The sequence below is a fragment of the Camellia sinensis genome, chromosome 5 (assembly GCF_055761805.1).
Source record: "Camellia sinensis isolate YWXY chromosome 5, ASM5576180v1, whole genome shotgun sequence".
NCBI lineage: Eukaryota > Viridiplantae > Streptophyta > Magnoliopsida > Ericales > Theaceae > Camellia > Camellia sinensis.
Window position 1 is genome coordinate 188,608,855 of NC_138965.1, and position 72,089 is coordinate 188,680,943.

The following is a 72,089-nucleotide window of genomic DNA, read 5'->3' on the forward strand; positions in this document are numbered from 1 at the left end:
TCAGAGGGCGGCGCTGGGCGGAATTGAGGAGCAATTCTCTCAGTTGAGTGTTGGTGTTGGTGTTGGTGTTGGTGTGCAGAAGCAAGATGATGGTGGCTTTTCAGTTCTGACCACTTCTCCGGCGCCGGCGATGGCTCTGGGTTCTGCTGGGATTCATGGTGAGTACTCGAATCGGGTTTTGTTCGAGGATGAAAGATCAGAACAGGGATTGCCAGTTGGGTATCGAAAGCCACCACAATCACAGCCTCTACAATTGCAGTCCAAACCAACTGCTGGTGTTGATTTGGCTTCTCCAGATTCAGTTTCAAGGTACCCAAGATTCTTTCTTGTTTTTCTTTCTTTCAATTAGTTTGTTTGTGCTGAGTAGATATATGATTTTTGATCTTGTGCGGAAATGAAGTTGTAAAATTGTTTGAAATTTACAGTGATAATAGTACAACATCAAACACATTGTCTCGCCAAAGAGCGATGATTTATCAAGATCCAGTTATTCAAAATCCCTCTGGGAACAACAGGGTTGCCGTCTACCCTGTTGATCCCAAGTTATCTGATCCAAACTCTAGGGTTCAGATGCAACAAGTTCAAGATTCTTCATTTGTATTGCAAAACCTAATTGATCAACAGCAACTATTGAACCATCATCATCAACAACAACAACAATTGAATCATCAACAACAACAACAGCACCAACAACAACAACAGCAGCAACTGAATCATCAACAGCAGCAGCAACAACAACAGCAGCAACTGAATCATCAACAGCAGCAACAACAACAACAGCAGCAATTGAATCATCAACATCAACAACAACAATTCATTCAGGCCGGGGCTCATTACATTCAACATCACCCTCCTGGGGCAATGCCAATCTCATCTTTCTACCCCATGTACCCTCCCCAACAACAGCCCCTCCATCCCCAACACTCTCTTGATCAGCAATACCCTGTGTTTTATATGCCTGCTAGACAAGCTCAAGCTTATAACTTGCCTGTCCATCAATCAAATTATAGCGAAACCGCCGCAAGCATCCCTTCTAGCCGGCCCCAAACACCTCCACCTCCTTCCATAATCCCTCCCTCTGCTGCTTACAGTGCTGCCCGAATCGCTCCTCCTCCTAAACCCGAAATGGCCACAGGCATGTACAGAACATCAACTGTGGCTGGTCAAGCACTTTCTAGTCAGCATCAGCCGCAATATGTTGGTTTCTCTCAGATTCATCATCCCTCTCAATCTATTGCCCCTAATTCAGCAACTACTACTAATTATGGTTATGAATTTGCGGATCCTGCACATGCCCAATTGTATTATGCTCAGCCTATGGCTTCCCAGTTGGCTGCTCAATATCAAACCATGGCATCGAACCCTGCAGTGGTGTTGCCTGAAACTTCTGCCCAACTTCCCGCAGACAATGTCAAGCAGCAAATTAGGACTTCACAGCCATGATAGGTGAGTTGAGTTGGGAAGGAAGAAACAATTTTGCAGCAATGGGTGTGGTTTATGTTTGAATTTTCTATTATAGTCTGTGTCTTGTTATTGGTAATGGTTTGTGCTTGTGTATTTGTGATTGGTAATAAGAAACTCAGGTTTTTATTAATTATTGTTGTCGTCTTTGTGAAATAGAATGAAATTCGTCTGAGATCATACTGTAAAAGCTCCAACTCATATATATTGAGTCTGTTCAGTCTTTCATCACTTTCGAATAAAATGTAATATATTCTAGCTAGAGCTCTGACTAAGATGTCCGTTTGGTTCATGAGAAATTGCATGTGCATATACCTTGCCTTTTTGCACATAAAATGTTGGAGAGGGATCATTTAGGCTTTGTTTGTTTGATGTTTTGTTTGAAGAACTTTTCTGACTGAAATTGATGTAAACATAATGAAGCATTATTCTACAAATTTGGTTGCAACTGCATTGAGAGAGAGAGAGAGAGAGAGAGAGAGAGAGAGAGAGAGAGAATTGAGGAACCATCTCCCATATGGAATAATTTTTTTCGAATTCATGAATTAGACATCCGTTTAGGGCATATCCTCATTGCTTCTTCAAACAGAGCTTTATCAGCCCTAATTTTGTGCTCATGGCCTAACTACTTCACCAAAGATTCTCTCTTCCTCTATTTGTGATGTGTCCAAGTTCTTATTTTCTAGTTTGGCACTTGATGTTCTCAACCATTTGTAGCAAATAGGCTTTCTTTATGACACATGCTAGGTGACACTAGATGCTCCCGTCTGAAATTGCTCATACCTTTTAACATTAACATGAGCCTAATTGAATGGCCTTTACAGTTATCGTCAATAATATTCTTAAAGCACCACAAAATTGTAGAAGCAGTCGTAGAAATGAATAATGGGTTAATTAAATGAAAGTGAACCACTTCTCACCATTTCCTCATCGCATCCCCCATCCTATTCGGTCGAATACTTAAATAGACATTAGGTGTGTATTACTCATTCTTCGTCACCATTGGCGTGCGAGTAATCACAGTTTTACTTACTTGACTGGTTCATCTCCCACTCTCCCCCCACTCCAAATACATTTCTGAATCTTGTGTTACTGTGACTCACTCAATCCTTTCTTTTCATTGTATTTTAAAATTTGCAACTGCACTCTGATCTTAGTGATTTAAACTATATCGGTGAACAACTAGGTGCTTGAGGCCTGGGCTTAGGGGTTTGCTTCCTCTTGGTCTCAGGTGTGCTTCTCCCAATCAATATAAAACTCTTGATGCCACGGACTGGAGGGACACTTATTTCGAAAGGCTTGCTTGGATTGTAAGGACTTAGTCTAGTGCGCAAAAGTTGACCCAAGATATTCTACATAACAAAAAAAAATAAATAAATAAAGGAAATGCACAAAGGACAAGACATCTGGTGTTTACTGCTACCTTATTTTGATTGGAATTGAATTGTGTTTCACATTTCTTTAGTCTTGTTACAGCTTCTTCATGCTTGTTTGTGGCCATGGTAATTTGTTTATTAACAAAATGATATATACTAAAATTCATTTTTTCCCCTTTTCAAAATGCAACTATTATCTCCGGCATTTTGTAGTTGGTATGCTTTATATGCTAGACTATCGTTAGTTTTTGATCTCTATGCGCTTAGCCTTTCTTTTTCCTCCATAATCCCGTGACATGCGAGCCATCCATTCCTTTGTCCTTAATAATCCATTTCTTCGTCTTAAGCCACGCTCCCTAGACTCCGCAACAACGATAGACAAAAATAAATAAATAAATAATACTAGTTTGAAAATATTTTTTAAATAATCTACAACATTTTTTTATATACAAATGCCAATATTAAGCAATGCTCTAAAGCACTCATGTGCATTTGTCAACCTGGGAATACCATTCTCCTCGAGGTATCAAATTAACTAAATTGGAGGAGCAATTCAAGGCAAACCCATGTTGTTTGATGTTTGATAGAATGTCTAGTATTGGGTTTTGGGGTTAACCCCCCTTTACATGTTAGTTGACCACCACCACCAGCCCCCCACCCTCCCCCACACACACGCACACACACACATTAACATCAAGAGTGTCCCTTGTCACATTGTTAACATAAATTAAGTTTATTTCTAATGAAAGCATTTTCTTTGTTTTGATACATTTTGTGTTTAGTACTCTCTGTTTTTAGTATTGTTATTTTGTTAATTCAACAAAAAGCTGGTAAAAGTATGCAAGGAGATAAATGAGTTATGTTGAGTCGAGCAGTAAATTGCTTAAGTTTAATTTAAAATTTTAATGAGTTTTAAAATTGTGTACAAGTATAATTTATTTATCTTTTAAGCCAAATTCAAATAATATAGCTTTTTTATATATAATTCTAAGTATAGGTTTATTAAACTGAATTTTAAAAATTAATATGAGTTTCAAATTGTCCTTAAACATGGTAATTCCTTCAAATTGATCTCAAGTACTGGTTCAAAAAAAAAAAAAAAATCTCAAGTAAGTTTTTTAAATTGAATATAAATCAAACAGTAATACTATAAATTTAGATTTAATTATTTAGAAGTAATTAAGAATTATTATCTTGTGTTTCAGATTTATTCTATATATAAATTTTACACTATACAAATTTAATTTTTACCACACAATCACCCACCTAAATAATTTTAAATGGTTAAGTCATAATTTTAAATGAGTAAGTTGGGGACTGTTGCATTTTTCCAAATCAAATTAGTATTTGATTTGATGTATATTATAATTTTAATAAACATGAGTGGAACATGAATAATTTAAGCTTCCAGATTGTCATCAGTCCAGATTTGAGACAGTTTGATTCAGTTCGGCCTATTAAGCTTACTTTTGGATCCCTTTTCAATAATCAGCACCGTTCATATTTTAAGATTTGTTGATTATATTATTTCTATAAAAAAATTATGTCGATCGGGTAACTGATACTTTGTATTTGGATCACTTTTGTCTAAAAAAAAAACAAACGGTCAAGAAATTAACAGTTCATAAAAAAATTATCCAAATACATAACACCCGTTATCCGATCGACGTAATTTTTTACAGAAAAAATATATTAAATAAATCTTAAAAAAAGAACAATTTAAATTATCAAAAAAATATCCTAAAATGAACTCAATAGACCGAAGTGGACCCTCCAACGGAGGCAAGCCCAGCCATAATTTAATATGTTTTTTTGGGTGTGTATATATATATATCAAATCAAATCAATTAGGTGTATATATGTATATACAAAGTGATTAGAGAAAAAGTATATATCAAACCAATTAGGTGTATATATGTATATACAAAGTGGTTATAGAAAAAGTTTGGACAAAAGTGTATTACAGTGATTAATTAACAGGATAGCTGAGTAGATGAGTTTTGACCCATGTATATACTAGAATCAATGTAACTACAAATATACTCTGCCTTAGAAAGCACTGTAAATTTAATATATTCGATCACTGATTCTCATGTGAATGTGCACTGACACAGTGCTTTTATATTCTGTTATTTTTAATATATGTATATATTATATTAAACTACTTACTACTACTACTACTAATTAGTGATTGAAAAAATAGCGTAAGATGTGTACGAGGTTTGTGCAATTTTGCCAGCAATGACAGGTAGAGAGATAGATTCCATCGGTAAAAAGTGTTTTTCGAGTGCAAAAGCTGCATACTCCATTTCCATATTTCTGCAATTTTTGGACGGCCTGAGCAATTCGAGTTTGGTTTAAATTTTTTTAATAATTAAATAATATATATTTAAATTTAGTGTAAGCTTAGATAGAAATTTAATAAAAACTTGATTTAAACATAGACAGTCTTAAGCAAAGACACTAAACAATAGGAGCAATTCAACATTCAAATTGTATATATAAATTCTCAACTGTTAAATCATGTTACAATAATTTTAATCGTTAGATCATATTCATTATATATATTATATAAATAGGGGTTGACTTCTTTCTAGTCTAATGTTGGCTTCCCTTCAGTCCGTGATCGGATTAGAATGTACTGTTGGGACCGTGGAGATTCATCACGGGTCCCGTTTCGATAATCTAAACTGTTGAATATGTATAACTTGTCGAGTATTATATGACTGTAAAAAAATTACATTGATCGGATATCGATCGCTACGTGATCAATCAGTTTTGTATTAAAAAAAAATGAACGGTGAAAAAATAAATAGTTGATAGAAATCTAATTCAATGAGATAGCTATCGATATTCGATCAACGTGATTTTTTACAAACATATATTATTTGACGAGTTCTACACATTGAAAATTTGAATTATCAAAACAGAACTCATGATGGATCCCCACAGTCTCAACAATAGTTTTTAGTCCGATCACAGACTGGAGAGAATCCCAACCCATATAAATAAGTAGCAAGACACAAAAACTTACATTTTAAAGTACTTTTTTAACCACTAACCCCCCCCAAAAAAAATTATTTTTATTTCTTACTGTGATATTATAAAAATCACCGCGGCGACATCGATATTTTAATTTTTAACTTTCTTCTCTCTATCGCTATCACATTATATAAATTATTTGTTTTGATATTATTAATAATTTATAAAAAAAATATTGAGTCTAATTTTAACAAATTAATCAACCTAATTGTGCAAAAAGAAAAAAAAAATATATATATATATATATATATAACTTTTGGATAATTTGGATAACTCAAACAATTTATGCCTAATTTTTTTACATATATTTTTCTTCATCTCTATCGATATCTGATCAGACTAATTTTTACATATATGTTTTTCTTTTTGAAACTTATGAGATGAACAGTTTGGATTATCGTCATGAGCCCCACGAAACCCATAAAATAAAGTCTCAAGGGATATACTCCAATAACATGGTGCAATTTTTACTATATCAAATACACTTCAACATTTATTTTAAGACATGCTTTCCATTAATTTCAATATCAAACAATGCTCCAGGTGCACTAATTAATATTTATCTTCTTCTTTTCTTTTCTTTTTTTTAAATAGTCTTTTCACGTTCAATCAAGTGGGATTGGATTAGCAAACTCAACTCTTCCATAAGAATATTAATAACATTTTTTAGGAAATTCAAAGCCCCATGACATTGTTAGTCCCATGCCATTTTATTACAAGAAAATATCATTTTGGTAGGATCACAACCTGACCAAAGGGCCATGCTAATGACCGTCAAAGATACAAAATGACAAAAACAAAAGTAAAAAATTTTAGTATAACTATACACGTCTCAAAATATTTTTATATAATTCAATACACATGTTTTAGACATTTATCAATTTTATTGACATCACAAAGGATTGTCATTTGTAATTTCTTTACATAAAATACTTCAACAATATTACAAATTCAAAAAAATATTAAAAAATTACTTAAAAAAAATACATTTAAAAATCACAATCATTCTAAATATTTTGGAAAGTAGGTTATAATTCACTTTCCAAATTATAACCCACTTCCCTCTCTCACAAAAAGCTGATTATAATCAGCTTTTAACCAAAAAACTGATTATAACCATCTTTCTAAAATATTCCATAATTTACACATCATTAATTTTACATTACCATCATACCATACCTTTCGAGGTAAAATTTGAAATAATTTTTAATGATTCATTATATTTGTGAAAATAGTTACACCCGTGGCAGCCTCATGTTTGATGAAAAAGTACTCACAGCTGACTCGGCTCCCCATCACCGCCACGCCAACATCGTCTGTCTTTTGTCTTAGGGGATACTTCCCTTTTGGTACAAATCTAATAAGAGAATGAGCGCTACTTCTCCCTTTCAAACTTCTTTCAAGTTCTTTTTGTTTTGTTATTTTAAGCAAATTTTTACCTAACCCCCACTCCCAAAATATATATATATATATATATATAAATAATGATGATAATAATGATTTACTAAAGAATAAAAGTACTAAACAAAAAAAAAAAATTGATTTTTCTATTATAAATATTTATTCATTTTTTTTTTTAAAATTCTAACCTTACCAAGAGATTTTTGAAAAAAATAAAATTATCTTGTGATTTCATTTTTTTGACCTATTTTTTCTCTCCTTTATATTCTTCCTCTATGAATTCATGATCTAAAGAAAAAGCAAGGTATGAGAAACTGATATTTTAGTTTATTTGTTATGAAGTGTTATTTTTTATTTTTTTCTTCCCAATAAATGTTTGTTTTGTGACATGTCTCGAGTTAAAGATCCTCTCTCTCTCTAAAATTTTTGTGTCTAATGTAATCTAAATCATACAATATTGTAAAAATCTCGAGAGATAATCGTGCGATTGAAATTTTATTCAGAACAAAGGTAAAGTATTTTATACCCATGTCTTATATATATATATATATATATTGAGGTTCAAACAAGTATGTGTCAGACAATCTTCACTGTATTTAAAAAGATTTAATTCTGTTGTGTACAAAACAACAACAAGAATAAAAGAAATAGAGAAAAGGAGAGAATATGTTTGATTACAAAAATCAAACTCGAAATAAAAATAAATAAATAAAAAACAAAACAGATTTTATTTTGTTACAAAAACAAAATTAAAATCTGAATAAATAAACAAATAAAAACAACACTGAAAGTAATTAAATAACTTACTTGATTTAATTTCTTCGAATTATTTTTCTGATCAAGTCCAGTGTTTAACACTGTGTCCTTAAGACAGATTCGTCCTCTCCACGGTGCTTTCAGAATTCGGACGTCTATCTCCCAGGATGAAATGATCTACCACAAACAATAGCAGCACTACTAATTGTTTGCCTTACGAACACACTAAGTGTTTACACTCTTTCTTTCGGAAATAAAATGCAGCAAGATGAAGAATAGAAAACAGAAGTGAAATACGAAATTTCTGAATGCAAAATATCAAATGAGGGTGGTCCTATTTATAGATGTGAAGGTGGCTCTTGGATTTGAATTAAACAGGTATGTAGCTCTTGGTTTTGAATTGAACAGGTATCATACCTGTTGGGTTTTGAATTCAAACAGATAGTAAAACGGGAAGGGCCCTGTTTGGGTGTGCACTAATTCCAAAACAGTTTATTTCTGTTTGAAACCGGGAAGGGCCCTGTTTGGATGAACAAAAAATCCAAACTAATTTAATTTGAATTCTGGATTTTATTTTAATAAAAAATAAAATTAAATTCAAATGTTTTTGGCCCAAAAAGATTAGAAGCCCAACCACACACCACGCACTTGCGCCCAAGCCCAGCCCGCCCGGACGGCCGGCGGCGCCGCGCACGTGGTGATTTTTGGGTCCAATGGGTCTAGCCTATTTTGCCCATAATCTCTCCCTCTAAAACACTTGGGTACCCCTTGGGGCACACCCCAAGTATCTCACCCTAAGCCTTATAAACCCTTTCAAAACCTCCCACCAAATCAATGTGGGACAAGCCAATTTACAACCTTAAGGAATTTCCACCAAAACTCCATTTCCATGGAGCACACTTTGGCTTCAATTTCCCATTCACTCGGTAATGGTTTTGAGCAACCAAATATACCACGTGAATCACAACGCGGCATAGAACGCGTTACCACTTTGACCCGAGTAAATCGACACTCGGGGCCCACCTAAAAAATAGACCGAACTTAAAAAAAAATTCTGATTTTATCCAAAATTTTATAACCATTCCAACAGTATGGCGGCCTTCGAGAGGAACTAGAGGGATTGAATAATCATTCAGTGTTTAAAATTGTTTAATTTTTAGTTGTTGCATTTTGAGTAATGATATTAGCACCCTTTTGATGAACACCAAGAAAAGAAGAGGAGAGAAGAGAGGCCTTTTGTCTTTTGTCGTCTTCTTCTTCATACAGAAAGAAAGAGAAGTGGGAAATAATCTGCGTGGCTTCAACGATCAAATAAACCGAACTTTGTCAGGTTTTGCTTTTGACCCCTAATTAGTCATTTTCCAATCAATACCCATCAGCATTTTAAGCCACAATAATGACACATTCATACGAGTTGGTTCAATTCATGTTTGATACTTGGGGACATTTTGGGAAGATGGATATGAGTGAGCTTAATATTTATTTCAAATAATCAACAAGTCAATTTTTTTGAGTAGAAAGTCATTTGAGAAGATATATGTAAGTCAGCTTGTGAAATTACTGAAATCCCTCGCTTTGTTGAGTAAAATGGTAATTTTAGAAATATATATGAGGGTACAATGGAAATTTTATAATTTTTACAAATGATGTGACACTCTATTATAATAATTTCTAAAAAAAAAAATACTTATTTAGCACTTCTCAAATACATTTATGAAAAAATCAAAAAGCCACAAAATAAACAAAAAATTATTTATTTTCATCTTCTCAAAACACCCCTCAATTTTATAAATAAGTCTATTTCCCTGTTCATTTATTTTGTTAGTTTAACATAATTTGGATATACTATTTTGAAGTCAATCTTTTAGGAATAAGACTACATAGTTGTTGTTCATTTACAAGAATGCCTAATTGAATTTAAGAAAGTCTCTGACAAATATAAACATAATAGAGGGCATAAAAACAATTCATATAAGCCGGCAAGAACCATGTGAATCACTACACTACTTGATTCAAATGGTTCAAACACACACAATACTATTCATATATATATATATATATATATATATGTTATAAAAGGGTAATCTGTGGTGTTTTGAAAAGTTCATAAAAAGCCGACTTTTTGAATTTTTTTGTAATTTTTTAACTTTTTTGTGTAAAAAAAATAGAAAAATGATGTGATCTAAAAAAGTTAAAAAATTATATTTTGACTTTTTTGTGTTAAAAAAATAGAGAGAGATGTGATTCAAAAAAGTCAAAAAGTTACCTTTTTACTATGTTGGCAACACGCCCCATAGTGTGGGGGAGTGATTGAGAACTCTAACTAGAGCTGGCTCTAATGAGGTGGCACCCAATTAAAAAAAAAAAAAAATAGAAAAAGACAAAACAAAAGCCACTAAAAGACAATTTAATGCTAGTTTAGAGGTGCTCTTTTAGAGCTCTAAAGCAATTTTGCATAGGGGTGTGTAAAGAAGATCATAGGTATATTATGAGATAATTGTGAATCTCTCTCTATGGCAGTCTTTGTAAGTCTATTTATGTATCTGTCTATAACTACTCTTATGAGTATATAAAGATAGCTATAAGGAGTAATTTGGGAATAAAGAAAATCCGTGATGTAAATACCAAGTCAAGCATTTGCTTTATATAATAAAATATATATATATATAGAGAGAGAGAGAGAGAGAGAGAGAGAGAGAGAGAGAGAGAGAGAATTACAAACAATAATCAATTCCATTGCTTGGTGTTGGTCTCAGGTTCCCAAACACCTCATCTGGCTGAAGCTTTTTTTTTTTTTTGTATTTCATAAACTTTTTCCAAATAATTCTCAAAATTCTTTACGTTCAGCTCCTAAAAATTTCACTAAAACTGCCAAAGAAAAGAAAAGAAAAAAGAGACTTAAAGATGGAGGTCAAACTAATAAGCCACTCACAGCACTAACGTGTACTACCACAGAAGAAAATCAAAATTTAATCAACCCCAAAGCTCACAAAAAGGTATACAAAGAAGAATCTGTCTCTGTGAAATGAAATTTCTCTGTAAACTAAATTAGTAAAAGAATCCTCTGTATACAGAAAATACAACAATTAGTGTTCCACTAATCAAGATGTACCTCAAACACTCTCACAGAATGATCAGCTCCGCAAGAAGCAAGCTGCACCGTCCTTGAGTCTAGACTCTTCTCAGAGTTTCTCCACGCCAAACGATGCACTGTCGAAACATGGCACATTAATGGATCCAACTGCTTGATGAGAGAGGCAGTTGCATGTTCTTCAGTTCTGTTAACGGAAAGACTCCACAATTCAATGAGTCCAGTTTCCATTCCAACTGCAAGAAATCCGTGATTGCTCGGACGATCAAGACCGACCCAAGATAGAGCATTGACACTACTGTTGAACTGTGGCAGAGTCATGAGCTGCTTAACTGAAGATCCCTTCTCTATAATAGCCCAGATCTTCACAGTCTTGTCCCTTGAACCGGTGGCAAATTCATGACCAAATGGGTTCCAAGAACATGCCCATATGATTCTTTTGTGAGCCTCCTGTCTTGTTAGAAGCTCATAACTAATTTCGTCAACACCTAGATACAATATGTATTATGCAGCACCAATCAGTATTAGGATATGCAGTGAAGAGAATAAACATAATCTCATCATGAATTAATTCCAACTTTGTTTTCTTCTCGCTAAAGAATTCTAATTGCTCCATATGGTTGGTGATAAAGGGAAATGGAAATGAAAATGAAAATGGAAGGGATGATCATTCTAAACGCCCTTTAAGTAGAAAACGGAAGCGGCAAAGAATGAGAAAAGTTGGGGTGGTGGTGCTACTTTATCCATCATCACACTATCATTTCTAAAAGAAAACATCAAAATGTTTTGTTTGTTTTAGTGTTATGTTATATTTTGTTTTTGTTTTTGTTTTTTTTTGTTTTTGTTTTTGTTTTCTGTTTTTTGTTTTTTGTTTCTTCTTTCAATTTTTATGTTTTCAACTAAACAGCACGACGTGAGAATTTGAATGCTTTATTAGGCATCTTTTAGTTGCTCAATTGTCTAAAAGATTGCTTTACCTTTAAGAAAACTACAAAACAGAAATCATAGAAAAGGGTGCATTATTAATGAAGTAGCTGATATCTATCATACCTGTGTGCTTGATTGAGAAGACAGAAAACTGGCGATCCCTTGAGACCGCCAAAAGAAAGTTGTCATCGTGAGAGAATTCCATCTGTGTCACTGTTAAGCTGTGTGACTGCAAACGACCAACTGCCTTCCATGAACCCACTTGCCATAGCCATATTTCTGCCACTGATGCAGATTGGGCCTGCAAGATTTGCTATTCATGAGCAGCAATAGATACCAAAAAGATATGCTGTGTACCATGAAAATAAAAACAAAAAACAAAAATAAAGCTAAAAAAGACAAACTATCAGAAATGGAACAAACTTGACAATACCACATCTTCAGTGACAGATTAATGTTGTCCAAGTACTCGTGCAAGACCATTGTGCAGACATTACCTTTTTTTTTTTTTTTTTGATCGGCGACCATTGTACTGACGTCATGCCATCTCAAGTAACTCTACAACTATTCAGTTACTATTAGATTCCTTAAAACAAAAAGTTAATTCAAGCCATTGTGTCACATGGACTCAAAGGCCATTATTATTCACTTCAAGTATGGGCATTATAGGATCTCATTCAAAGATTTTCTTTCAACTTTTCTACTTGCATATATGGCTAGAGAGAGCACTTTTTCTGTAACAACTCCATTCTGATGTACTAAATTTTCTCCTCAAATACTTTTTTAAAGGAAGAAATATTTAACAATCATGAGAACATTAATAGGAGTTACCTATCGCGTAACACAGAGGGCCCTCACATCTCTTTTTGCATGTTTAAAGGCAATGTCATCCTATTCAGTTCAATCCATAACAGCCTAAATGTGTATGGAAGCACATGGCCTTTCTGACGTTCTACCAGACAATTCAAGCAGTAAACATCTCAAAGCTGTTATTAATGTTATGGTACCTACAACTTTCAAGTACTACAACAGCAATAAGAATGTGACCTGATACCTTACAAGATGACGCAACAAGCTTCCCCTCATGATCACAACATAATGAAAACAGCTCGTTCCCATGACCATAGAGTTTGTGTGACTCTGGCCATAATGTATGCCATGACAATTGTTCTTCAATTGGAGGTTCGGTAAATTCAACTGGAACTGCATCTGGAATAGTTTCGATTGTGTCAAGGCCATCACTACCATTTCTGTCTGGGGTCTCATGTGGAGCTGTGCAACGAAAAAAAGACTACTGTTCAATGATTCTATTTAGCAAAAATCATACATACTTAAACCTACACATAAACAGGAAGCAAAGGAGTTTCTCCAGTAATTTTATCAACAGTTAAGAAAAAACATTGCAACATTATGGTATCCGTGTCATGTCCATGTCGGGTTAGTGTATCCATGTCATGTCCATGTCGTGCAACGTGTCTGTGTCCATACTTAGTGTACTGACAGTATCCGAACCGAGCAGAACCCTCTCTTTGTTTATAATAATTTTATCGTACAGACTAATCAGCCATTAAGTGTTTTTGCCAAGAGTGAAGTGGGTCAATGTTTGGAGCATAAACGGACCATAAGATTGGCAAAATTGGAAAGGGATATTTTTGCCTAAAAGTAATCACTCCTGTGGATCATTCCCTTCAATTTATATACTCCATCCTGATTTGTGGTTCCCATTTTCACTTTTTAGAGGCCTCAAAAATGTTCCACAATAAAAAGTAAAAATGAAAAAGATAATTTTTTTACATTAACGATTTTAGTTAAAGTTGAAGCATAATTAAACTGAGAATAGAGGCCAGCATGTAATGGCTTCAGGAAATAGACTAACAAATTGGGATGGATAAGAAAGTGATCTTTAAACAATCCTATTTTTAAAATCTGGACTATCAAGCAAATAAAAAATCAAAGAATACATGGGAAATATCAAATTCACATAATAAAAAAGGAACACCATTCCTTCTACCACTTGATTCAGACACAAAGAATGATGCATTGCAATGGGTTGTAGCATCACTACTATATCACACAACATTAAATAATTGAGAGAGAGAGAGAGAGCACTCTACCTTGAACATAAATAGGTTTTTGTGATAGCCCAAGGGCAGACATATTCGCACCCAAAATCTGAATATGAGCTTGCATGTCTTCAGGAAAAGTAGATTTCTGTAAAGTTGTATGATTCAATGTCTTCAAAAAAGACAGAGGTGCTTCAAATACTCTGGCAACTTTCTCATCAGCCCCACTCACAAAACGGTGGTTGCCCTTCCCTTGGATGATTGTGACACAGTTAATATCATGGCCATGAACTTGAGGACGAGCAATTTCATGCCAAGAGTCCCCATTTTTCAAATGAGGTTCACTAAGCCATGGAGCAAAAATCCTTGTGGTCTGCAAATTTCGAAATATGTAAAATTGAGATTCTCTACTGTGGATACAACATAATCAAAATAAATTGTAACATGTAATTAAGCTATCTGCTCAGCTTAAATTTGTATGCAAAAGAAACGTGACTTAGAAAATTATTTTCCCTACAAAAGGCCTCTTAGCTTTCCAAGCATGTATCTAAGCGTGAGGAGTCACTTGGCCTGCATTTACAGTAATGATACAAAATTAAGGTGCTTCAGATAGTAAAGGAAAACTTAGTAGCGTGTGATTAAAGTGAAATGTGACCTCACCTAGAGCAGAAACGCTGAAAAAGATTCACATAAAGTCTCACTATATAGGTTCAGCAGTCTTTACTGAACTGAGTCAAATATTCACATATGAATCTAGGTAAAAATTTTGAAGGTAGCAATTTCCTTTCTTTTTTTTTTCTTTTTTTTTTTTTTTTCTAATGAGGCCAAAGGGTGAAAAAATATCAACCTCTTGACCCCACAGATTGGATGACACCGCCCAAACTGTTTATTAATGTCCCGTGGGGTTATGAAACTCTGGATTTTCTAAATCGAACTCTCCAAGTGCCTCTTCTTATACCAACTAGACCCAGAGTAACATTGGCTTCAATTTCTCAAACCTGCTCCCCATAAATAGAAGGACTTCATGAGTTAAACTACTGTAATTAACATCACACATGCTAAAGCTTTTAACTAGTTTAATACTTGTCTGACATTACCCTGGGCCTTGGGTAGAGAAAAAAATAAATTGTGTTCTAAATTCTAATGTAAGGGAAGACACTGGTCCCAAATAGTACATACTGTTGAAAAGAAAGGCTTATTTTCTAATTGATGTCTATGAAACACCGACACTTCAAAACAAGTGCCTTATCCATGTCAGACACACGGACACTTCAGGGACACGCGGACACTTCGGAGACACGTATGGGAGACACCACATGGTGTGCCCCCTTATTTGATTAATTTATTCTCATGGGACACGCAGGAGACACTTCGGGAACACACTAGGAACATTCCAAGTTGTCTTTTCTCCCATTTTATTTAGTATTTTTGATAAATGTTAAATGTTTATTATTTTTTTCTTAGATTTAAATACTTAATAAATCATCTATAAAAAAAGCTATAAACTATACGTGTTAATTTAAAAGTGTTTTTTTTTTTTTAAAAAAAGAAAGAACTAGAGTTAGTTTTTGCAAATATTGATTGTTTGTGGATGTTATATTAATCTAGCTAGCAAATAAAAATATATGATACACATTTTATTGCCGTGTCCTTGCAGTGTCCGTGTCCCTATTTTTTTGAAATCACCATGTCCCGTGTCTGCATCCGTGTCCATATCAGTGCCCACATCTATGCTTCTTATACATGATTTTTTTGATAAAAATTGATGTATACATGATATAGCGAACTTCTAGTCTCCACCCCTACATAGCCTACAGTTCATAAAAAAATCTACTCCACTCACAAAAAGTGGATAGAGGAGGGGGGAAAAAAAAATTCATATTGAGAGTGGTTTAAATAAAAGGCGGCTCGAGTCAATGGTTAGAGAGGACAAAAGGAAGAGGTTGAAATTGAACTCATCTGGTTCTAAATCACATCTGAGAAATTTCTCAACAGTTTCTAGAAACAAATTTATAGGTTCGTCCTGGGAGCAAATGTGGGAAGCTTACATGGTTCTACTTGCACAAAATACTCTGAGAAGAAACAAATTAACTAGTAACCAACCAAAAGCATGTAACTGAACATACACACAAATAATAAAAATAACAATAAAGAGAAAGAAAGCAAGACAACTTCATATAACTCCTTATCCAGCTTGGCAAAAGTTACCTGATCATGACTGACTGACAGCAAATATTCACTAGACTTGGCCCACGCAATATCTGTCACTGCTGCAAAGTGCCCAGAGGGAACTTTTTGTGGTTTCCAGTTGTCTACATCAACACCAACATTTCTCCAGAGATGGAAAGATCCACCATATCCATGGGCTAAAATAGTATCTCCACTTGAGCTCCAGTGCCCACCATAGAATCCTAAAGCACAATGACTTAACTCTCCAACTGTAACCACATTCATCCAGATACCAGTGGTCCTTTCGGGTTGCCAGATCATCATTGTCTTGTCCATGGACGCAGATAAAATGCTTTGAGGTTGATGACACTCAACCCCATCTTCAGATGAACTTAAAGGGGGTTGCCATTCCACCGAATACACCCAATCCTCATGTCCAATGAGAAGTGATTCCAATGATATCTGATAGGAGTGTGAGCCAGCTACAAATACTGGACCTTCAATATAAGAAGCCAAGCTTATTTCTTCTTTCCTTTTAGAGTTAGCTAGAGCCATCTTCCATATGCGTATGCCTCTGTCTTGAGATGAGCTTACTAATAAAAGATTATTTGCTTCACCATTTGTGCATACAGGTAATGAGAAGTCCAAACTTCTGATCCAATCAGTATGCCCTTTTAAATCACAAGCACGAACAAACTGGGTACATAAACAAACAAAGAAACAAAAATCCTTTTGAGCCAAGACAAAGATTACATGCAAGACAATGGACAAGTCTGATATCACATACTTTTCCTGTCCTATCACCACAGTAAAGATGGATTTTGTTATCCAATCCCCCCATTGCCAGGACAAGGTGCCCAGTACTTCCAGGCAACTCTGCTAGAGAAAGCGCAACCATAGGTTTTGAACCAACAAAGAGAGAATCCAGACATGTTAATTTACAGTCACCTAGAGAAAACACACCAAGTGATTAGTGCCAGTGGCATTAAAATAAAACTCATGTTGTTTTCCATATAGGATAAGATGATCGCCAAAATAGTATGCAGCAAGAACTTGGGAAGAACAAAGAAGGGAATAGTGCAAAAATACACGGCAAGAAAATAAAAATGGAAGCAAATATTGTTTGGCAAAAAAGGGAAATAAAAACTAAAATTTATTGTCAAAGATAATGATCTAATTGGCCTCCTTTAATTAGCAATCTGCATAAAATTCCAAATTGTTGTTCTATAAAATTCCCAAGTTTAAGTCCCATAACACATTGCTGGTAGTTGTTCTATAAAATTTGTCTTTCAAATTTATTTATTTTTCATAGATCACATAATATGGCACAGAAGCACTCCACTTGAATAAACCTTTGATTCAATGTATAACATCATCTCCAACCTGCATGTCCTTATTAATAATCAAATCTAAGTAACAAAAATGTTCACTCTTTATTATCTCCTGATTTTCAATATTCATTTATTCATTATTTTTAGGGTAAACTACCAATAAGTCTTAATAGTTGGAGTTAATTCCATCAAGTCTTATTAAAAATAAGTGTTAGTAAAATCGTCGCTAAAATTAATTTTTTGTCGCGATTTTTTACATATCATTAAAAATTAACAATTAGTGACCTTTTTTGTCACGGTTTTTATAAATTGTCGCTAAAACTTACAATTAGTGATATTTTTCTGTGACAAAATTTTCAAACTGTCCCTGAAAGTAAAAAATTAGTAACGTTTTTTTATAACGATTTTTTTAAACTGTCACTAAAACTTATAATTAGTGACATTTTTTGTGACAAAATTTTCAAATTGTCGCTGAAAATTAACAATTAATGATGTTTTTTAATAGTGTTTGATGAACAAGTCATTAATTATCATAGGACCTATTGAACAATAAGTCCACCTATTAGAACCTACACGTAAGTCCACCTTATTTTTAATTATGTAGTTTTGAATTTTACATTCCATATATTCAGTTTTAGTCCTCTAATTTTAAATCTTTTTGACTTGAGACCTCGTTTTCCAAATCCACACACAACACAATACATAAAGCAAAAGTCCTCATGTATTTAGCTTATGCATTACAGATAGAGACAGACTAGTTGGCTAGTTTTAGCTGATTCTGAAGCATCATAAGACGAGAAGCTAATCATTCACTTTTATATTAAGAGAAGACCAAAAAATGCCTGGACATTACTTGGGGCATCTAACCAAAATTACTACGACACCGAATCTGTATGAGCAACCATTAAATGTATCGTGTCTATGGTCAATTAAAGCACCATCGTCCTATGACGTGGAGAAGAAGACAACTCTGTGCATTTATGAAATTCAAAAAATCTTGAATACTCAAAACCCCCAAACAAAGACTGGGAGAAAAAATGGTCACAATTAAAAACAATAAGCATCAATAACACGGTTATGCTGAAAATACTTCAGCCGAGCTAGTAACAAGCTATGGACGTATAAGTGGGGATAGCAGTTCAATCATCAAACTGAAATTATGATTAGCATGTTGAAACAGCCTGAATCCATATTACTCACCTCCGGACGAAGACGGAAGGACCAATCTCCATACATAAACTGTACCATCAGAAGACGTAGATGCAAACACTGTATCAGTTGGACAAATAATAATTCCAGTAATGCATGTAACGCCTTTCTTGTGTGGTTGTGGCACTTGTAATACATACCTCCACTGCAAAAGCATTCAAACCAAAACTTTTTAGCAAATAATGCATGACCGAAATTTTGTGAACAGAGCATTCAACATGAAGTTATTCATTCTAAAATTTTCTAATAAATTAAATATGATAGAAAAACTTCACTCTTTAAATGAGTAAATTGTATTACACATCTGCTATGAATTTTATTAGATGATTGTAAATTAGTTGTTCTACAATTTGCTAACTGTATTATAGATTTCTAAAATTAAAAGCTTCATTTGAAACAAACGAAACACACCCTTCAAGGCTGCAACTTCAACTAACTTCACAAAATCACAAACCTTGTAACGGGTGTCTTCAAAATAACTTCACTAAATCACAAACCACATAACAAGTGTCCTTAGACCTAACTACTGATAGAACCACATCACTCTATCACAAGTTTCTATTGATGACAGACTAGGCTTCTCAACTTCACTACTCTTTTAATACAATAAAATCCATGCATTTTGATTGGCTTTCTTTAAGCTAATTCAGATTCCAGGGCCAAATCCTTGGACACCTATTATCCCATCCATGTCCAAATGTATATATTTTATATAGCTCTAGCCAAAGTAGTTTGCATCATTTGTCAGCACTAGAAAGGATTCTTTGATAACCCAATTACTTAAATATAAAAAATTTCAATGGATCTTCAACTAAATTAGATTAATAATGCTGAATTGGCTTGCGAAGGTAAGTCTGCATTCTTTCCCAGTACTTGAAGGGGTTGTTTGATGACACAAATTACTTAAGTCTAGCAATTTCAGATGGATCTTCTACTAAGTTTGATCATGCCTAATCGGCTAGCTTTTAAAACTGAAAATCCATTTAAAAAAGGTAAGTCTTAAGTCAGAGATTTGGCCTATCAGTATATGTTGAATATGCTTTAACAAAGGTGGTTTTCAATTTAAAGATTCATAAACAAATTTATCTTCAAAATTTGTTAAATACAAAATTCAGTATTGTACCTTTTCCCATAATATGGAACAATCTATGAAGCACGGATACTCCGAAATAGCCTCCGTACGCGTATCGGATACGTGTCGGATACAGATACGCGCCCAATATGGCGGGATACGTATCAGATACGGAAAATGAAGTATCCAATTTTTTTTTTTAATTTTTGAATTTCGGATACGTCTAGGATACGCGAGGATACGGTCAGGATACAGTATGGATACGACGGGGCAAAAAAAATAATTTAAAAAACTTAAAATGGGGTCAAATTATAAAATCTGAAAATGAGATGAAATAAAACACAAAAAAAAAAAGAAAAATAATAATCAATCAAACTCTCTCTTACCTAGGTCGAACAGCAGCCGCGAAGGAGGAGGAGAAGGAGTTCGTAGTCGTCTCGAACAGCAGCTCGCCGATCGTCGACTAGGTTCGCGAATAGGAGCTCCACGATCGTCGATCATCAGGTTCGTCCCTCTCTCTCTCCATTTCGCTCTCTCTGTCTGCCTCACTCGATCTCACGAACTCTCTCTCTCTCCCTCTCCCTCTCGCTGTCGCTCGATCTGTCTGTCTAGTTGGAGATCTCGATTCGATCTCATCTCCCCCCCCTCTTGGTCGATCTCGATTCGTCTCTCTGTTTTGCATATGTATATATATATATATATATATTTTAATTTTTTGTATGTATACTCTGCAAATCAAATAAGATATTAAAAAAAAAAAATTATATGTATTCGCTTTTATCTGATAAAACAAATAAAAAAATTTTAAAAAAAATTATTTCTTTTATCTGATAAAACAAATAAATAAATAAACTTATTAATAAATAAATAAAATAAGGTAAAAAAACTTATTAATAAATAAACTTATTAAAAATAAACTTTGTCAACTTATAAAATTATAAATTTTGTAAATTTATTAATAATAAATCAAATAAGGTAAAAAAAAACTTATTAATAAATAAACTTATTAAAAATAAATTTTGTCAACTTATAAAATTATAAACTTTGTAAACTTATTAATAAATCAAATAAGGTAAAAAAAACTTATAAATAAATAAATAAATAAACTTATCGATAAATAAATGAACTTTGTAAATTTTTTCCCCCTTAATTTGGGATTGAATTGCATTATGGTTGTTATAGGTGATGCTATATTGTTGAAATTGTTGAAATTTAATTGAATTGATGAATTTTTTGTTATGGGTGATGCATTATGGTTGTTATGGGTGATGCTACATTAATGTTTTGTTTTAAGTTTTATTTTTATGTATGCTACATTACTAAAAATTGTTGAAATTTTATTTTATGTATGTTACATTACTAAAAATTGTTGAAATTTTATTTTTGTGTATGCTACATTACTAAAAATTGTGAAAAAAAATATTTTTTATGAACGTATCCCCGCCGTATCCGTATCCTACTTTTTTGAATTTTGCCGTATCACCGTATCCGTATCGTATCGTACCCGTATCTCGTATCCGTATCCGTGCTTCCTAGGGAACAATGTTGTATAATTTTTTTTCACATTAGCATGTTGGGTTATTATGTCAGTCAGCATCCCAATTTGAAAAAAACAAATAATTTAAAATTTTTAACACTTTACTGACATCAACTTTCACATTGAACTTCAGAGAATATGCTCAACTTCATTAATGATCTATGAGCATTCAAAGAGGCCATTAATAAGACTAACCATCCATTATGTTAACTGGTCACTATTTTTAACATTCAAACTCACTGCTAACAAAGTGCTTCCAAATTTACACTGATTCATTCGGCCAAAAAAAAAAGTACCTTTTTGTCTGCTAGAGACAATTCCCACAAAATAATGGCACCATCGGCATCTCCGGAAAGTAAAAAGTGCAGCTCCAAATTTTTTGCTGTGAGCACAAAACAATGAACATTTGTAACAAACCCAAAAATCACTAGCATAAAAGTTTATGCTGAGATAGTAATTTACAAATTAAAGATTAATTTTGATAATAAAAACAATTCAAGCTTAATATTGAAGCAATGATTATGCAAGAATGTACCTTTAAATGCGAACTTGGTAGAAGGAAGCCAGTAGGTGCAATTCACGGAAGCATTGTGACCAGGAAGCGTAGTTAGAATCTGCGCAGTCTGTGGAAAAAGAACATAGAAGAAGTGAAGATGATCGAATCAGAGGCAATTAAAGTGTAGAGATTGAATGAAAATTGAAAAGTGAAAAAGTAGAAATTGAACCTTGGGGCAGAAGATTGAGACGGCGTTGTGAGCACCAAAGGCGACTAAATCAGAAGCGCCCCATGAGACGTTGTTCACTATTCTGTTGCACCCTGCTCCTATGAACACTCTCTCCACTTCCACCATAACTAATTTAGAGAGAGAGAGAGAGAGAGAGAGAGAGAGCGCTCTGTTTTGGTGGTTCAGGCGACGAGGTTTGGAGAAGAAGGTTAGGGAAAGAGGGAATATAGAGAGGTCGAATCGAATTTGGGCTGTTTTTAGGTTGTTCACGAATATGGGCTGTCAAATATGGTTCGTTTTTAAGCCCGACCAAGATAAGTGGCATTTTTATCATTTTAAAAATAATAATATGGGAAAATTACTTACAATATTTTAAAACAATTCAAGATTTTGATCTTGTAACAAAATAAATTTTAAATTTTAAATTTTAAATTTATTATTCTAGACATTTTATGTACACATATATTAAGTTTAATAATTAAATTGTCTACTTCATGGCTCATACTAATTTCACTATGTCAATATGAAAGAAAGTATGATAGCAGGCTACAGGGTTCACATCGACAATTATGAAAATATCCTTAAGTCTATTTTGGAAATATGATTAAAAGTTGCAATTTTGGTTTTTTTTATAAAAAAATGTATAAAAAATATGAGAGATAATGTAATCCTAAATGAGTTAAAAAAGTTGAATGATAACTTTTAACTATCTTCTCAAAATAAACCTTAATACTCAAAAAATTCACTTCATGTAACCCCTTGCCAACTCACCACAGAGTTGGATCCACGTCCATATGGTTCAATGCATACTAATATCAAACTTCATAAATAGGAATGACAACGGGTCAGGTTTTTTCAAGTTTCGTGCACAAATTCTTGTCTTTAAACTCAACTATTTTAACGATAAGATTTCGTATTTTATCCTAACTTTGACAATTTTAACCCATCTATCCCTGTACTGTACTTTACCTTACTTTATTAATACTCTCCTAAACTTTTTTTGGAAATGCTATAAATCCAAAATAAATTATCAAATTTTTGATCAAATCCCTCACATGGGTGTGGGACCCACACAAATCACATGTGTGTGGGTCTCACACACCATATGAGAGGTTTAATAGAAAATTTAGTAATTTATTTGGAATTTCTAACATAACTCACTTTTTTTTTTATAAATCAAATTGGATCAAATATAATTAGGTTGGGTAATTTTGCCATCCTTATTCATAAACCCAACATATCTTGCCTTTCTATTCACACTTTCTCTCTAAAATGGTAAGGTTGTGTACATCATCTTACCCTTCCTAAACTAGTTTTAGTGAATGTGTGAAACATCAAAACTTATCATTCGTTGGTTTAATTTCACCGCAAAAGGACAACTTAGAGCATCTCCAGTAATACTAATCAAATTACCTAGCCAAAATCTCACTTTATTACTTTAGTTAATCAATATACACTCCAACAATACTTTTTATTTTAACTATCTTCTTTTAAAATATTCATTTAATGTTTTTATGAGAGAAAATGAGAGTGAGAAAAGAAAAGGAGAAAAACTATTCACAAAACTATTTTAGTTAATCTGCTGGAGAGATTTTTCTTGAATTTGACTTGCTATTTTAGCTAAATGGATAGTTTAGCTAACTTATTGCGAATGCTCTTAGAAACCATCACATTAGGTTGAAAAGTAAAATGCAAATCCGAAAATGGCCGGTAGAATAAAAGGGCTTGCAATTATTTTACAATCTTCATTGTTGTATAAAAAAAAAAACAGAGGTAATCAAGAATCATTATCCCCTCTTGAACTAGAAGCAATTTGAAATCTGATGGGAAATTAAAATAACCCACACCTTCCCCCCCCCCCCCCCCTTTGGCAACTTGACTCGAACCAGAAGGCCAAGGTAAACAGGGACCTAAATGGTACAACAAAAATTGTGTACTTGTATAGAGCAAAGTAGAGAGTTGAAACTTCTATCCAAAACTAGTTTGGTTGAAAGGAGATGACTTTCAAAGGCGTTCCGGCCTCATTTGTTGGCTACAGCTGCAGTTTTGCAGACCGGGCATGCATTCTTCTGCAAAAGCCACTTTTTAATGCAATGTAAATGATGATAGTGTCCACAATCCAGTCTTCCCATCTTATCATCTGCTTTCCAGCCCTCCTGTGTGACAACAAATATTTTTATGGTCATTTATTTTATTTTATTTTATTGTTTCATCAGCAACAACAATAAGAGAGTACTATTAATAAGAAAGAAAGATTACAAGAAAACCTGAGGACAAGGAGCACTCCAAAAGATAGAAAGAAAACAGAACGAAAATAACAGCACCTCTAGCTACACATCACACACTACCTTACAATCTTGAGAAATAAAGAAATTTTTACGGTTCATTATCATTCGTAACCATCTCTAGGTTAAAAGGATAAGCAAGAAGTGAGAATTGCTGCGTTTTTTAACAATAACCTTGTTTAACTACCATATGAATGTTGTTAAGAGTATGAGTTTGTGTCATGTTTGTTAAGTTCATTGGTGGGCTTAGACGAATCCTAAGCTTAATCCCTCACAGGGAAATTATACAACATACACAATGTAATGCGCCATCTATTATCCCCAGATTTGTTACCTAAGATACATTTTCAGAATATTTGATTGATGAATTTAAACATCACATTGAAATTTTCTTATGAAAGATACCTAAAATTTGAAGTTTAGCAAAAAGTATAGATCCTAAAACCTAAAATCTCATTTTTGTCTCGTCTATGTCCAAGTATCCTTATGACGAGGTTTTATTTCCATATCCAAGCGGACCTATGCAACTCTTATCAAAAAATTAAATGGGAAGAAAGATGAACAGGTGTGATGAACTCACTTGACAAATGCTACACTTCCAATCTTTGTTGGTAGACTTAAGTAGTGGAAAGGATTCTGACATTGAGTGCTTCGATTTCCTTAGGCAGCGAAAAATCTCATCTTCATGTAACCCTGTACCCACATAGCCAATCCTATCACCCAAATTGAGCAGTTCCTGCAAAAGGGCATAAAGAGATTGACATCGACAAAGTTGATTTTACAAAAAAGATTGCAAAGACAATCAGAATAAGGAACAATATACAAATACCTCATATGACATATTGTCCACATCAAACATCCAATCCCCATGCTGATCATATCCATCTAAACTTCCTCCAAAGAGCAGATTGTGTTGGAACATAACAAACTGCACCAATTCACAGTTATTCATTTAGCAGCATTTAAAATTATGGAGATCGCACATTTTTCTTTTTAATGTAAAGGAAGAATTAGATGTCCTTTTTTTTCTAGTGAACAACATTCGTAGTAGATGATGTTGGAACAATCTTCTGTGTAAATAAAATAAATAAAAACTAAATCAAACAAAATAAAATAAAACTTGCAGAATTTATTTTGTCGAACCAAATGAAAAATAAAAGACCTAGTCGAGTGTGTGACACTCTGTCCTTAAGACAGATTCGCCCCGCTACGGTGCTTACAGTTATGTGGCGTCTATCTCCCAGGATACAAGATCTTCACAAATTTGTAGTAGCACTCCAAACAAATTTGTACGGCGAACCAAACCTGTGTTCTAACTCTATGAATTTTATTCTAAAACTAATACGAAGAATAATAAAGATAAAAGTTTGGACAGCAAAAGAATATTTTTGAGACTGATTTTCGGTGTCCAAGACTGTTGGAAATGGTATGAATTTATAGGCAAAACTCTGACCCGAACAGGTACCAAATTGAAGTGAAAAGGTGCGCATTTAAATTGAACAAGTGCAAGCACTATTCAAATAGATAACTGTTGAATAGTTGATTTGTCCGTTGCTTAGAACAATTTTTCAAACAGTTTGAAAAAAGTATCCGTTGGTGGAACAGTTTTTAAACTGTTAGAATATTTTTATTAAACTGTTTGAATAGTTTAATCAATAAAGGAAGAGGTACATTCTTAGGAAACCACTTAGGAAACCAAAATTTGAATTTAGATTTAAATTAAATTCTCACATTAATTTTTTTATATTTTTATTTTTTGAAAAAATTCAAATGAATTTTGTCTAAAAAATTAATGTTAGACCCGAAAACGAACTCAACTTCCCATTCACTCATAAATGGTTTTGACGTTCCGTCTTCACCGTGTGACTTGCCACGCGGTAAGGAACACATCACCTCTTCAGACCCAACCCAAAAGACGGTTGAGGCCTACTCAATTTTGGGCTCAAAGTGGTTTCCTAAGAATGTACCTCTTCCTTTATTGATTAAACTATTCGAACAGTTTAATAAAAATATTCCAACAGTTTAAAAACTGTTCCACCAACGGATACTTTTTTCAAACTGTTTGAAAAATTGTTCTAAGCAACGGACAAATCAACTATTCAACAGTTATCTGTTTGAATAGTGCTTGCACCTGTTCAATTTAAATGTGCACCTTTTCACTTCAATTTGGTACCTGTTCGGGTTAGATTTTTGCCTATAAATTCATACCATTTCCAGCAATCTTGGACACCGAAAATCAGTCTCGAAAATATTCTTTTGCTGTCCAAACTTTTATCTTTAGTACATGATTCTTCATATTAGTTTTAGAATAAAATTCAGAGAGTTAGAACACAAGTTTGGTTCGCCGTACAAATTTGTTTGGAGTGCCACTACAAATTTGTGAAGATCATTGTATCCTGAGAGATAGACGTCACATAACCGTAAACACCGTAGCAGAGCGAATCTGTCTTAAGGACAAAGTGTCACACACTCGACTTGGTCTTTTATTTTTCATTTGGTTCGACAAAATAAATTATGTAAGTTTTATTTTATTTTGTTTGATTTAGTTTCTATTTATTTTATTTACACAGAAAATTGTTCCAACAATCTTAAGACAAATTCGAATTATTCTGTTTACAGAATTTTTCGTTTGTTTCCTTTTCTTTTTCGTCTTTTACAAAAATTATTTTTTGTGGATTTACAAAATAATATTCTGGTTGGAAAAACAAATAGTGATTATATGCTATTTGACAGATAGTAGTAATATACTGTCTATTTTCTTTGACAACTAGTAATAATATACTGGTGTCATTAACAATTCAGAATATTTATTTGTGGAATTTTGTCAAAAATTATTTTTGGTTTTTAGAAATTTATTTCTGAGTGTTCTTTAATTAAAAAATTCTGTTTTAGTTTTTTTTTTAATTATTGAAGTGAAACAGAAATTTAATTTTCTGTGTGGAATTAATTTGGTTAAATAAAATTTTATTTTATTTCCAAACTAATTGAAAAATAAAAGTTACATTATTGTTTCTTTTATTTTTACAGAATTTAATTCTGTGAATTTGGATTAATTTTCTGTGTAATATAAATTCTAATTATAATTTTGTTTATAATTTAGAATTCATGACTACTGAAACAAATGCTCAAACAAGTACTAGTGTAGTGGCTGCAATTTCGCCAACCCCCTCTCCTGTTGTGACAGTACCGGTAAATCACAGTGAGAAACCAGAGAAGTTCTCAGGAACTGATTTTAAAAGATGGTAACAGAAAATGTTGTTCTATCTTACAACTCTAAACCTGGCTCGTTTCCTCCGTGAGGATGCTCCTATTTTGAAAGAGGATGAAACTGAGCGACAAGTGGTTGCTGCAGTTGATGCCTAAAAACATGCCGATTTCCTTTGCCGGAACTACATCTTGAACGGACTTGACAACACATTATACAACGTCTACAGTTTGTGGTTGGCAAATTCCTGGATTTTGTAATGGTTGATTCTAAAACTGTGATCAGCCAAGTTCAAGATCTCCAACTCATTCTGCATGACATTCACGCAGAAGGCATGTCTCTCGGTGAATCCTTCCAAGTTGCAGCCTTAATTGAGAAATTACCACAAGACTGGAAGGTTTCAAGAACTACCTCAAACATAAGCGCAAAGAGATGTCTTTAGAAGAATTAATTGTGCGTTTGAGGATTGAAGAAGACAACCGTAATTCTAAAAAGCGGACTGGTAAGCATCCTATGGAGTCTAAGGCAAATGTGGTGAAACATGCTTCAAAAATCAAGAAACGGAAGTCTTCTGGAGAAAGTTCATCACAAGGCTCTAAAGGGGGAGAAAATAAAAAATACAAGTTTAATGGCAAATGTTACATCTGTGACAAAGAGGGACACCGGGCCAAAGATTGCCGTAGCAAAAACAAAGGCAAAAGCAAAAGAAGAACAAGTAAGAAGCCTGCTCAAACCCATATGACCGAAGTGGACAATATTTTCAATGATGTAGATGACATCAATCTTTCTGCAGTTGTTTCCAAGGCAAATCTTGTCGGAAATCCTAAAGAATGATGGGTGAGCATTGGTGCTACTCGCCACATTTGTGCCGACAAAAAGATGTTCACATCTTATTCTACAGTGGACAATGGTGAACAACTTTTTATGGGCAACTCCTCAACTTCCAAAGTTGATGGACAAAGGAAGATTGTTCTCAAGATGACATCTAGAAAGGAACTCACTCTCAACAATGTGCTGGATGTACCGGACATTCGCAAGAATCTTGTTTCCGGATCTTTGTTGATTAAGAAAGAGTTTAGGCTAGTGTTTGAGAATGATAAATTTGTACTTACTAAGAATGGGATGTATGTTGAAAAATTTGGTTTATAGGCTTATTTTGGGCCATCTTTGAGCCCAAAATAAGCCTATATTACACCATTTTTCCAACAGATGATAATGCTTCTCATGATGAAAATTTTCATAAAAAACCTGTAAGTGGTGTTTCAAGAAGCTTTGAAAATACAATGAAGAGAGATAAGGTTCCTTCTCCTCCTTGTGTATGTCTGTTGTTCATTAGTTTGTAGGGTTTGATGTAGTTCACCAAAGATTATTCCAAGTTTTCGAATCTATTCCATAATTTCAATAGGACTATGTCCACAGTCATTGCGGATTCACTATGATATGATCAGAAAGAATACATACATACATAGTATTAGGACTATCAGGCCACAAGTGCAGAATATCAAATTACTCTACTCTAGATCTAGAATCGGTTAGTACTTAGTACTAATTAATATCCACACTACTCAATAAATTTTTCAACAGTGAATCGTATATATGTGAAAAGCACAGGTGCTATTCAAATTCAAGGGAGCACCAGAGCTCTCACAAATTCCAAATTCACCCATGTTAGCTATTGAAATGCCAAAAAGAACCGAGCAAATACAATGAAGAAAACTAGAATAGTTAACCTGTGGAAGTTGTCTAGGAGAATGGCGTCTAAGACGATGAGCATTATTTGTATCAAATGCTGATGGCAAATCTGAAGCAGAGGCACGCTCAACGTTGGTTGTTCCCCTCGCTGAACAAGACCGCTGCCAAATCATCCAAGTAAATTGCATCACTCAATGAAGCCACAATACATAGAAGAGAAAAACTGTCTAGCATGTTTGTTTTTCGAGTTTTCTAAAACAAAAATAATGAAAAAGGTTCAAAAACAACCTATAGTTTTCATTTTTCTGAAAAAAAAAAATTCAAAAATTCAGAAAACAACTTAAAAGGTGTTCCCTTGCAAAAAAGGGGAGTGTTAAGACAACTTTTCTGAAAATAGCTCTCGAAAATAGCTTGCCAAATAAGTTTTTCCTATCAGTTTATATTTTTATTTTTATTTTTTCTCTTAAAAACATTAACTCTTTTTACTCAAAATTGAAAGAAACAAATTGTATTACAAGTATCTGAAACATTAGAAGAACATGTCAACATAAAACTTAATTTAATTGATGGATAAACACATAAGAATCAATAATGCTTATGATATGAAATTGGGAAGAAAAAAAAAAACTGGTGTATCAAATTACATGCAAGAAAATCTGTATTTAGGTTGTATTTGAATTATGAATTTTGGTAGTGATTTAGAAAAAAAAAAAGAGTAAAATGTGAATGAAATATAATTACAGTTTACAAATCTTTTTGCTTTTCCATTTCAAATTCTTCCTTTAAAGTTATGATCGAAACACAGCCAGACATTAAACTAAATTAAATAATCCTTGATCAACAAGAGCAGGGGAGGGGATGCAGATAAAAGGCCCACCATTTACACAAAAGCATTAAAGAAGAATTCAGTCAAATCATATGTATAATAAGGATTACCACTCTGTGATTGGTTCTTTCAGAATCGACCCTCGTTCTGGGAACAACATCGGAGGCTATACCAACACCAGGAGCACAACAAACACTTTGAACATCAACCACAACAACAACTCCCTGAGTATTGGGACTAGACGACGTCGTTGTCCTCCTCTGTTTTTTCTTATTCTTCTTCCTCCGCCGCACTCTCTCAGCCTCCAAATCCGCCGCCGTAACCACCGGCGACGCTGCCCCACATCCCAGTCCTCTGAGTGTCACCGACGTAAATAACTTCTTCTTCTTGGGTTTTTTTGTTAAAAGCTTTTTGGTTTCATTAGACCCATCAATGTTGTTGTTGTTGTTAGAAATGGTGGGTTTGAAAGTGGAGGATTGAGAGAGAAATTGGGTTCTGGGTTTTGGATCTGAGGCTGAGATTGAATGGTTTCTGTGTCTTAAGAATGACATTGTTGAATTAAGCAGAGATTAGCAATAAGCTTTGCTTAGTTTGAGAGAAAAACAGAGTAAAGATTAGGAATTTTAAAATTGAGTTTTGAAATTGAAAGAATTGTAGTGTTCATGATTTGGGTTTCTTCTTTGAGGGAGGGAGATGATTGATTACAGTACAGGGACAACCCAAAAAATAAATAAATTATTTAATTAAAATACAGTTAGTTCATAGCTGGCTTTGGTTCTGTTTTTGTGAATTTGTTTTCTTCTGTATTTTGTCGAGTTATGAATTATTTGTGGGAAACTAGGAAAAATATTAAAAGGTGGAGCCAAAATTGAAAATTATTGTTTGTTTTAAATTTTTATAGGCATCTGAATCAAGCTTGACTCATTGCAACTTGCAATTGCTTAGAAGAAAGATTCTTGTAACAGTTCAATATTACGGAATATTTGTTTTATTTTTTTGATTGATTAAATAAATAATAATTGATAAATAAGATTATCAAATGCAGCAAAGTTGGACATGAAAATGACATCTTTCCAGAATCTTTACAAATTGAAGAAAAATTGTTGAATGAATCAAGCTAATCTTTAGTACCAAAAAAATAAAATAAAATTCAAGCTAATCCAAATCCAAATACAAGACTTGAGAGAGTAATTTGAACTGCATGAGCAATTATTGTAAATCAATATCTCATGATGAACTAAGAGCATCTCCAAGAACCAAACATGTTAGTATTATTATATTTTAATTACATCAATAAATTAGTTATTACAATGATTATTTTAATAAAATTCTTTAAGACTAGTTATATTTAAAGAGTCTTAAGAGTCTTTAAATAATTTGTATGTATAGATAAATAAAATAAATAATAACGTTAGAGTATAGATAAAAAATAATTAGGCAAACTGAAAATTATACTTTTTTTTTAATTTATATTTTAGTAAGTAAAAAATGAAAAGTATAATTGAAATTGTTCTAAAAAAAATGTTAAAATTTACTATCAATCCATTAAACATATAACAAGCAATAATGTGCCAATATGTAGTCTAGACATGAAATTTTAACCCAAAACCAGATAAAATAAATAATTTATATAAAAAAAAAAACATTTGAAGGCATTTCTTTCTTTTTTCGATTTGGCATTATAATTTGGGGGATTTGGTGATAGCCCCCCTCACTATCTAATTTGTCTTTCAAAAGGACAAGAATTATATAAGTACTTTCAAAACCCTCTAATATTTTAAAACTTGTTTTTTTTACTATATTACCCTCATATCTATCAGCTCTCCTATTAAGTTATCTTCACTATATATTTCAGAGTAAAATTTTACTTTGTATGAAAGTAAAATTTTACATTCTGAAACTAAAAGTAAAATTTTACTCTGTATGAAAGTAAAATTTTACATTCTGAAACTAAAAGTAAAATTTTACTCTGTATAAAAGTAAAATTTTACTCTGAATAAGAGTAAAATGTTACACTCTGAAACAAAAAGTAAAATTTTATTCTGTATAAAAGTAAAATTTTATTCTAAAAAATGAGTAAAATATTAGACTCTACACAAAAGTAAAATTTTACTCTGTATAAAAGTAAAATTTTACTCTGATATTGTTAAATGAAAAAAACAGAGCAATAGAACCAGAGTAAAATTTTACTCTGGTTCTGTCAAATGAAATTAGATACAAAACAACAAAAATAAATAAAAAACAAACAAACAAACAAAAACAAAACAAATTAATCAACAAATCAACATATCTAATTGAGAAGAAAAACTTCTAAAACTTGATCAACAATCACAAATCTCAATGAAAAGAATACATGTGTTCAACAACACTCATACACACAAATATATATATATATATATATATATACACACACATATTCAAAACTCAAATCTGTGTTTAAAAAAATATGTATAACCAAACAACTCCACCAAACATGCCTTAATTTAGAGACGATCTGTTTCTCCTCGTAGACGATCTCATTCGATTCCGGCACCGAAGGACAAATTTCCGGCCCGTAGTTGATTTCATTCCTGATGTTCTTGATGAGTTCATCGTAGAGATCAATTCCGGCATTGTTGATTGCTGGAGTTTCGCCTGATAACTGACCGGACTTGGCTAGGAGAGTGATGACGATGACGTTGCTATCATCGCCGGAGAAGAAGAAGTTACCAAAATTGTCGAGAAACAGAGCTTTAGATTTGGAAGGGAAAGAGGGAGGTGAGAGACAGAGAAGGTGAGGAAAGAGTGGGTGGAAAAGGTAGGAAAATTTAGTTGAGGGTATAATAGTCTAATAAAATATTTAAATTATAAATTTTGTCCTTTATGCAAGACTTTATAATTATGAGGGGGTTTAAAAAGTTTAATTTTTTTCTTAGTCCTTTTAACAATAAAAAGAAAGTAAAGGAGATTTATAACCAAATTTTCCTTATAATTTTGCATTATAAACTTCCTATGTGTGGCATTTCTTCAATTCCTCGGTTCCTATAAGTCCTCATTATGAAGTATTAAGACAGTGTTTGGATTTAGAATTTGTCAAAAAAAAGGGCAAAAAAAAGCATAAACTTATTTTTTGCATATCATTTTGCATTATCTTTTTTGTGAATTACACTAAAGATCCCTATAATTTGGGACTTGTGTCACTTTAGTCTCTGACTTTCAATTGTGACATATTTGACCCTTAAAATAAAAATAACCACTCATTACATGATAATCATCCAAACACATAATAAAAATTAATTTGGTAAAAAAAATGTGTAAAAGATTTATCAATTTTACATAATTTTATCCTTGGTGGGTAGAAATAATTTTTAAAAATTTAAAAATATTTTTTTGACATTTATTTTTGTCAAATTAATTTATATTTTATCAAATTGATGATTTTGCCCTTGAAATTGAGCAATAATATCTTTAATTGTCTTTATTTAAAACAATATTCAAAATTCAAGGTCAAATGTGTCACAATTGAAAAATCAAAAATCAAAATGACACGAAGCCCAAACTGTAGGGACTGTTAGTATAATTCGCCCTTATCTTTTATTTTATTTTTTTGGGTGTCACCTTCCAGAAATACTAAATATTCAAACTATTCACATCTAGTACATATGTTAGACATGAAAAGATTTCAACAAAGATGGGCAATCAATTGAAAAACTCAACTCACACTTCTCCCAAATTATAAGGACTATTAGTGTAATTCGCCCTTATCTTTTTTATTTTATTTTTTTGGGTGCCGCCTGCCAGAAATACTAAATATTCAAACAGTTCGCGGTATCATACATATGTTAGACATGAAAAAGATTTCAACAAAGATAGGCAACTCCAAGCAATGTGGAACATATTTCAACATTCACTAGCCGAACAAACGGTACACCAGTCACAGGCCCAACCAAACTCTGATATCAAATTGAAAAGCTTAACCCATACTTTTCCTTAAAACCCAAATATTAAGGAGAGGGAAACTAGAGCCTTATAACTAGTATAGATGGGGCAAATCCAAACAATGTGGGATATATTCCACCAAAATCATCAATGTCTCAATTTATAGTAGATTGCTCAGCTCTTGGCATGCTGTTACTGATGATGTCAAGGACCATGGTCCATGTATACATATATAGACTTCCATGGACTGTTGTTGCCATTTGTTAACTTTGATGGTACATGAAAAAAAAACTCCATAGTCCTCATTTGGGAATGAGACATCAATTCATAATGTGAATATCAGTGGACCATTGCTGATGATTGTGTTGGATGCAGAGAGAGTGGTCCTCTTCTTATTTCTGACATTTGTACACTCCAATGCTCTAAATCCTCTTGTGATGCTCAGATTTGTGTCCCACTCAATTGATCACCATTGTTATGACCAAACATGTATTTTCAGATTTTTGAAAATTCAAATGAAATAATGTTTTATTCAAATTGAAAGGTTATGATTATTGAGAATTGGTGGAAATCATGTCTCTTGATTGTCAACAAATAAAAAAGAGGGATCCAAATACAGATTTCTCTCTTCGAATTTCTTCCATTCTCTCTTTGTTTTCTTTCAGTCTTACACGCAATTCGTGTAAAGCGTTCTTGAAAGAAACTTCAAATTTGTGATCTGCAGCATGATGGCTTGCTTTGAATCTGGTAGCAAACTCTTTCGAGTGGGGCAATTTTTACTTAAGTGTCTAAAACACGCCTCAAAGGTAGTGTGGTAGAGGTGGAGAAAGTGTGGTGGCGTTGATAAGACTTTAGTCTAAAAAACATTTTACACTTTTCAGAATTGGAAAACACTTTTTGCCCAAATAAACTTATTTTTTGCTAGTTATAGAAAAATTTTCCATTGCCTTTCATTTGCCGTCATACTAAAAGTTAGAAAATACAAAATATGTTTTCCGCAAGAAAAAAAAAATTGGGCCAAAACTAACAAAGTACAAATAAGAAAATCAAACTAGAATGAGATTCCCATGATATGTTTTTCATTTCTCTTTTGTTTTATTTTTACTTGATAGATCTAAGATTTGAACATAACCTAAATGTGTTGCTATGTCAAGTATAGTTGATGCTGTGAAGTTGAGTCTGCCTGGGCTTCTCCACAGTTCTGTTTGTCTTGATTCTTCTTTGCAGTTTGTGCTATTTCTTTTTGGTCGATCTGTTTCTCTTCGCTTTTATCTCTATTTTGTTCAAACAAAAACAAAAAAACAAAACAAATAATAAAAGAGAAAGCTAAGATCTTGAAACTTATTGTACTGTCAATTGTTTACTTGATATTGAGTCTCATATGGGCTATGTACTGATTTCATTTGCTGATTTGTTGATGCTATGGGAAGGGGATTCCAGGGTTGTCATGGCCCTCTTGATATTTTAAGAGTTTTTTTTTATTTTATATTGTAATGGTCTATTTGATTGAATTGATTGTAGCATAGGATTGAAATTATTAATTCATGAGACTTACATTTCAGTGTTTATTAACAATTTTTGTTATTGAGATTAGATTTCAATGGATATTTTATCCAATAAAATTGGTGAATTTTTTTAATCTTACAACTAATAATACAAAATAAATATATAATTAGAATTATATAATTTCATAGTCAATGCAAAACAGATGTGGATAAGAGGGGATTATTCATTCCACTAACTTAGCTAAATAATGAATCTTACACTAATCTCATGAATTTTTTTCTCTCATTATTAATTCTGCTAATTAAGCATAGTGTTAAGAATTTGATCTCTTGCACTATAACCAATGATATTTCTCCTGCCCTCCTTTGATCTTAAAAAAGTTTGTGTATTGTATAGCTAAAAAAAACTTGCAACTTTCTATAAGGGCTCTTTTATATTATAATCAATGATATTTCATTATTCATATTTTAGTGTAAATTTTTTTAAAAATAAAACTTTGGTACGTATTTTAAACTTACATGATGTGGCGTAGGAAATTCGATAACTTTATATTTTAAGGAAAAATAATATGGGTAGTTATTTGATGATTCTACATCCATTGTTATTGTAGCTAAAGGGTTGTTCATTGTCATGTTTAAATTAAGTCATACAGTCATATTTTATCATTAATGTACACATGATATGAATGTACAAAACAACTTTTTTTTATTATTATTTTTTTAATGTTTTTGCATGAAATGTTCTAATCAAATCTTGGCCTCCTAAGATGAAATTTTGGTTTCAGCCCCAGATTCCAGCACTTCCCATTGTTGCCCTTGGTTTCTTGTTATATGGATTTGGAGATTGATGTTTTCCCGTCTTTCGGGTAGTAATACCAATTACCTGGTAAACTCACTCCAATTTCTTATGTACAAACATAATGTGCAGGAATCTATAAGCGAGTAACAACTTGTTGGTCTCAATTCTCACTTCTTTTTTTGTGTGTGTCTATGAACAAGCAAAAATTGTTAAAAGTTTTCTTTTTAGAACAATGGAAATTGAAATTAAGCAAACATTAACGATTAGGCAATTGTGAACTGAAGCACAAAACATCATGCAAAGACACTCCTAACACTAATCACCATAGTCCTCATACACCTTGCTTCTTTTCTATTACCTCCGATCACTGTCAGATTTGAACCTCACCAAAAAAAAAAAATGGATCTTTGTAGCAATGTCGGGATGCAAAATCCATATCCACTTTATTTAAGATCACTTAGGCCATCCCTTGTTCTTCTGGTTTTTTGTTACTTCCTTGAGTTGATCCATGTTATAAGTGACAGAACACAGTAACCTAACAATTCCTCAATGATTGAAAATGGGCAAAAGGCTTCCTTGTCTTCCATGTCCCCCACATCTCATGCACCATGTCTGCTTCTTTCTTCACTGCGGATAAGTATATATATTATATATATAGGTCTTTAGTGAGTGTATATTGAAGTACCATAGCTGCCTAAACTGAAATTATATTTTTGATTCCGCGAAAGATATTCAATGGATTCAAACACATCATCATCAGGATACTTTCTAAACCATGAAAATCTTCACTCGGTTTACTATGAAGCCAAGGAGGGGGATGGAATAATTGACTTGGGACTTAGTCTTAGGACCTTGCAGCCTCAAGCTTATCATGCATCTGCTCATGGTACCGGTACTTCCCTTCTCACCCTTTTCACTCTTTCTAGTTTGGCCTCATTTGGCAGCTCGCTTTAAGCCGACTTTTGCCTCAATTTGTTCAATATTTAAAATAAAAAAATTGTGGAAATTCTTTTTACTTTTTAGATTTGTCTAGACTAAACAACCTTGAAAATTAAAATAATAATAATAATAATAGTAAAAGAGCCCACTAAAGACAAAAACAAATATTTTCTACCAAAAAAACCTCATAAATTTGCTTTTTTCATATATGGTGGATTTTTTTTTAGAACTTCTCCATTTTTTAAAATTTTCAAGATCATCTAAGTCTAAAGGGATCAAAAAAAGTAAAAAAAATTGAGCATTTATTGAAAAAAGTTCACTAAAAGAAAAACTGGTATAATTCCTAGTTAGGTTGTATCTATACAGGTAGAAATTTTTAAAGAAATAATTAGGATTTCATGGAGTAGTATAAGAAAATATTGTGCAACAGCTGAGAACCATTGATAGTACAAACAAACTAGGAAGAATTTAACTGTGATCAAAAGAAATCGGAGGTGAGAAAGAAAATGTTTCGACCACATTTTATTTTTGGTAGTGAAATGCATTCTAGAAAACATAAGCCTCATATGGAGAACCACATCTTTATGATTAATGTAAAACTGTGAAAAATGAGATTTAAGGGAGATGATAGAAAGGGTGACGAATTCTTTAATGATGCTAACAATCATTTCAATATGCTAAACAAAATTTTCATTTCAACCTTTGTGAGGCCAGATGATTATGGAGACCTGATAGACTGGCAAGAGTTGAATCCTAAGTTGAAAAGTTCAAAAGTGGGATATAAGAGAAAAACCCGAGAAAATTATGACGATGAAACAGAGGGAGTTCAAAGCAAAGAACGCAGGACTTATGTGAAGGTCAATATGGATGGGGTCATTGTTGGCCGGAAAATATGCATCCTTGATCACCCGGGTTATTCATCACTTGCACTTCAACTTGAAGGCATGTTTGGTAGGGTATAAAATCTTTATGAGATTAAATATCCATGTAAGAAGTTAATAATAACATAATTAAGTTTGATTTTTGTTTAGGTAGACAATCCATATCTGGGTTACAGTTATTCCAAGTTGGGTCAGAATTTTCCTTGTTTTACAAAGACACAGATGGGAATTGGAGGCCAGCTGGTGATGTTCCATGGAAGTAAGTTATTTACTGTCATTATTTCTAACCGTTTAAATTGATCAATAAATTGATCATTTTACTAGAACTTGGATTATGGTTCAATTTAATATGCTAATCGGCAGTTTAATGATTCTGAACAGCGAGTTTGTAGATTGCGTGAAGAGGCTTAGGATTGTGCCCAAGAATGAAGCTTTTGTTCCCTCATCATTGGTATTTGCTTAATCTCTCTCCCTCGTATTGTTTGACAATGTCTTTTATTTAACTTTGTAATTTGATGATTTCAATTTAAATGCAAGCTTTGTACCAATGGAAAAGGAATTTTTAATTTTTGAATATGTAGCGAAGTAAATATAATCACAACTTCGTGGTGCTTGTGTTGATCTTCTAAAATTTTTTGGATTAGTATGACACACTATAGAGATCATGAGGCTCTAAGCAGGGACAGAACTAAGGCAAAATTATGGGAGGCCATGGCCCCCTTACTTCTGTGAACATTATTATTTGTCATAGAATTTTAAAAATATATTTGTCATTTTATATATAAAATGGCTCCCAGTACAAAAATCTTCTTTTATCTTGAATTCGCTTTCTATTTTACATCAAAAAAAAAAATTTATTCGTCCTATTAGCAATTGCTTCTGTGGTATTTAATTTTTTTTTATGTATATATAATTTATATATCATATATACATACATGTGTGTTTTATGTATATGGTGAAAAAATTGTTTTTCTTGTAACCCCTTAAGTAATGAAATGTTGATTCCGTTCCTGACTTTAAGCAACTTAACCATGGGTTCTTCTGCACTTGGTGATGCTTGAAAAATTATATTAGCAAATTATTACTGGTCATGTACACACACATAAAAATCAAAAATTAAAAATTAAAGTATATATATATATATATAAATAGGCGGTGGCTTTGGTCCAGTCCAAGATCGGACTGGACCGTGCTATTGGGTCCGTGAGGGCCCACCACGGGTCCCGTTTTGAAAATTCTAACCGTTCAATGTGTAAAACTCGTTGAGTACTATATGCCTGGAAAAAATCACGTTGATCGGATATCGATAGCTATGTGAACAAAACAATTTTTTATCAACCGTTAATTTTTTCACCGTCCATTTTTTTTATACAAAACTGATTTGATCACATAACTATTGATATCCGATCAACGTGATTTTTTAGAAGTATATATTACTCGACGAGTTCTACACATTGAACGGTTCAGATTATCAAAACGGACCCAAAAAATGAACCCCATGGGCCGAACTGGACGGGTCCAGTCTTGATCTCAACTTGAGACAAGCTAGACCCAAATAAAAATAAACAAAATCATTATGTGGCAAGTAGACCTGTAAATGGATCGGATTCGGATCGGATCTGTCAAAATCTGATCCGATTAAGACAAACCCCAATCCGATCCGAATCCGTTTAGTCTATATCCGATTATAGATATCCGAATCCGATGATTTCGGATATCCGATTCGATCTATTTATTTATTTATTGAGCTACAATTTTATATAATTTGATTATTTTTTTTTTCATTTTGTGTTTTTTTCATTCAAAATGAGAGTAATCGGATCGGATTATCGGGTCGGGTCAGATTTTTTCATATTCAATCCGTTTAATAAACGGATTAAGCGGATTCGGATTATCGGATCGGATTTTTTATAAACGAATTCGGATTATCGGATCGAATTCAGATTAAATCTGATCCATTTACAGCCTGGCAAGTTTTGTTTGAACAATTATATGAGGGGGACTCGGGTGGCTTGGCTTGACTGGAATGTGATGGTTTGAGCATGAATGGCGGAGTATGGAGCCGAACAAGTACAAAAACGTAGCAGTAAATGTATGTACTTAGCTAGCCACTTTCGGACAAAGAAAAAAGCTGTATCAAATGGAAAGTCGTATTAACAGAGACAGTTAAAATCTGAAAGGAAGGGACAGATCAAATTGTTCTTATGATGAGATGAGATGAGATGTTACCCATCATTCAATTTGATTCGTTTGATCTCAGTTCCATTCCGACCAACATGTGCTCCGTACGACTTCCATAATTCTGGCCACTCTAACCTCAGACCAAGTATTCCTTCTCATCTCAATGTGGGGTTCTCAATCTAGGAAAATTCAATGGAACACATCCTATTTCTATATACATTTTTTTTGTTTGAAAAGAGCGTGATAGTTCGAATTGGAGGGAATTGAATGGCTCAAATGGATATTGGCCGGGCATTCGCTTGGATGACCGGCAGGACGTTTGACAGACGACCGGCAAAGTGAATTTCGAACCATTCGAGCCAATCTTATATTCGAGCTACCAAGTATTGCTCTTTTTGTTACGACAATCGTTTTTGGTTATGATTTATTATTCTTTTAATTATAATTTAAAAATTCTTTAGTTGTACAACTTAATTATTGGGTGTTTAAAGTTTATTTTTATGATCTTTTTATTTTTTAAATTTTTTTAGGAGTTAAAAAAAGTTAATAATGTGTTTGAAAAAGGAAGATTCCCTCAGGTCCAAAATATGGATTAGAGGGGGGTTGTTTGGGCCCATGAGGCCCATCACAAGCTTCATTTTGATAATTCGAACCATTTATTTTGTCAGGTATTTCGTGTATTTCATCCCCAAAAAAAATAGATCAATCCAATAACTATAACTTATTCAATTTGTCATAAAAAAATGTGGTTCATTTTTTAAAAACACAATTATCGTTCATTTTTTTAGTAAAAAACACAGTAAATTGAACAAGTTACAATTATTATATCGTCCTAATTTTTTTGGAGAATGAAATACATGAAGTATCTGACAAAATAAACGTTTCAAATTATCAAAACAAAACAACCGATCAAAAAAAAAATTATCAAAACAAGACTCATGATAGGCCCCACAACCCCAAACAATCCCCTCCAGCCCAAATTTTAGATTGAAGAAAATCGTCCTCCTTTGAAAAATTATTGACAAAAAGCTTTTATTTGTTTGTGATTTTTCAAAAAGCTTTTATTTGTTTGTGAATGAAAAAATTAATGTAACATTTGACTTTTTTAGTTCATGGTAAATAGCTTGGAGGATTTTTAAATTTTTAACTTTTTTAAGATTAGAAAGTGCTAAAGACTTATAATTTAGACACTTTAATTCATCCACAATATGTGCTAAAAAGTTGGGCAAAAGTTGGGCCTTATATAATGCAATGTATCACAAATCAAAAGTTGACACTTGCATCATATCACATCATTGTAGGTCAAATTATGAGAATTTTGTTAGAGATCTCAAACATTGTCAGTGTAATTATGTCAGAAGAGAGGTTAATTGTGTTTTCTTCAAACCTTAAGGGAGGTGAGTGTAATTAACCTTAAAAAAAAAACAGCAATTGTAAGTTACAGGTAATCTTGAACCATGATTTCTCTCAAATGTTATGTGTTCTACTATTCATTCTTTCACAACCAAACTCTAGTTAATTGGAGAGCAGCCAGACACTTAATTATTCTAGTTGATGATTGTGATGGTGTCTCCTGCCCAATCGCCTGTGCTTTTTTGATACAGAACAGATGAGAAACCACTTTGAAATCTGAAGCACATATGTATGTATACAAGGTCTGGAAAAGTAAAAAATAAGATTTGGAGAACAAAGTTGGAATGCAAGGAAAGCCTGTGTGAACTTCTCACACTAACTGAAGAGACGGTACAGCACAAGAAAATATGGGCAATGAGTGCAATCAAGACACGAATGATAGAAAGAAAGAACCAATCAGTAATGCATTACTGAAAAAACAACAAAACAAAAGTTCACATCTCCATGGTTGGATAGAACCCTGAATTCTGTGCATCAGCCACTAGCTTCTCTAGTGACCATCAATATTCTAACATTTTCCAAAGGCAGAGTGCCACAAATTATCATTTTTACTACACTTTTTTTTTGAAAAAAAAAATTATTCACACATTGCATTTTCTGAACTCTTTTTTCTGTAATTTTCCTGGGTGCGTAGCATTACTGTTACAAATAAAAGCTAACCTCCTTATGAGGTACAGCAGGGAAGGAACTATTTGAAAACCATATGGGAGGGCATGACATCCCAGCAAAAATTCATTGTATGTGTAGCTTAAACCATTCAAATGTATGATATGTTTCATACATGTGTTATACAGAGTGGCCCCCCCTATCATTGAACAACATTTCCTCTTCACTTTTTCTTCAACTTAAAGCTGTAAAGGTACATTAACTTTTTAGTCCCTGTGAACATGTTGTCATGACATGCTACTTTTAAAAAGCATATAAACTGTTTTCAAAGAAAAATGAAAATTGTTCATCAAATGAAAAACTGCTTCATAAGGTGTACAGTAAATGATAATATTCTTGTTCATGTTTTGGCCTTGTGAAGATGAAATTCTAGTTTCGTCCCTTAGGTACAGGGAACTCTTGACCAACAGACTAGCCACGTTGGTTAGCCCTAAATTATTTGACAGGTCTATCTTAACAAAAATGCTCCAAAAGCATCATCCTTCCTAGATGTAAAGAAGAAAACTTTATGATCTGTAAATGATCTCCATGATGAACTGGTTTCCTACAACGTAACCATGAAAATTACTAACGGAGGTCTATGGGAGGGGACCGAGGTCTATGATGGTGGTTCACACATGTATTCAATAGTTTATACATCACTTCTCTAGCTACTATTTATTTCCTAGCTAATAGGTCTGAGCACAGTTATGGAAATTGAAAACAACAAACAAATAATTATCAGCATACTAACAGAAACAACATACGGACAAACAATCTGGCAATAAAAGCAAGCAAGAAGAAGACATTCTTGCTCATATCACCACCCCAGTTCACAACAAAAACAGTTACAACCTCTTACCTCATGGTCTTAAATATTGTCGTCGCCTGTGCTCGTCTTTTTCTCTGAAAAGTCCAATTAATCCATCTTGTTGAGCCCTTGATCATCAGTTCTAGCACGACTTTACGCTTAATCGACAGAACAAGATTTTTCACAGCTAGGAGTTGTTATTTCAATCACTGGACACTACCAGTCGTTCCAAAGCATCTGAGACATGCCTCATTGTAGGTCTCCTTTCGGGACTAGTCTGGATACATGCCATTGCGATCTTCAAAACCGAAATCATCTCCTCTTCCTTATCCAAATATTCAGCTAAGTACGGATCCAAAACGTCTGAAAGTGGCTTTTTCTCTTCAATGCATAGTTGAATCCAGAGAACGAGATCCATTTCTGAGGTACCCACTTGGACTAATGGCGTTCTTCCGGTAATCATTTCTAGTAAGATCGCCCCATATGAGTAAACATCCCATTTTTGTGACGGTTTGACCAATTTCAGTGCCTCAGGAGCTTGATAATAGGATCCAAAGTTTGCAGCCGAATTGAGTGCCCCGACCTCGGATGGGACATTGCTTTGTTGCCTCTGATGCAGCTTCTCAGAGATAATTCGACTTGATTGCAGGGTTGGGGATCCTCCGGCTATATTAGCAAGCCGTCCAAGTCCAAAGTCAGAGATTTTGGGCTCCATGTTTGCTCCAAGCAATACATTGCTAGGCTTTAGGTCTCCATGGACATACTTTTTGGGACTGTACTCGTGCAGATAAACCAAACCTTTTGCAATTCCTGTCATTATATTCAATCGAACTGGCCATGGTAAAGGTGTAAAGGATACCATTCCAGCTTTCCCTGTCAATATTACAAGATTGGAACAATCAAAACACCTCCAAAAAAAAAAAATTGAAAAAATTAGAAAGCCTAGTGCATGAGGCTCCCCTACTGCAGGGTTTGGAAGGGTCAGATGTAAAAGTAATAAATAATAACTGCAACAAGTAACAAAAAGTAATAACAACAACAAAACTTTGGACAAGAGGGTTTGGCGAAGCTTACCATGAATTGCAGTTACAAGGTTTCCATTCGGTATATAGTCATAGATGAGCAGCTTCTCGTCGACAGACCAGTAATAGGCTCTAAGAATTACAATATTAGGATGCCTTAGCTTCCCAATCGCTTCCACCTCCGTTTGAAATTCTTTAAACCGCTGAGAGCCTCCTTCTCCCAATCTTCTCACGGCCAATGTAAGCCCATCTTCGAGCACAACTTTATAAACAATCCCAATCCCGCTCTTTCCTAGCACAAAAGCCGATGCTTTCAAAAGCTCATCTAGATCAAAAGCCACTTGCGTATCCAACGGTACAAGATCATACTGCTCCACATTTTCTGATAAAGTTTCAGATTCATCCTTTCCAAAGCACAAACACTCTCTCCTTCCTTTCCCTCCCTTCTCAAAACCGTAACCATTTTCTTCCTTTCTCTTGCTCCAAGGACAAACCCTCGAATAGCAATACGAGAACAATAGCCCAATTAGGCATATTCCAACCACATCACATACAATAATTGCAATTACAGCATGTTTACTAAGCCCTTTTCCACTCTTTCCACTTTTATCGCCAGTATTCTGAGGCGGGTAGTTACTTGGCAAGAAAGGATACGAGGAAGGTGGGCTCAAACCCTCGTCTGATGAACATTGGTTTTTCAAAGGAGGGCCACAAAGACCAGGGTTTCCAATAAAGGCCGTTGGTCCTCTGTTAATAAGAGCACCATTTTGTGGTATAGGACCACTCAAATGGTTGTAAGTGAGGTCAATATAGACCTTCTCAGGAAGATCACCAAGGCTAGCTGGGATTGAACCACTAAACACATTGTGAGACAAATCAACAGTTCCTTGCAAATTAGACAAATTCCCAATGTCATTAGGAATCGGACCACTGAAGTTATTGAACGAAAGGTTCAGTATTCCGAGCGAAACCAACTTAATCCCAAATCCATCCGGGAGAGGACCGGTGAAATTGTTTCGACTGAGATCAAGACTTCTCAATCTCTTGCACTGAATTAATGATTTGGGTAATGACCCATTAAAGAAATTTTGTGCTAAACCTAGGGTTTGAAGATATTGGAGCTTCCCAATCTCAGAAGGGACAGGCCCAGATAAGGAATTTCCTAAAAGAACCAAGCTTTGCAACCCCTGAGCTCCAAAGAGCTCAACAGGTAAGCTTCCAAAGAACTTATTGTTCCTTAAGTTTACATGCCTGAGTTCAGAGAGAGATCCAAGTGAAGGAGCAATAAACCCATAGAGTTTCTTCTTTGGAATGCTAACAGAGACAACTCTCTGGTCTTTGCATGTTATGCCATTCCAAGAACAAGGGTTTACATCAGAGTAGTTCCAGTTGTTCAATGACCCTTCTGGGTCTTCTGTAATGGAATGTTTTAGTGACAACAGAGCAAGTCCTTCATCATTCAAAGAACCCACTAAAGATTGAGAGTTACAAAGAAGTAAAATGAACAAAAACAGAGCTAGCATTTCCCAAAAACTAAGAAGAATGGAAAGATGGGTTTCTCAGTGCATACCTTTCTTCACCAGAATGCCAAGTGATGCAGAGAAAGCTAAGGGAGAAACAATGAGGTTCTACAGAGAGAGAGAGAGAAAGAGAGAGAGTATGAAAGCTTTGACAGTAATGTGAGAAGAATGGTTAAAGTTGGTTTCAGCAAAGCAAGACCTTGGGAAAATAAACTGTTTGCTTGCAATTAAAATTTTTAAAATATATATATATATAAAAAAAAAAAGTTGAAGAGAGAGAGAGAGAGAGGGGTTGGTGGGAGAATCCAATTGTATCAGCAACATTCCATCAATTTCCTGGAAATTTATCGCGATATGATCCGAGGGGAGAAAAAAATGAGAAATTACATGCAGGCAAAAATTAAAGAAAAAAATTACAAAAATATGAAAATACAAGTAGGGGTGTGCGTGGTGCGGGTCGGTGCGATTTGAGAGAAAAATAGAAATCGTATGGCGGGTGACGGATTGATAAAAGTGTCACTAGAATTTGTCATTTTCCTTATCAAAAAATGACGGTTCAGTTGACAAATAAGTGCGGGTTTGCCTTAGTGGTTCGGGCAGATTGGCAGTTTATAAAAAAATATAATTCAAATTACAAAACTTAAATCAAAGAATAAAAAAAAGATGAGAGATACCGTGATGTTAAACATCTTGCGAAACTTTCTTCTGATGCAGCAAGTGTAGCAACAACATGATAATATCAACGACTATGCCATCAGTTCATTACAAGCATCTGTGGAAGCTACAATGATGAAATACAATACATAAAATTAATATCATTCAGGGTTTACAATATATTGAAAATGTTTACTGTTGAAAAGTATTTAGATTGAAAAGTGAGCTGATGCAAGTTTGCAACATGGCCAGAAAAAAAAATTTAAAAAGTGAATTAGAATCCAACTTTATTTTGGATTACTGACATCTTGAATTCCCCTCAAGCAGTAATGTAATACTATATTCTAAGGTATAGAACAACAAGCAAACTTAAGTAAAAAAGAATTTTTTAAATCTTATAAAACATGATTTAATAGCGATGCGGGTCGGTGCGGTTTTGAAGAAAAATAGAAATCGACGGATTGATAAAAGTGTCACTAAAATTTGTCATTTTTCTTACCAAAAACCGGCGGTTCGATTGACAAATAATAATGAATTTGTCTTGGTGGTGCGATTCGGTGCGGTTTCAGCGATTTTGACGATATTATGCACGCCCCTAAATACAAATGTGTTCATGATAAGATACAAATAAAAAATTGTAAGGCTATAAATGTCACTTGCACCTCTTTAAATGTTTGTATTTTTTTTTTTTTTCTAATTTTTAGCTGTATGCAATTTTCCTTCACGAAAAGTCAATGTGTTGTAAGGTCCAGGTTGTCTTCATGGTCCTGAACCGTTAAAGGAAGACAAGGTATGATTATAGGGATGTATTAGAATTTGTTGAGGGAATTACTGGGAAAAAAAAAATTTATAAGTATATGAAAATGTAAATATATTTGTGATAGGATGTAAATAAAAAACGTAAAAATAAAAGTGTGTTTATAATTGAGTGTAAATAAAAAAATATAAAAATACAAATGTCGGTTACATCCCTATATATATTGTTAATTTTTTTCTCCAACTATTAGCTACATGAAATTTCTCCAAATTTGTCACAATACAGATTTACATGAATGGATCGTTAGGGGTTGTTTGGGATGTCTTAAATAAGTGTACTTTTAAATTTTTAAACTAAAAAGTTGAGAAAAAAAATATGATTGTTTGGGTTAACTTTTTAACTTTTTATGAAAAAATGTGTATTAAAAAATTATATAAATTGATATGTAGAAAAAAATTAAAATTAAAAGTTATACAGTCATAATTTTTTACTCTTGATAAATAATAATAATTTTTTAACTTTTGAAGTAATTTTTTATTACCACGTGTCAAACTTAACCTTAGACATTAGACTAGTAATGATCATGCCACATGCCACGTTTTTTTAATCCTTAGATATCATATGTGAGATTGTGATAAACGACCGGTTGAGATCTTACTCTTTGGTGGGGCCTTTGATATACCGCGCCTTTGTGATTGTCCAACCATTTGTAAGCAAAACAATTTGTAAAATGAGAGCAAAACAATTTGTAAAATGAGACACAGAATATATAAATGTGAAATAAAAATTATTTATATTCGTAATTATGAACATTTTTTATAATTTGAACTGTTTGATTTTGTAAAATTTTTTGTATATGTATGGAAAATTTTCCGACCACACTGTCCGCTTAGTAACCAGCTGGAGAGCACTGGCAGAATAGATGGCCTCTAGCTAACCTGCAACAGAAAGAGAAGTCTCCGGTGATGGTTCAACCACCCGGGGGCACTCCGACGATCAAGTCAGTATATCTCTCTAAGATAAATCAAGTGCTAAATTCACAAGCTTAAGCATAAAAAGCATACCTTAGACCCATGGGGTGCCTCTTTTTTATAGCCAACATAAACCTAATCCCAATAGAAGCCTAACTTCTATGGACTCAGGATTACTGCTAATCTTGGACTCCCAGTAAGATTAGGATAAACTCTCTAAGAGTCTTATCTTAATACAAACTGAAGTCTTCTCTCATCCTAGGACTCTTGTCCCTCATCCAGGTTGAGTTCCCTTTTCATTCTAGGACTCTTGTCCCTTATCCACTTATCTCGGATTCCGATATCTTCGGAGATAACCTCGGCCTTGCCGAGATCACATCGGCGTCACGACCAGGACACGTGACACCTCGGCTGGCACCTCGGCGTCACCTTGCCACGTGTTGGTACTCAGAAAATATATCCCCACAACTGCCCCCCAGGTTCTATTACCTCGGCATTCTGAGGTAATGGAACCTACACTGTTCGTTCATCTGTGCCCCTCTGTCCGAGATCAAACTCGCCGACCTCAAAGTTCCCTGGACCTTACTGTCCACTTGTGTCAAGTATCAAGATTCATGCCTTCCAGGCTACTTGAGATCGCTCCTCCTAGCCGAGGTTTATGGTTCCATCAATTCGTAAACTCCAGAAGCTTTGCAACTGCGCATGAGCTATCATGTATACACTCCTCAACCGTTTTGTTCATGCGTTCATCCCTTACTGGCTTGTACGCGCTTATCAAGTTTGCGTCGTTTCTGCGTACGCTACTTGACAGGTACGTCACCCAAGGTACAATTCCTTTGTCGCCTTTTTGAGTTTTCAACAAAGCTTTCTCTCTTTCCCTTTGTCTTCTCATTTTGCATTCTTTCATGTGCTTTCTGTGCCAAAACTTTTCTCTTTTCAAAAAATATCCCAATCCTTCATCGATCTCTTTTCAAGCTTTCTGCAACTGCTCCGTTCACACTCTCCGGTGGGTTTCCTGATTTCCAGTCACCTATTTGACTCCGGCGATCTTCATATCGGCGTTCATTTGGTAGGTTCATAAATTCTTTACCTGCTATTAAGCTCAATCTTTCATAACTCTTCTGATTTACTTTGAATCTGTTTATTTGCCATATGTTGCCTTCTGTTCTCGTTTGTCTTCAAGTTTTTGATTTCTTATTGCTAAAATGCCTGGAACTGTTCTTGTCATATCCGTTTTTTGTTGCTAGCATCATGTCTGGTTCATTACTTTCTTATTCTTCACATACTTACTTAGTGCCTGTGTACTTGGCTTTATTCTTTGAACTTTGTCATCTTCTTGACTCTGTTTTTTCTTTTCTTATTTTATTTCCAGATTCTTGCCTTCGTTTCTGTTTTCTGTATAGTCTTAGAACCACGTCCCTTCTTGAAATTTTTGCTAAGATAATGGTAGAGAAGCTCTTCCAGCTGACTGCCAATGCTTTTTTGCTTCTGAAAAATGTCTGTTGTTGGCCGATGTTAACATTCCTTACTCCTTGATTATCATTCCTTCTTCCACTGTATTTGATAGCCATGTCGAGTAATTGACTTCTCGAATGGCCCTGGTCTCCAGAAGTCTGTCTACTTCTTCCTCTACTGCTTCGACTTATATCAACGTCGGTCCTCTTGCTCGTTGGATTTACAGGTTTGGCTGACCTGTCGACGTTCAGTTGGTGGCAAGTGACCTCGGGGTCAATGCTAGGCATTTCATAAGGTGTCCAAGCAAATACCTCAATGTTTGCTCTAAAAAAAACTTCCAATTCTCTTTATTCTTCTTCGGCTAAGCCTGAGCCGAGAAGAAAGAAGCGTTCTTCATCCCCCTCCTGGACGAGGATTTTCCTCAGTGCCTCTTCACTCTTCTCGGTTGGATCCTTGCTGACATCATCTAGGATCTCTATGTCCTCGTTTTCAATCTCTGCCTTCTCTGGTTCTCGAATGCTGCAGGTGGATTTCATTGCTGCCATGGAGCAATTCTCCGCCTATAGTTGATCCCCTTTGACTTCTTCAATCCCATGTTCTGTTGGGAACCGCAGTAGTTGATGTAACATTGAGGGGACTGCCCCTATTACATGCAACCATGGCCTTCCCAAGATGATACTGTATGGCGTAGGCGTGTCAATTACTATGAATTCTGTCTTGATCTTCTTCTAACTGCTCTTGCATGATTCTATACTTAGAATATTTTGCATGTCTTACGTACTTTTCTTTCTTTGTGCAATCTTCTCGAGGTGACACACCTTGGTTATGCCACCTGACGTTTTATTTCGGCAAGTACTTGTCCTGTAAATTGCTTACAAATTTCAACAAGGATAAACATATACTAGTTTAATCTCAACTTCGTAAACTTTTCTTAAGTTATAACAAGTGCTAAACAATGATCTACTTGTAAATTACTACAAATTTCAACAAGTGAAGGTAAACAATGATCTCGGCTTAACTTCAACTTGTAAATTGCTACAAATTTCAACAAGCGGTAAACATCATCTCGGTTTAACCAACTTGTAAATTGTTACAAATTTCAACAAGTGGTAAACGCATTCTTATTCTCTCTGCCCCCCTAGTGTGAACTTAAAATCCACTTGGGTTCTCATCATACATGTAGTTTCGACCTTGTCGCCGAGGTTTAATTCAAGCCAAGGTTGTTGGCCTTGGTTTCTCTATTGATCTTACTTGGCTCCAACCTGAGTTTGATTTTTGGACTCGAATCGGCGAGCCGTTTCTCTTTTCTTGTTCCGACGCCTTTGTTCCCGGTATGTCCTCCTCGACCCTAGTATATTTCTTAATTCTGGCCAACTTTAGTCTGATCTTGTGTGTTTCCTTTTTATCTTCTGGGATCTGAGATTTGCTCATTGTGCTCTTCTCTTCTCGGACTCAGGTGTCGAGATCTTATCTTCTGGAATCTTGGATCTGCTCACTCAGGTTGAGCTCTTCTTTTCTCGGACCTACTCATCTAGGCCGAGATCATGTCTTCTGGGATCTGGGATCCGGGATTTGCTCACTCAGGTTGAGCTCTTCTATACTTGAATGTTATCTCCTTGGGAGCGCTCATGCCCCCTGTCTTTCATCCCTTCTGAAAGAGTCTTCATTCTGTTTATGTCAACACATTCTCCATCTTTGCTAAACTCGTCGTTTCCGCTACGTTGATCTTGTACGATGATGGCCATCTATTCTCCTTTCTTTCCCACAGACGACGCCAAATTGTATAGGAAATTTTCCGACCACATTGCCCGCTTAGTAGCCAGCTGGAGAGCACTGGCAGAATAGATGGCCTCTAGCTAACCTGCAACAGAAAGAGAAGTCTCCGGCGGTGGTTCAACTACCCGGGGCACTCCGACGATCAAGTCAGTATATCTCTCAAAGATAAATCAAGTGCTAAATTCACAAGCTTAAGCATAAAAAGCATACCTTAGACCCATGCGGGTGCCTCTTTTTTATAACCAACATAAACCTAGTCCCAATAGAAGCCTAACTTCTATGGACTCAGGATTACTACTAATCTTGGACTCCCAGTAAGATTATGATAAACTCTCTAAGAGTCTTATCTTAATACAAACTGAAGTCTTCTTTTATTCTAGGACTCTTGTCCCTCATCCAGGTTGAGTTCCCTTTTCATTCTAAGACTCTTGTCCCTTATCCACTTATCTCGGATTCTGATATCTTCGGAGATAACCTCGGCCTTGCCGAGATCACCTCGGCGTCACGACCAGGACACGTGGCACCTCGGCTGGCACCTCGGCGTCACCTTGCCACGTGTTGGTACTCAAAAAATATATCCCCACAGTATATATTATTTATTAAAAAAATAAAATTGATTTAATAATCATAACTTATTCAATGTATTATATTTATCATTAAAAAATAAACAAGAAGTTAGTGAAAAGTAAAATAAATAACTTACTAAGCACCCTTATATATACTAAAATTAATCAAAATAAATAAATTGATTTGATTCAGTTTGACTTAATTCTATTCTTTTGAAATTTAATTTGTAAATTAAATTGTCATTAATCTATATATTATATGAGAAAAATGAAGTTCTTAACTCACAAGTCTTGTGGGAGTTCTAATATTCTAATCTTAATTTTCTAATTTTTTAATTTAAAAAAAAAATCTCAACATTTATTAATTTCTCTCGACTCACAAGTCTTTTTGACTTCTCACAAGACTTTTTGACTTCTCGACTCACAAGCCTTTTTGTCATTAATTTCTCTAAGTTTTTAACTCACAAGTCTTGTCGCACCTTTTTTAGCTTCTCCCATATATTATGGTTAGTAATGGAATTATTAAATTATTTTTATAAAAATTTTAAAAAAAATAATTTGTATATTAAAAAAAATCTAAAACAAATATAAATTCTTATTAAAAAGATAACAGGTTGCAATTGCGGAAAAAAAAATTATACGGTGCATTTCATTAATAATGCTCAAAAAATGTGTTAAGTGTTTGTGTAAAGGCTTGGCACATGTCTACTCTCAAATTATCAAGCAAATATAGATAAAACCAAAGAACTCAGCTTTAATGGCTAACAAATATTAGAAACCCGACAATTGAAGCCTAATAACTATTAATTAATAGAATTCAACAATTAAAAGGTCTCAAACTACATATCTTTATCTTCTCAAATATTTCCTTTTTTTGGTTCATGCGTTCATTCTAATATTGTAATTGTCGTGATGAAAAATAAAAGTTGTCTTCCCCTTCTATGGCGATTTATCTGGTTATACATCAAATTAAAACGTCAAGTGTACTTCTATATTATCATTGAACGTTGTTTTTATTTATTTTTAGATACTTTATCTCACAATTGTTTATATTTTGTGTTATAAAATTTGTTACATCTATATGGATCTAATGCAAAAAGTGCAATCTATTTCAATGTCATTATCACAATTAGAAGTACAAAAAAATACACAAAAAATATATGAATAGACAAGATTTTTCAAAATTTATATGAGTCTCACTTTTTGAAAATCTTATAATCCATTTAATTTTTATATTATATTTTATGTTTGGTTTCTATACTTTTTTTTATATAGTTTTCTTTGTTTTCTTTAAAAGTTTATTTTTAAAAATTAATAAATAAATCATTTTCTATTTTAAACAATTTCATTTTTATTTTTTATTTTTTCTTAAAGTAGTTTTAGTTTTGGGCAATTACTTACTTTTCCTTTTTTTTTCTTTTTTCTTTTTTTTGTCTATATATTGTCATTTTATGCATTTTAAGTGTATAATGTTTTCACTAATACACTTAGAAATGCATTATGAAAGAAATATCATGCGACAATCAAGTAAGACTTTTTGAAAATCCTATAATTCCTTTTTTGTATTATATTTTATGTTTGGTTTTTGTATTTTTTTTAATATAGTTTTCTTTGTTTTCTTTAAAAATTTATTTTTAAAAATTAATAAATAAATAAATAAATCATTTTCTATTTCAAACAATTTCATTTTTATTTTTATTTTTTATTTTTCTTAAAATAGTTTTAGTTTTGGGCAATTACTTACTTTTTTTTCTTCTATATATTGTAATTTTATGCATTTTAAGTGTATGATGTTTTTACTAATACATTTGGAGATGCACTATGTAAGAAGTATCATGCGAAAATTATACAAGAAGAAAATAAATAAATAAAACAATACAATGAATGTGGAGCAAATATCAAATATCAAAACTCCTAAAGCAAGCAAGTAGAATAGAATGTTTAACAATAGACATTTGAAAATTTGTAATAAAATTTTATAACTTTCTTTTTTGCTAAGAAAATTCTATTTGGTACTAGCTAAATAAAATGCTTTCAAAATATAAATATTTTTTAAAATTTGAAATTAAAACTATGTTAAATTTATGTAAGCATAATTACCAACCACATTTTTTTAATGTATAATATTATATTGACTACCTTTTTCAAGTTTATTTTTTAAAGTATTTTTACAGAAGTAAAAAAATATCGTTATGAATAAATTTTTCCTTAATTTAGACATAAATTTTGCCCATACAGTATTTTTTAATTTTGAATAAAAGCAAACATAAAATAATTGATTGAAGATATACTGCATTTGTTATATTCATTTTTCTGTATAAAAAAAGACATTTAAAAATCACAATTCACATATATATATATATATATATATATATAAATAATTATAAATACAGTCCGTACATTGTACGGGTGGAACACTAGTTATTTGTAACCAGAATCAAGTCGTTTTTTTTTTTTTAAAATCAAACCAAATTATCCTGTTGGACCGGTGTAGTTTGGTTTATAATTTTTATAAAATTTTTTGAAACACCTTTAATTATCCTTAAGAAAATTATTTGATAATTTCATAGCTAGCAAATAGGCTTTTTACCAACACCAGGGGTGGGGGCCAGTGGAGAGAGTCCGGACCCTCTCCAGCGTGAATCCCCGTCCGGTCCTCCGGGCGACGGGTCAGATGAAGCCACGTTACCTATAAATAAACACACGGCTCAGATTTGTTTATTTAAAAAAAGAAGAAAAAATACACTACACTACACTCACAGCACACACTCTCTCACTCCGTCCCTTCCTCACTGACACACACACTCACTCACACAGTCTCTCTCTCTCTCTCTATATCACATTTCTAACAAGGAAAATGAATTGTGGCCCTAAAAACAGTGGCCCTAATGGCCCTAATTTCCTTTTCTGGATAAGTTTGTTTTTTTTTCTTTTTTTTTTTGCCTTGTTTTTTTTTTGTTGCCTTATATGGAAATTTAGGGGCATTTGGGCCCCTAAATTTCGAGCTACCAACCAAAACCGCTTCTAACAAAAAGTTAAAATCACACATACTCTCTCTCTATCACATTTCTAATAAAAAAAAAATTATTTTAATCTTTTTCATTTTTTTCATAATATATAATTTTTAATATAAAATTTTCTTTTTTATAAAATTAATATCATTGAAAATATATTTTTAAAATAAGACTAATATTAAATATATTTAATAAAAATTTAAAATAAATAAAAAGTAATTACTATATTTAGTTATGCTCAAAGTATTATTTTTAAAATATAAAAATTATTTTGATAAAAATAAACACACAAAAATCATATATTTTTAAAATTCTCAATAATAATCTTCATTCCAAAAAAAATATATGAAAATAATGACTTTTGTGCATAGATGTAAATTTTTTATTTTACATATATGAAAATAATCTTCATTCAATCTATGCATAGGTGTAAATCAAATATAAAATTTTTTTATTTCGTTTACAAAAAATTATAAATCCGTTTGGTTAATAAAATTAAATTAAAAGTCATTATTTTTATATGTTTTTTTTTAGAATAAAGATTGTTTTTGAGAATTTCAAAAATATATGATTTTTGTGTGTTGATTTCATCAAATTAATTTTTATATTTAAAAATAATAATTTGAAAACAAAACTAAACATCGTAATTAGTTTTTATTTATTTTAATTTTTTATTAAATATATTTAATATTAATCTCATTTTAAAGGTATATTTTTAATGATATTAATGTTATAAAATTAAAATTTTATATTAAAAATTATATATTATGAAAATAAAATAAAAAAGATTAAAATATTTTTTTAAATTTTTTATTTGAAGAGAGAGAGAGAGTGTGATGGGATTTGTGCGTGCAGTGAGGGAGAGAGAGAAGGGTCAGAGAAAAAGGAAATGATTCAATGTGATATGTTTTGAATTTTTTTTGTTTAAAAAAACAAATCTGAACCATGCATTTCTTGTAGGGTAACGTGGCTTCATCTGAGCGGTCACCCGGAGGACCGGACGGGGATTCACGCTGGAGAGGATCCGGACTCCACTGGAGAACGTGATTTTCTCCACAGAGGTGACTCAAATTCGAATTTTAGAAGTGTGAAAAATGGTTGAATTTTAGCTAGCTCTCTTTGAGATCTCGTAGCGTATGGCTGAACTCCATTATAATTTTGATGGTAGATTCTTTTGCAACGTATGATTGCCAAAAATGATAACACCACAAAACATTCGGCTCCATTTGGTAAGTCTCTCAAAATATAATTCTACTCATTGATTTGAGTGTGTTGTTTGTTTGGAGTTTTCAAATCATAATTCTACACCAATTTCTCAAAACTCAATTCAAAACATAATCATTACTTTTCAAAACTCATAACCAAACATATAACTCAAAACTCTTTTCAAAACTCAATTCAAATCAATATTTTAATTTTTTAAATATTTTAAAAATATTTTAATTTTGTAAAGATTTTAAATATTTTAATATTTAAATATGTTACAATTTTTAAAAATTTTAATTTTTTGAATATTTTTAAATATTTTAATTTCAAAATATTACGATTTTAATTTTTTAAATTTTAAAATATTTTATAAAAATAAATTCAAACTCTATTTTATAAAAATATTTTTAAATATTTTAATTTTTTTGTTATTTATTTGGTTACAATTTGAATGTAGAATTGTGAAAGTAGTATGGAGTTTCGAGTTATGTGTTTGGTTATGAGTTTTAAAAATAATTTCTTAATTGAGTTTTGTTTTATATGTTTGGTTACGATTTGAGTGTAGAGTTTTTTTAAATTTAAAATATTAACATTTTCAATTATTTAAAAATTTTGAATATTTAAATTATTTAAATTTTTACGATTTATATTTTTTGAATATTTATTTTAATTTTTTACTTATTAAATTTTTAGATTATTTAAATTATTTAAATATTTATGATTTAAATTTTTTGAATATTTATTTTGAAAAAAAATTATTTCCTTTGTAGTATTTTCAATTAAAAAATTGATTAATGTTATTTTCTGTTAATAATAATTTTTTTAAATTGAATTTTAAAAAGAATTTGGTTATGAGTGTTGATCAGAATTTTCAATAATGTAAAAATAATGTGTTTTGTTATGAGTTATAATAATTTGAATTAAGTTTTGAAAACTCTTTCCAAACTTCATAACCAAACAAATTTTCTCACTTCACATGTCAAATCAAACTTTCAAAACTCAATTTCACACTCAATTGAAAACTCAATTCAACAATCTATTCAAAAACCATAATCAAATAAATTTTCTACACTCAAATCATAATTCCACAACTCACAAACTCAAAATACAACTCATACTCTCAAATCACATTTACAAAACTCTACCAAACGCAACCTTCTTTTTTTTTTAATTCAAAAAAATAATAATAATCTCACACTCGTCTAAGTTTGTAATATGTTAAATTAGTTAACAAAATTGAAAAATTATATTAAAAAATAAAAAAAATTCTTTTCATTTTTTATAATAAGTCTTTTTCTAAAAAATAAAAACAATATTTTAAAATATTTTAATTCCTTTTATCTCATACTTTAACAAAAAAAAAAAAATAGTTCTTAAAAAAATCGTATGTAGTGACATTAGTAAGGAGAGAGGTGGGAGGAAAAATTGCCGTGATAATGCGTAGAGAGAAGTCAAGGAGAAATTTGTGAGAAATTAACATGTGAACCCCATCACAAAGTAGCCGTTTTGTCAGGGTGGGAAAAAGGGAAAGGCAGGAGGCCCACTGGTGTTTAGGTTTTTTTAGAGTATAGTATAGCCCCCTGCTTTAAGGGCAAAAAATTTTTGACATGTCTTCTCAGCCTCAGCTAGGGAAATGTTATATAGCTGGATAGATAATTTGACTAGTTAGGGTGTGTTTGGTAACGTTTACGTTTTCAGTTTATATTTACAAAAATTTTATAAATTGATTTTTGTTTATTTTTTGTTTATTTTTAGAAAAACACAAACTACAAACGCGTTTGGTAATTGACAAAATGTTTAAAAAATTTTAAAAATATAAAAAAGAGTGAGAAATGGCAAGTGGTGGCAAGTGGTAGCGGAAGACGGTGGTGGAAAGTAGTGACGGTGGGTGGTGGGTAGCTGGTGGTGGCGGGTGGGTGGTGGTGGTGGGTGGGTGGGTGACGGCGACGGGTGGTTGGTGGTAGCTAGTGGGTGGTGGTGGTGGTGGTGGTGGCGGGTGGTGGTGGTTTGTGGGTGGGTGACAGTGGTGGGTGGTAGCGAGTGGGTGGTGGTGGCGGGCGGTAGGTGGTGCTGGCGGGTGGGTGGTGGATGGCAGGTGGTGGTGGGTGGTGGCAGGTGGTGGCAGGTGGTGGTGGTGGTGGGTAGGTGGGTGACTGTGCCGGGTGGTAGGTGGTAGCGAGTGGGTGGTAGTGGTGGTGGTGAGTGGTAGGTGGTGGTGGTAGGTGGGTGGCGGGTGGTGGTGACGGGTGGATGGCAGATGGGTAGTGGTGGCAGGTAGGTGGTGAGTGGTGGTGGCAAGTAGGTGGCAGGCGGTGGTGGTGGGCGGTGGATGGTAGTGGTGGGTGGTGGCGGGTGGATGGCAGGTAGGTGGTGGGTGGTGGTGGTGGCGGCGAGGGGTGGCAGGTGGGTGGTGGCCGGTAAGTGGCTGGTGGTGGCCGGTGGTGGGTGGTGGTGGCAGGTGGTGGTGGGGGGTGGGTGGTGGTGGCGAGTGGGTGGCAGGTAGGTGGTGGCCGGTGTGTGGGTGGCGGATGGTGATGGCAAGTGGGTGGTGAGTGGTGGTGGCAAGTGTTGGTGGGAGGTGGGTGGTGGGTGGTGGTGGCGGAAGACGGTGGTGGAAAATGGTGGCGGGTGGTAACTAGTGTTGGGTGGTAAAAAAAAAAAAACTGAAAACTCAAAATGGAAACACATTTTTTGTGTTTTCATTTTTTGGTCAAATTTATAAACTGAGACCACTGATTTATAAATCAAAAATTTTACCAAACAAGTTTTTATTTGAGTTTTTAAAATTTTTATAAATATAAACAGAAAACTAAAAACGTAAGTGTTATCAAACGGCACCTTAATAATTTTTTTTCGTGTTTCAAAAATATGATCAACTAACATATTAATTAATTAATTGTGATAAATTGGATTAGATTTTTTAATTTCTGCTTTTGTAGTACCTCGACATCGACATTGACATGACATAAGTGTGAAAGAGATTGTATTTTTAGAAGTGTATATTATACACATCTTATTAAAAGTAGAATTTTATTATAAAATTTTATAACATTAATTATAAATTAGGTGATATTATTAAAAAATTAATAAATAAAAAATGTCGTAATCAAATTATAAATTTTTTTAACATCAATTATAAAATTTTAAACATTTTACTACCTTAATTTATAATAAAATTACAAATTTTTATGTCATATATCCTCTAAAATTTTCCTCTCTTTTTGTGTACTAAAAATAAACAATTATGATACATATCATTAAAATAAGATCACTAAAAACAGCTCTAGTGACGTGACATGTCTAAAAAAAATTAAAAAAAAAAAGAGAAAAAAGACAAAGCATAAAAACAAAAAAACAAAAAAAAAATTTGAAAAATGTTTCCGCCCCCCTCAAAACAAGACCCCCTCGACCCCCTCTGAGCTGGACAGCACGTGATCGGTCACGTGACACACCAAGCCCGACGCCCCTCCTATTTCAGAATTCAAACACATTTTTGAACGGGAAAAAATATAGGAGATGACAGTGGCGATCGAGAGGCAGAACGACTCCTCCTGAACTCGACGACTCCAACTCCCAACTCCGAAGGCCGATTCCTTCAGCTCCTCTCTTTCACTCCGACGTCCTTGACTGCGACGCCCGACGCCCGACGCACTCTCTCTCTCCCTCCCTTTCCATCTTATTCAACGGACCCCCTCCTCCCTTTGACGCCCCGACGACAGGTCTGACTCTGTCCACTCGAGTCCCGACTGCCTCTATTTCAATCTGGTGTATATATATATATATATATATATATATATAAATGTATGTATGTTGATTTTGCCCTAATTTTGCCAACTTCCGAAATTTCAGAGATTGTCATCCCCAAGTTGAGGTAATATATATGTTGTTTAAATTTCTGAAATTAACATATATATGTTGTTGATGCCCTAATTTATACAGATTTGTTCAGATTTCTGAAATCTGTGTAAAAATCTATGTAAAATCTGAACAGATGGATTGAATTTCTGAAATTGAAAATCTGTGTAAAATCTACTGAAATCAACAACTGCTATCTTTTACCATATGGTATAGCTTAATTTATACAGATTTTACACAGGGATTGGGGTGTGAATTGGAGTTTAGCTTAATTTATACAGATTTGTTGCAAAGTTTAGCTTAATTTATATGGTATAGCTTAATGGTTTAGCTTAATCCCTGTGTAGGAATTGAAATTGATAGGTTAGGAAGGAAACAGATTTGTTGCAAAGTTTAGCTTAATGGTTTAGTTTAATGGTTCAGATTTTACACAGATCTAATCTATGAAAGATAGTTTAAGCTAAACTCCAATTCCTATATGGTTTAGCTTAATGGTATAGCTAATAGACACCCCAAAATCTGTTGGAGTTTAATTTATAAATTAAGCTATACTAAATCTGTGTAAAATCTGAACAGGTTCCTATACCATATAGGAATTGGAGTTTGAATTGGAGTTTGAATACACTAAGCTATACCATATAGCTTAGTGTTTGAATACACGCAGGTTCCTATATCAATAGTTAATGGTTCCATTTCAATTTGTTTGAATTGGAGTTTGAATAGTTAATGAGCTATTTACTTACACTAAGCTATTTACTGAATCTGTGTAAAATCTGTGACTATCAAATTTGCCAAACTAGTTAAGTGAAATGGAGTTTGAATTGGAGTTTGAATGGTATAGCTAATAGACACCCCAAATCTGTTGGAGTTTAATTTATAAATTAAGCTGTGTAAAATCTGTACAGGTTCCTATGCCATATAGGAATTGGAGTTTGAATTGGAGTTTGAATACACTAAGCTATACCATATAGCTTAGTGTTTTAATACACGCAGGTTCCTATATCAATAGTTAATGGTTCCATTTCAATTTGTGTTGAATTGGAGTTTGAATTGGAGTTTGAATATTTAATGAGCTATTTACTTACACTAAGCTATTTATTGAATTTGTGTAAAATCTGTGACTATCAAATTTGCCAAACTAGTTAAGTGAAATGGAGTTTGAATTGGAGTTTGAATAGTTAATGAGCTATTTACTTAACTATTTGAAATCTGCCAAAGTAGATTAAAATTGAAAAGTCACTATCAAATTTCTGAAATCAAATTTGCCAAAGTAGATCAAATAGTTGTTTAACCCTTCTATTTACTTAATGGAGTTTGAATTGGATTTATGAAATGGAACTAGCCCAATGTTCAAATTTCACTTAAACAGCATGAACCAAGGTGTTAATGTTCAAGTTTCACTTACAATTGAAAAATGGAAGTAGCCCAATGCACAGAAAATGTAACTTGTATGAGTTCAAATTCAAACTGACAGTGTTTGAATTTGAACTTTTTGATTAAATTTCAGACTATTCCCATATGAGACTATTGAGTTCACTTTTTGATTAAATTTTCAGTTAATGAACATAACTTGTTATTGCAGATGTCAAGTTCAACTGTGAATGCCAGTAGCTCAGATCGGTTGATGTACTTGAACAAAAATTGTCCTACATGTAAGAAAAAGGCCATCATTCAAATTTCTGAGACAGATCGAAACAAAAACAAGCTATTCTACTCTTGTAATGGTTGTGGTCTTTTCATTGGATGGTGTGTGCCTATGAATTCAGAATGTGGAGATCAAGAAATTCCAAGACAAGTAGAAAGAGAACTGCTAAGATCTATGACGGAACAAGTTCGAGCTATGATCGAACAACAAAGATCTATGACGGAACAACTTCGCGCTATGACCGAACAACAAAGATCTATGACGGAACAATTTAGCTGTGTTACTGCAAAGATGCAAAAACTAGAATTTGTGATGTTTTTCTTGCTAGTAATTGGTGTGTTATTACTTATGAAGATGTAATGCTACTTAGAAGTACAAGTAGAAGTAGATAGAACTATGTTTTGTTGTGGAATGAAATATGTATTGTTGAATATGTTTTGTGGAATGGAATATGTGTTGTTGTTAATTGTTGAATTTTTGAGTGGAATGGAAATGACCCACTGAATTGTTGAATTGTCATTGTTGAATTGTTGAATGAAGATGTGGTATTGTGGAATTGTTGTGGAATGAAGATGTGTTATTGTGGAATTGTTGTGGAATGAATATGTGTACCATGAACAGGTTTTAAACCATGAATTGAACCATGACCCATGACAGATTTTAAACCATGTCAGATTTTAAACAGGTTTGTTGTGGAATGAAGATGTTGTGGAATTGTTGTGGAATCAAGATGTTGAGCATGAACCATGACAGATTTTTTACAGATTTGAACCATGATTTGAACCATAAACAGACATATGTTGGCAACCATGATTTGAACCATGGACCCTCATTGACAGCATAAACCATGAACCATCATTGACTGCATGAACCAGCATTGACAGATTTTAAACAAGATGAACCATGAACCCTCATTAACAGCATAAACCATGAACCATCATTGACTGCATGAACAAGCATTGACAGATTTTAAACAGCATGAACCATGAACCATCATTGACAGAACTAGATTTCAGACATTTCAACATGATTTTTACACATATTACACAGATTTGTAAACCAGATTTAAGACAGATTTTTAAACCAGATTTCAGACATTTGAGCATGAAATGTGAACCATGAACCAGATTTTGCACAGATTTGTACACAGATTTCAGATTTTTACCAGATTTCACATCGTTGACAGATTTTTGCAACTTTTACACAGATTTTTACAGATTTGAACCATGAACTAAAAAAAAAATATTTTGGCTAAAATCATTTTTCTTACAAATTTCTTAAACCATGAACTGTGAACAGAGATTCTGCATGAACTCCCAAAAAATCATGGTCAAACACTGACAAAATGCTCAAACACTGTCAAAATAGCAAAATGAAACAGATTTTTTTACATAATTTTTTAAACCATCAACTATGAAATTAAATTGTTGAAATATAGATTGTCAAAATAAACCATGAACTCAATAACCAATCTTCGAAATTCATACACAACATGCGTTAGACATGTAATATGGGACTTAACATAATAAGTTTCAATCTCAAAAACAAAATGTCAATGTTCAATAAACTAGTCAAACATTTCTACAATCTCCATCATTCATTCGCGCTGTGCAATGCCCGTCATTCATTCCCGGTCTGCATGCATTAGAACCCGATGGGGTTAGAGATCCAGATCCAAAAAATTGAGTTGGACCATGAATCAAACTTCTCGGTGTGCCGCTTACAAAGTTCGATGGGATAAGAGATGTGCCTCCAATAGCATTTACGACCTATCATAATTCAAGTAAAAAAAGACATGTTACAAAATATTTGTAAATGAAAACAAAAAATGAATGTAAAGTCGTCTTATGAACACATACCGGTGCATACATACTATTTTGCATGCCAACCATATGTGGATAATATGATGTATAAGCTTGAGCTTGAGCTTGAGCTTGAGCTTGAACTTCAGCTTGAGCTTGAGCTTCAAATTGAAGAACCTTAGCAGCCTATATTGGTTCAAGCGTTTGTAAAAATGTAGTTGAAAAGAGTTTGTTGAAAAAATAAAAAACAAGTTCAATTCCATATACAATTTACCTTTGCTTTTGTTTGTTTTTTTGCCGTTGCCTTGAACCGATTAACTATTTGATCTACTTTGGCAACCTTTCGTTTCGTTACTGGACGGCCTCTTCGCCGAACAACCAAAGGACTAACCACCTTCCTCGTACTAGCACCCGATGTACATCCGGTGGCAATTGGACTTTTTGTAGAAGATGGTATCCTATTAGTAGAAGGTGGTAAATTACTCCCATCACCTGATTCATCGTGCATGACTCTATCCTTCATTTCATCCAATCCATGGTCTATAATTTTAATTTTCCCTTCCGAATTACCAGCAAGTTGTATAATGGCGATCAATTTCTTGTTCATCCTCTCATAACAACTTGTATTGAAATCATCTCCAAAGCCAGTGTACGTGGTTTTGATGCATGTGTACTCTCTAACCAAATCTTTCCTCCAACGTGGCAAAATATACTTACTTGGCACCTCATTTATGCACCTTCTTACAAGCACCGCGAGTGAGTGAGCACACATAATCCCTCTAAACTGAAACAACCGACACATACACTGAACTTCACATTCAATTGAATTAAAATACACAACAAAGTCCACATGCTTCATCTTGTCACAAACTACCATCGCTTCTTGGACATTATATGTACAAATTGCTCCCTCCTCTCTGACAATCACGGCTTGACAGTACACTAATCTCTTCAACTCTCCTTGAACTTCTTTGAATTTTGCATTGGTGTAGGCTTGTTGAAATTGCTTCTCGAAGCCATATATAGTTAGACAATCAAACAATTTGTGTCGAGACTTGAAGTCTGATTTCTTCTCTTTCTCTACCTTACTTCTCAACGCATTGTCATATTGTTCAACAAATTGTTTTAATGTTGTCTTCGGGTTGACATATCCATCAAAAAAAGCATTCATGCTTTCACTTCGTTGTGTTGTTGACATGCCAGCCCAAAAAATGTCTTTAACATATACAGGAACCCATCGATGCCGCTCATGATATAGTACCCCCAACCAGTCATTATCATAAAGATTGAATTTAGTAAGCATCTCTTTCCATTTTTCCTCAAATTCATCTGTTGTCAAACAATCATAAATTGCATTTTGCATAGCCAACTTCATGGGTTCATACTGAGCATATCCTTTCAACTTCTCCGGTATTTTCTTCATTACATGCCATAAGCACCATCGATGCCGGGCCTGTGGAAAGACAATTTCTATAGCATTTTGCATAGCTCTGCACTGATCAGTTATGATAGCTTTTGGAGGTTTATTTGACATGCAACTTAACCACGACTTAAATAGCCAAACAAATGTGTCGGTGTCTTCACTAGATAACAATCCACAACCAAGCAAAATAGACTGTCCATGGTGATTGACTCCTACAAATGGAGCAAATGGCATGTCATATTTGTTCGTCAGATAAGTTGTGTCAAATGAAACAACATCTCCAAATGATTCATACATAGCCCGACTCCTTGCATCAGCCCAAAACAAGTTTCTAATGCGAAACTCCTCATCAACATCAATCACATAAAAAAATTTCTCACTATGTGCTTGCATCCTCATAAAATAACTTTGAAGTGATTCGGCATCACCTTCACCAAGCCTTAATCTTCTAGCTCTATTGATGTAATTCCTTGCATCTCGCTCATCAAATGTCAATGACTCGTATCCCCCCGCTTCAACAACCATTGAATGATAGTTCCTAGACACCCCAATCCCTGCTTCATCATTGATTTCTAATCTTCTCTTCACAGGAGTACGAATTTTCTTATTCATTGCAAAATGACGAGAGTCGGTGGGAATCAACTCATGATTATGCTCAAGGTTAACTGTGGTTAACATATATGTCCCATTCTTTTGTAGAGTACCTCGTACCCTTGCTTTGCAACCAATTTTTGTGGACAAAGATGGCTTCAAAGGGTTCACTTCTGATTTCTTTTTTCTCTCCCCCGCTCGAGAACATTCAATTGCAAAGTTTTTTAATTCGCCATCATCTCCAAAATGTTGTGCTCTATGAGCTATAGAAAAGCCAACATGCTTAGCATATGTGGCATAAAATGTGTACACTTCTTCCCTTGAGGTAAAACACATACCCTTCTTCGGTTCTTCAACTTGTTTTTGAGGGGGTCGGAAATCAGATTCAACTTGTTCACCCTCATTTACTAAAGAATTGTCACAACCACTTGAATCAACCTCCATTCTATAAGAATCAAAAATGAAATTCAAATAGAATGATTTTAGAATAATAATTTTATAAGATCAAACATCAGCTAATCAACTGTACAAACTGTTGAAATAAACCATCAAACAAATTGAAACATCTGTGATGTGTAAAACTAATCACAGATGTTTATAAGATCAAACATGAGCTAAAATATTATCAAACTAATAATAAAATTATTAAACTAATCAAACATCTAATAATAAACTTTGTTCAACATATCTGTGATGATTGAAACATTGAAAAAGTTTGCATTTTGGTTTAATTTATCATACATCAATGCTACATGCTGTTGGTGTTCTCACACAGTGCCAGTTTCTTCTTCATTTCTAATTGCATACCATGATCTATCCAGTTTTACTACAGGTTCCTATACCATATATGCAGACCCATTAAAATTTCTTGGGGTTGAGGTAGGTGCATGTATTCAAGTCGCAACCTATGAAAGATGGATCCAAGAAATTCCAATTGGAGCAATAATGGAATTCAGGCCTTTTATTGAATCGAGTTGTTGTGTCCAACTTTAAAACCCCTGTTTTATCCGTATTATGCTTCCATACTTCCTGGTAGGATTCACCAGTATGGTGATAACATAATAACTTGTAATGGTCAAAAATTGGTAGTTATTTTCGCACCTTCTGTAATGTCCAAAAAGTGAATGACTACAATCAAAAATTTGATAATCACAAACAAATTCTCTGCTTCAATTCTCGGCCAAAACAAACTGATAACATGCAGTCATGTCATCATTTGGGGTTATGAACAGATTTTATATACAACCCCAAATTATGAGCATCAATCATAACAGTTTCAGCATGGTTGATGTAGATAGAGAGACAGAGGGAGAATGAGGGAGAATCAGGGGTTTTTGAGTAACATTACCTGACAAAATGCTATGGTCGACGGAGAGCTATGGTTGACAGAGAGCTATGGCTAACGGAGGAGAGCTATGGTCGACGGAGGAGAGCTATGGTCGACGGATGAGAGCCATGGGGGACGCACGATGGAAGGGAAGAGGGAAGACGTTCCCGCTTTTTTTTTTTTTCGTCTTTCTTTTCAGTATTTTTCTTGTCTTTCAGGTGCGTGTATAACACCTTCTTCATTGTGCGATTCTTCTTCAGATGCCTTCATTAGCTGCCACCTCAGAGGGGGTGGAGGGGGCCTTCAATTGAGGGGGTCTGTATCGGAATTGAAAAAATTTAATACCCGTGCTCTTGCTTAAAGTGTTCTAAATCATTTTTCAAAAACAAATTAAAAGGGGTGACCACAAAAGCACCACCACTCTCACGCTCTGACTAACGGCCCCACCATTATGCATTTAGATGAAAATGTTATAGCCGTTTAAAATATAAAAAATAAATAAGAGAAGTATTTGAGTGCGTAAAGTAAGGCTAAGTTTGGAAAGATTAAAAAAGTGTATTTTTTGTTTTTTTAGATTAAAAAATTGAGGTTGAAAATATGGATGTTTGGGTTAATTTTTTGACTTTTTATTGAAAAATGTGTAATAAAAAATTGTAAAAATTGATTTGTAGGGAAAAATTTGAATTGGGAGTTGTGTAGCCGTAATTGTTGACTTTTGGTGAATAGTGTTAACTTTTTAACTTTTTGAGTAACTTTTTGACTTTTTGACTTTTTTTAAAGTCCCCAAACTTGGCCTAAGTATCATATATATTTACGTTAATTTTCATAAATATACGTAAATTATCTCACAAAATTACATAAGCTCTTATAAATATAAATAAGTTGTAATTTATCAAATTTATATGAATAATTTATATATGTTTATAAAAATTTATATAATTTTATAAAATAACTTATATATATTTATAAAAATTTATTAAAATACATATGATATACACATACGCACTTAAAAATTGCCCAACACGACATTTGAATTGAAACATTAAAAAGGTTTCACAAAGTGTGCATCTATCAAATTTGGAATAAATCAGGATTAAATTATTATTTATGGTTTCATAAAGGGTGTTACACAATTATTAAGTAAATCTATAAAATAAAAAATAAAAGTTGACTAAAACATTAAAATGGTTCACTAAAAAAAAATATGGGTTAAAAACTCAAAAATTATTTTGAAAATACAAAATCAAACAGAGTAAATGAGATTTAGGTAGATTAGACAGTGCTGCTTATTATGGAGATATACATTAGCGATTTAAATTGTTCTTCTTGTAAATATATACATGTAATAAATCATTTATGAAAAAGTGAGATTCATCTAATACTTATGACTATATGATTTCATCATTTAAAAAAAAAAGATAAATTACATTGACATCCTCTGAGATTTATGTTTATTATAGTTTCTCTCCTCACCTTTTGAAAATTACATCTCTTTTCCTAAGATTTAAAGTTTCATTACAGATTGCCCCTTGAGGTTTAAAGTTTCATAACAGTTCTCCCCTCACCGTAATAATCATCATACATAAAATTAAATTAACAGGAGGGTCAATGTAATTTCTCAAATGTGAGGAAGGGAACTGTAATAAACATAAACCTCAAGAGGTGTCAGTATAATTTACCTAAAAAAAAAATATAGGAACATTTTTTAAAACATACTTGCCATTGTTCTTCCTTTTTTTTTTAGTACAGGTATGATAAGAGATGGGGTGATTAATGCTGGTGTGTAAAAACAAATTATTGAAATATGTAAAAATGTATAGAAAAATATAAAAATATTTAGAAATATGTGCAATGTATGTTGAGAACCTAAATTTTTTTGACATTATTTGGTCTTAAGTAAATATCCAATAGACAGTTGTTAGCAGCACACATAAAAAATTTTATAATTATAATTTTTAAATTGATATAGTATTTTTATGATTGATCTACACATAAAAATTCATAACATTAAATTAACGATTTAGATAATAACATCACCATCCACTTCACTTTAGTGGATTGGAAACAAGCTTGGCTCAAAAATAATTATCAAAGTCTTATAATGTTTACATGTATGATGACAATCAATATATTGGGTGGATGGGAAACAAGATTGGCTGAAAAATAATTAGTGAAGTATTATACTGTTTACATATGACAATCAATGCCACAAAATCCATGACAATTAGGTTATATTTGATAGGTGGATTAGTTTGTTTGTTTTTTTTTTTTTTGCAGGATTAGTTATATTATGAGATTAATGTTGATATTATAATAATACGTAAAATAGGGATGCAATTTATATATGGTACAGGTTACTTGTATGTTTGATTAAAGTATAAGGAAGATTATTTTTTAGCATTAGATGAGGTGAGATACTAATCACATTGGCATGATTTTAGCATTACCTTGAAAAAGTGGTATTGCTAATCCCTCTATTTTGGGAGACTACCAATATTATGATACTAACAGTTGTATTTATTTTTGTCAATAAAAACATGTTAGTAGGGGAGATAATAACTGGATTGTCTTCGGTTGGACTGGCTAATTGGACCGGCCAATTCAACCCATTTAGGATATATTTCGGTTTCATCTCGATAATCTGAACCGTTAACATGTAGAATTCATTGAACACTTCATTCTTCCAAAAAAATCACATTAATCGGACATCGATAGTTACTTGATCAGTTTACATTTCTGTCAATAATTTTTTTAAATCATATTTACCATTAACAAAAATATGAACTGATTAAGTAACTATCAATATTCAATTAATGTGATTTTTTGTAAGGATAAAGTACTCGACGAATTTTACATATTAAACGGTTCGGATCATCGATTTGGACTCCGTAGTGGACCCACCGAGGCCCAACACTACGGTCCAATCCGATCAGGACTGGAGACAAGCTAGGCCAATAAAAAAAAGGGCAAATTATACTAAACTCTCTTGAAATTTAGAAAAAATATAATAAGTTCTTTAATTTTGACATAATTATATTTAACTCTCTTTAGGTTCTAATTGAAGCAAATAATGTCTATTTCTCTTATGCTGTGTTTGGTTGGATTTTTTGAGATGGGATTTGGAAAAGGAATGAGAAATGTAATCCTATTTATGTTTGGTTATAATAAAAAATATATGGGAAAAGAAAGGGGGTGAGAAATAAATAAAGAAATAGGATACCTTTTAGGACATCAATTCTATTTTATAACCAACACAACCAAACATAGTTGGGATTTGGAATTCTATTAATTCTTTCTCCTTTTCCTTTCATTTCCATTTCCCTTTCTATTTCCCTTCCCAAATCTCCCAACCAAACACAGCGTTAAGGTTAAATTAAGACAAACTTTTTAACTGTGAGTTTGGCAATTTTGAAACTAATTAGTGAGCTTTATGGGCTGAACCTTCAAGATTTTATTACCAAAACTAGCTTATTTTGTCAAAGCATTGCTTTAATTATTGTAATTACTTCAATTTTATCCAATCTAATTTGCAAAAACTATTTGAAAATGACAACACACAAGCTTTGTCTGAGCAGACATAACATGAGGACGGTGAAGAAAAGTCTACAAAACCTTCCAATAAGTGAGACTTGGGAAAGGTAACTAACTACAGTGGTTGTTATTAAGTTGTTTATTATTGTAAAATATACATTATACTTTCTGTGATATATTTTTAATTGTGTTTTTATTTTTATTTTAACCATGCTTGTCGTTTGTGTACATGTTGGAAGACAGAGCGTGACATTTCAATTTTATAATGTCAGGGTATTATTTTGTGTTACAAAAAGGACTTCAAAGGTCCACCCATCAAAGTCTATATAACAAAAAGTGCAAACTGCAAAGCCATGTCAATGCTTTACAGCTGAAAACTTGTGTTTGTTTTTTTCTTTTAAGCAACAAAAACCAAACCCCTTTTATCCATACATCTGTATATGTACCCCACAACATTGTTTGCACTGACAATTGTAATATACAAATAGGAAAATTTGCAAATAAATAAAAATATTAAAATATGTATAAAAATCAATAGGGTATAAAAAAATAATTGTAAAGAACATAAAGCCTTGAAAAATATTTGCAAATTTTATGAAGAAAAAAAAAAAATACCAAAAGGTGCCTTCTCTTGATTTTACCAATATGTTCCATTCTCACTTATTCCTACTTTTCCCTCTTCCATTTAGGTGGCTCTGGTACTTAGCCACCATTGTCTAATCCCCCTTGTCATTCCAACCTCGTCTCACCCCACACAACAACCTTGTCCAGCCAATCCCTAACCAACACAAGCCCCCCAATCTATTCTTGTTGTAACCATAAACCTCGTACCTTGGATAATGCGAAACGAAATTTGGTACAAGTACAACTTACACTTGTGCTACATACATGTACAACCTATACAACCCCCACAAATTACATTTGCACCAGATACAAAATTACACTTGCACCCATGCACATGTTACACTTGCATTGAGCACAAGTAGTTATTTTTACCAAATTTCATTTTGTAGCAAGGGCAAGGGGTTTAGGATGCAAAAGGAAGGGCTGACGGGGAATGGGTGGACGAGGTTGGTAAGTGGGGTAGAAAGGAGCTTGAGTGATGGAGGGTGGTGAAAAGGGTGTCTTGCTAGCTATGATGAGGGAGAAGGAGAGTGAGAGTGGAGTAGAGGTGGCGAGGGAGGGTTAGAGAAGGCGGAGGACGACATGGCTACAGATAATAGAGAAAAGGGAAGAGAAGGGCAATTTTATTGTAAAAAATATTCATTTCTCCTATTTGCAATTATTTTTCAAGATTCAATTTCTTTTGCAATTTTGAGAAACATCTTACATTTATAATTCTACTAATTGAGATTTTTTAATAATTTTTTTGGTACAATGAAAGAACATCATTTATATTTTATCATCTAATAAATTCGGTATATTTCTCATGTGTGTGGTATGCTTGTCCAATTGTATAAGGACATGTAATGAGTTTGTTCTCATTTTTCCTCCTATATTTTAGACACACATTGATTATGTTCGATTTATTATAAAGTGGTCACACTGTTACATGATAAGTCTAACCTTCCAGATAAGTTTGGATGGAGAGAGAGATTGAAACCCGCTATGAAGGGGGGGGAAGGAAGAGGCAAAACCACCGGGTTATCCCCTAAAGCTGAAAAGAAAAGTCAAATGGAGAGGAAGTTAAGATTGATTGACCAAACAATGGAAG

The 72,089-nt window shown here is 33.4% G+C and overlaps 6 protein-coding genes across 6 annotated transcripts in view; 2 read left to right on the top strand and 4 right to left on the bottom strand.

The window, feature by feature from the left end:
* LOC114264121 (uncharacterized) overlaps window positions 1-1,723 on the top strand; it is a 2,694-nt gene extending 971 nt beyond the window's left edge. Inside the window, exons 1-2 of the mRNA XM_028204729.2 lie at window positions 1-309; window positions 426-1,723. The exon at window positions 1-309 is cut by the window's left edge and continues 971 nt beyond it. Of these exons, the coding sequence (XP_028060530.2) occupies window positions 1-309; window positions 426-1,443 (1,327 nt within the window). The 3' untranslated portion in view covers window positions 1,444-1,723. The remainder of the gene's footprint in view (window positions 310-425) is intronic.
* Window positions 1,724-10,983: 9,260 nt separating this feature from the next.
* Window positions 10,984-22,450, bottom strand: ELP2 (elongator protein 2). The gene is made up of 10 exons (XM_028204592.2): window positions 22,161-22,450; window positions 21,971-22,058; window positions 21,732-21,817; window positions 18,818-18,971; window positions 17,074-17,234; window positions 16,326-16,982; window positions 14,169-14,490; window positions 13,109-13,326; window positions 12,178-12,355; window positions 10,984-11,615 (listed from the first exon to the last, which is right to left on the bottom strand). Exons 1-10 carry the CDS (start codon window positions 22,284-22,286, stop codon window positions 11,134-11,136), a joined length of 2,472 nt encoding a protein of 823 aa, XP_028060393.2. The 5' UTR covers window positions 22,287-22,450; the 3' UTR covers window positions 10,984-11,133.
* Window positions 22,451-23,845: 1,395 nt separating this feature from the next.
* LOC114277488 (uncharacterized) lies at window positions 23,846-30,961 on the bottom strand. Its single transcript, XM_082870871.1, has 5 exons — window positions 30,279-30,961; window positions 29,381-29,503; window positions 25,275-25,373; window positions 25,026-25,181; window positions 23,846-24,316 (listed from the first exon to the last, which is right to left on the bottom strand). Exons 1-5 carry the CDS (start codon window positions 30,717-30,719, stop codon window positions 24,182-24,184), a joined length of 954 nt encoding a protein of 317 aa, XP_082726997.1. The 5' UTR covers window positions 30,720-30,961; the 3' UTR covers window positions 23,846-24,181.
* Window positions 30,962-36,967: 6,006 nt separating this feature from the next.
* IAA32 (indole-3-acetic acid inducible 32) lies at window positions 36,968-38,742 on the top strand. Its single transcript, XM_082872409.1, has 4 exons — window positions 36,968-37,320; window positions 37,950-38,280; window positions 38,361-38,469; window positions 38,592-38,742. The coding sequence occupies exons 1-4, from the start codon at window positions 37,126-37,128 to the stop codon at window positions 38,671-38,673; spliced, it is 717 nt and encodes a 238-aa protein (XP_082728535.1). The 5' UTR covers window positions 36,968-37,125; the 3' UTR covers window positions 38,674-38,742.
* A 4,358-nt stretch (window positions 38,743-43,100) lies between these two features.
* LOC114264101 (receptor protein kinase-like protein ZAR1) lies at window positions 43,101-46,025 on the bottom strand. Its single transcript, XM_028204710.2, has 2 exons — window positions 44,335-46,025; window positions 43,101-44,133 (listed from the first exon to the last, which is right to left on the bottom strand). Exons 1-2 carry the CDS (start codon window positions 45,803-45,805, stop codon window positions 43,463-43,465), a joined length of 2,142 nt encoding a protein of 713 aa, XP_028060511.2. The 5' UTR covers window positions 45,806-46,025; the 3' UTR covers window positions 43,101-43,462.
* A 17,115-nt stretch (window positions 46,026-63,140) lies between these two features.
* Window positions 63,141-65,961, bottom strand: LOC145791952 (protein FAR1-RELATED SEQUENCE 6-like). The gene is made up of 3 exons (XM_082872410.1): window positions 63,778-65,961; window positions 63,561-63,689; window positions 63,141-63,470 (listed from the first exon to the last, which is right to left on the bottom strand). The coding sequence occupies exons 1-3, from the start codon at window positions 65,959-65,961 to the stop codon at window positions 63,273-63,275; spliced, it is 2,511 nt and encodes an 836-aa protein (XP_082728536.1). The 3' UTR covers window positions 63,141-63,272.
* Between the last annotated feature and the right edge of the window lie 6,128 nt (window positions 65,962-72,089).

Coding starts and splice junctions, on each gene's coding strand:
- ELP2 (XM_028204592.2), bottom strand. CDS start 22,286: ATGGTGGAAGTGGAGAGAGTGTTCATAGGAGCAGGGTGCAACAGAATA. Junction 22,059..22,160: donor TCTCAATCTTCTGCCCCAAG/GTTCAATTTCTA, acceptor CTTTTTCCACAG/ACTGCGCAGATTCTAACTAC. Junction 16,983..17,073: donor GTGGTGATAGGACAGGAAAA/GTATGTGATATC, acceptor TTATGTACCCAG/TTTGTTCGTGCTTGTGATTT.
- LOC114277488 (XM_082870871.1), bottom strand. CDS start 30,719: ATGTCATTCTTAAGACACAGAAACCATTCAATCTCAGCCTCAGATCCA. Junction 29,504..30,278: donor AAAGAACCAATCACAGAGTG/GTAATCCTTATT, acceptor ATGATTTGGCAG/CGGTCTTGTTCAGCGAGGGG. Junction 25,374..29,380: donor CTCCTAGACAACTTCCACAG/GTTAACTATTCT, acceptor GAATTGGTGCAG/TTTGTTATGTTCCAACACAA.
- IAA32 (XM_082872409.1), top strand. CDS start 37,126: ATGGATTCAAACACATCATCATCAGGATACTTTCTAAACCATGAAAAT. Junction 37,321..37,949: donor TTTTCACTCTTTCTAGTTTG/GCCTCATTTGGC, acceptor ATGAGATTTAAG/GGAGATGATAGAAAGGGTGA. Junction 38,281..38,360: donor TCAACTTGAAGGCATGTTTG/GTAGGGTATAAA, acceptor ATTTTTGTTTAG/GTAGACAATCCATATCTGGG.
- LOC114264101 (XM_028204710.2), bottom strand. CDS start 45,805: ATGCTAGCTCTGTTTTTGTTCATTTTACTTCTTTGTAACTCTCAATCT. Junction 44,134..44,334: donor CCTTGTAACTGCAATTCATG/GTAAGCTTCGCC, acceptor TAATATTGACAG/GGAAAGCTGGAATGGTATCC.
- LOC145791952 (XM_082872410.1), bottom strand. CDS start 65,961: ATGGAGGTTGATTCAAGTGGTTGTGACAATTCTTTAGTAAATGAGGGT. Junction 63,690..63,777: donor AAAAACAAACAAAAGCAAAG/GTAAATTGTATA, acceptor GAACCAATATAG/GCTGCTAAGGTTCTTCAATT. Junction 63,471..63,560: donor AAAATAGTATGTATGCACCG/GTATGTGTTCAT, acceptor GAATTATGATAG/GTCGTAAATGCTATTGGAGG.